Here is a 72,089-nt window from a genome sequence, read left to right as displayed (position 1 = left end):
TTAAAGTGTCCTTTATTTTTGACCAAAAAAATATATATTGGCAGAAAAGACTGCTTTATAGACCATGTCTTTGGAGGCTTGTTTCACTTGCTGGTTTCTCAGGGTGTATTGAGAATAGCTATCCCTTTTGTCAATGATGTCTTTTCTTTGGGGAGGGATTAGCATACATGAAAATGAACCTTCCATTAGAGATGGAGATGACAATAATGTGAGAAGAAGTAGAGAAGGCCTTTTTTCTCTGACTGGCAGATGGAATTCTCAGAATAGTCCTGATAATGTATGTATAGGACAAAATCACTAATGCCAATGTGAATAGCAAACTAACCAAAGCAAAGTAAAAACCCATTACTTCTAGAAGCCATGTATCTGAACAAGACAATTGTAAAAGGGGGAAATAGTCACACAAAAATTGATCAATGACATTGGAAGCACACTAATCCAGCTGGAGGAGAAGCATAAGGGGTGAGAAAATGGTCAGAAACCCGCCCAGCCATGCACAGAGCACAAGCTGGTGGCAGAGTTTCCTGCTCATGATGGTTGTATAATACAGGGGCTTGCAGATGGCAACATATGACAATGGCAGTTAGAATGTAAAATTCAGTCACACCCCCTTGAAAATAGAGAAAAATAATTGGGCTGCACATTTGTAAGAAATAGTCCTGTCCTTGTTATGAGATGTCTATAGTTTTGGGACTCTGTGGGAGAGGGAGAGGGTGGGAAGATTTGGGAGAATGGCAATGAAACATGTAAAATATCATGTAGGAAACGAGTTGCCAGTCCAGGTTCGATGCACGATGCTGGATGCTTGGGGCTGGTGCACTGGGACGGCCCAGAGGGATGGTATGGGGAGGGAGGAGGGAGGAGGGTTCGGGATGGGGAACACATGTATACCTGTGGTGGATTCATTTTGATATTTGGCAAAACTAATACAATTATGTAAAGTTTAAAAATAAAATAAAATTGGAAGAATAAAAAAAAAAAAAAGAAATAGTCCTGTCCTTGATGATATTTGCCCCCAGAAATCTAGGGATGCACACAACAGTAGAGGAGACTTCTGAGAAAGAGAAATTTTGGAGGAAGAGATACATGGGCATCTGGAGATGGGAGTCCACCCAGGTTAGGGTGGTTGTAGTCAGGTTTCCCAGTGACACTTAATACATATGTGATAAATAAAAAGAGGAAAATCACAATATGAATATCAGGATCATCAGAATGGCCTAGGAGGACAAACTCTGTGGTCACTGTATGGTTCATTTTTCTCTCTCTTTTTTTTTTTTTCTTTTAAATATACTTAGGTGGAAAGTACATTAGAGTGAATAGATGAAAGGTATAATTCATTGTGACCAATATCATCATCATTAATGCAGTTCTAAAACTTTCTCTATAATTCATGTCAATGGTATTTTATTTTGATTATCTTATTTGCATTATTACTTAAAACATATTTCTGGATCCTGCTTTACATACTAATTCTATGATTCTAAATCTGGGAGATAATAGGAAATCTTCATACAGTAAATTGAATTATAGAGAGATGATAAGTGAAATAAATAAATGCTTTTTTGCTTTGTCCAATTAAATCATTGTAGTTTTGTTAGAATAATCCTATAAAATATACGTTTTTCTTTTTTTCTGTTATCTATTTGTTAGAAGATACTACCACCTAAAACAGAAATGGATGATCTCACTTCCTTCACAAGATCAAAATGAAACATAAAAATCTAAAGTAACAACCCAATACTTTTATGATACAAGAAATTAATGATTTATGTAGCAAATAAAATAACTGTTTAATGATGAAATAATTTAGTTACTAATTTTATTTTATTCATATTTATGAATGTAATTATAAAGATAATATGAGAATACTGTATATATTTTACATATGTATTTACAATAAATAGAATAACCTAATTATTTTAATAAGGGACATATTCACTTATTCAATGATTTGTCTTATAATTCCATTGAAATCCTTAATATTTGGCATACAAGACCACCTGACCTGCCTCTTGAGAAATCTGTATGCAGATCAGGAAGCAACAGTTAGAAATGGACAGGGAACAACAGACTGGTTCCAAATAGGAAAAGGAGTACGTCAGAGCTGTATACTATCCCCCCGCTTATTTAACTTATATGCAGAGTACACCATGAGAAACACTAGACTGGAAGAAACACAAGCTGGAATCAAGATTGCCGGGAGAAATATCAATAACTTCAGATATGCTGATGATACCACCCTTATGGCAGAAAGTGAAGAGGAACTAAAAAGTCTCTTGATGAAAGTGAAAGTGGAGAGTGAAAAAGTTGGCTTAAAGCTCAACATTCAGAAAACGAAGATCATGGCATCCAGTCCCATCACTTCATGGGAAATAGATGGGGAAACAGTGTAAATAGTGTCAGACTTTATTTTGGGGGGCTCCAAAATCACTGCAGATGGTGATTGCAGCCATGAAATTAAAAGATGCTTACTCCTTGGAAGGAAAGTTATGACCAACCTAGATAGCATATTCAAAAGCAGAGACATTACTTTGCCAATAAAGGTCTGTCTAGTCAAAGCTATGGTTTTTTCCTGTGGTCATGTATGGATGTGAGAGCTGGACTGTGAAGAAGGCTGAGTGCTGAAGAATTGATGCTTTGCACTGTGGTGTTGGAGAAGACTCTTGAGAGTCCCTTGGCCTGCTAGGAGATCCAACCAGTCCATTCTGAAGGAGATCAGGCCTGGGATTTCTTTGGAGGAAATGATGCTGAAGCTGAAACTCCAGTACTTTGGCCACCTCATGCGAAGAGTTGACTCATTGGAAAAGACTCTGATGCTGGGAGGGATTGGGGGCAGGAGGAGAAGGGGACGACAGAGGATGAGATGGCTGGATGGCATCACTGACTCGATGGATGTGAGTCTGAGTGAACTCCAGGAGTTGGTGATGGACAGGGAGGCCTGGCGTGCTACAATTCATGGGGTCGTGAAGAGTCGGACACGACTGAGGGACTGAACTGAACTGAACTCAACTGATGATGTGCTAGGAATGTACATGTGGAAACAGTTTTATGCTTTAGCTTAAAATGATATGCAGTATTTATATACTTTTCATTTTGCACCGAAGCATAAATTGAAAACTCCTTGCCTCAGATCTTAGCAGCTCTGTTACCCATATTGTAGCCCAGTGCATTTTCTGCTTGAATATCATTGTCTCTTAGCTATTAAGCTTTATGAAAAAAGGTTTTATTCCCTTGTAGTTCTGCTCCACATTTTTCATGTGCATGAGAAGACTGATTCAAAGGGATATTCCAGATATGTATAGCAAAGCCTCTCCTATTTATTCACACGTCTTTAGTTACTTCCCAGCTCTGCTGCATATATCTTTCTGTGTATTTGGTTTGCTAAAAATTGTGAAAACTCCCTTTTCCTTATTTCATATATTCATACTTCTGCTATTAATAATAGAATTCAAAATCATTGCTTCTCTGCTAGACACTATCAAATGTCGCAGTAATCAAATTGGATTTTTTTTCTCTGTTTTATGATGATTCATGAGAATAGAAATGTTCATAAACCTTAAGAAGATGTAGAAATATACTATCCTCTTCAGTAACATCGGTCTAGAAGTTTAAGGGAGAAATATTTACAGAAAGAATTGTAAGGGATATGGAAACATTTAGTTTTACAAGTATAGATTCTAGGACTAGGATCTGGGGTCCCTCTGGTTGCACTGAAAGCCAAATACTCAAATCTAGTTGTTTTGACCTATGAATAAAGACATGTGTTGATCTCCTAGGAACAAAGTCCAGGCTACATCTGTGTTATGCTGTGGACCATGGGGGATTTCTGGAAGACACACTTGGTGTTCTCAGTAACCTTCTGACTCTCCTTTATAGCAATCTCCCTTGAGAATGGTTATGTTCATCCCACAGAAGACCTCAATGATGACATCTACAAAATGATCATTTTCATTAATCACAATTATTTATCTCATGAGTAATAAAATAGATGTAAAATCTTACAAAATAACACTCTTAACCTATTTTATTTTTAATTTTTATATATGAAAATTTTCTACATATACAATTTTTTTGCTTATCCTTTGACTTTATTACTTTTGGCATTTCACAAAACAAGGTTATTTCACATTTCTAAGTTATATGATAACTATTATAATGCACATAATGTCCTCACAGTTTTTAAAAATTGCTGTTACGTGGGTTAACTGAGTCCTCACTATCAATAGCAATATTTAATTGCAGTGTCAATTTTGTCCATCTTATTGTTCATCTTGGCCTTTGCATGTCTTTATCATGTCTTAGACATACTAGTGAGAAATATCACGAAATACAATCTTTTGTTTCTTTCAGGTTCTAGTCAGTGAATTATTGTTCTTTATTTCCTTTGTTGTTGTTTTTATTTTTCCCCAAGACTTTGATAGTGAAAATTATATGTAATCAGCTAATAATATGCCATACATTGTTATATAATTATTAATATATAAGTAACACATATCATATAATAGCTACTTTATATTAAATACAGTTAGATATTTCAATGAAATAACTTTATTTAATATAAAGAATGCAGTATTGAATTAATATAATAAAATAATAATAGAGTCACTAATGCAGAACTATATCACTGCTGGGGGGAACTCTGTATGAGAATTATTTACAGGATGAGAGGCATTAGGAAAGAGTACAAAGAAAAGTAAAAGAAAATAGCATAACTCGTATCTGTGACAGAACATGTATTGTTTTTATTTAACTCAGTAAAGGAGCATTTTGGCAGATGTGTCTCTATATCAAAATGATTGATACCTTTGTCCATTTCATCTTTTGTTCAACTCTATTGAGACACAATTGATATATAACATTGTGTAAGTTTAAAATGTACATGTTGATTTTATACATGTATATATTGTGAAATGATTATCACAGTGGGTTAGTAAACATATCCATCACTCACATAGTTCCTATTTACTATTTTTGTTGTGAGAGCATTTAATATTACTCTCAGCAATTTTTAGTTATATAACACAGTTATATATTACACATTCTGATATCAGCTTTGTTGTGATAGGGATATGATGAATGTGTTTACCCTGAGCTAAATTAACAAGCAACAAGAAACTCTATATTATTCATGAAGGACACATGCACAGTAGTGCTTCACTAGATTAAACCCTCATCTTCACGATAGAGGCTTAATCCAGGTTTAGATCTGGGGATTTTTTTTTTCTTTTGCAGTGATACTCCAGAAATATGCTGAATTGATTTTTTTCATCCTTAATATCCATTATTGATCAATGGCTGGAGCCGTTATGTTTTGTAGTACAAAATGGCTCTATTATTTTTAATCTGCTTTCCAATAAGAATTTTGCACCATAGTACAGAACTTAGTTGGCAAAGTGATGTCTCTGCTTTTTAATACACTGAGTTTGTCATAGCTTTTCTTCCAAGGATCAAGTGTCTTTTCTATTCATGGCTGCAGTCACCGTACACAGCCAAAAATAATTTGGAGCCCAAGAAAATAAAATCTGTCACTATTTCTACTTTTTTCCCCATCTATTTGCCATGAAGTGATGGTACTGGATGCCATGCTGTTAGCTTTTGGAATGTTGAGTTTTATGCCAACTTTTTCACTCTCCTTTTCCACCTTCAACAAAAGGATGAAACATTATACTCAAATTAAAAACTGAAAACTTTTTATTCTAAAATTAGAAACAAGCAATGAGGCCCTTATATTCAATATAGTACAGAAAGAACTAGTCACAATAATTGGGCAAAATTGATCAATCAGTAAACCAGTCATCTCTATTTGCAGGTGACATGATTTATAATAGAAAACTCTACACAGTTTGTAAAAAAGTTTAAAAGTTGCAGAACATAGAATCAACATTAAAAATGTAACTTGCATTTTACACTATCAATAAGCTTTCTGAAAAAGAAGTTAAGTAAAAAATGCAAGTTGCAATAGTACTAAAAGGAATAAGACATTTAGGAATAAACTTAACTAAAGAGGTAGAAGATACATACACTGAAAAATGCAAAACTTTGATGAAACTAAAGGCATAAACACATAAGAAAACATTCAGTACTCATGGATGAGGAAAATTATGTATATGTCCTGCTCCCCAACAAAATCAACAGATTCAGTGCAGTCTTGTCAAATACCAATGGCAATATATTTTTTACAGAAACAGAAAAAAACATTCTAAAATTTATAAGGAATCACAAAAGACCATGAATAGCCAAATAAATATTGAGAATAAAACCTAAAGCTGGCTTCCAGGTTTCAAAATATATTGAAAGCTATGATAATTAAATTGATAGAGTACTAGCATAACAATAGCCATCTTAACCAATTACACAGCATGGGGAGCCCAGAAAACACTCAGGTACATACAGTCAAATGATCTTTGAAGAGGGTGCCAAAAACCCACGGAAGGGAAAATACAGGCTTTTCAAAGAGGGTGACTGAAAACCAAAGACTAATAATTTAAAAGAAAAGGAACATTTAAAGAAACTGTAAGTAAACATCTCATAGTAGTATTTGCAGAAGAGAGGAAAGTTTTTCAAATATGAAAAGACTTGCAGAAAAGCATTGAAAATATGACTGCTTTATATAAAAGTGTGAACGTACATAAAGGAGCCCAATGTTAAGCTAATTATTGAAAACAAATAGTGGTTATAGGAAAACTGGGCATCTACATGCAAAAGAAGGAAATTCTACCCTTATTTTACACTGTACACAAAATCAACTCAAAACAGATTAAAGCTTAAATGTAAGACATAAAGTTTTAAAACCCTTTAGAAGAAATCATAGCAGAAAAGCTGCATGATATTGGACTAGGCAATGATTTAATGGATATGACCCAGGAGCATAGGCAACCAAAGTAGATAGAACGGTGGGATTACATGAAAATAAAAAGCACTTTCACCACCAAACAAGAGTTGACAAACAGCAGAGTGAGGCGACAATCTATAGAATAGAAGAGAATATTACAAACACTGTATCCGACAAGGGATTAATGTCTAAAATATGTGCACAAGTCTTACAACTCAGTAGAACAAATCCAGGACAAAACCCCAAAACCTAATAATAAAAGGACTGAAGACTCAAGTATACATTTTCCCAAAGAAGACATACAAGTATAAGGAGATAAATGGCCAACAGATATATGCTAGATGCTTCATGTCACTGATGTTCAGAGAAAGGAAGATCAAAAGAACAATGTTAACTCACCTCACACCTGTTAGGATGGCTGTTATCAAGATGATAAAAGACAAGTGTTGATGACCGTGTGAAGAATGTAGAATCCTGATACCTTGTCGGTGGGAATGCATGTTGTGCAGCCTCTATGAGAAACAGTACAGATTTCCTTCAAAATTTAAAAATAGAACTATGTTATCTAGCAACCCCATTTCCAGATATGTATCTAAAATAACTGAAATCAGGGTATCTAAGTAATAGCATTGTCATGTTCACTGCAGCGATATTCACAATTGTTAACATATGGAAACAAACCCAAATGTCTAGGGAAGGATGAATGGATACAGAAAATACAGTAAATGTATTTAATGGGATAGTATTGGACTAATATTCAGCCTTAAAAAAGGAACAATATCTCAATATATAGAACAGCACAGATGAAGCGTGAGGGCCTTATGCTAAGTATAATAAGCCAGTCATAAAATGTTAAAAACTGCACAAATTCACTTAGGTGATAAACCTAAAATTCTTAAACTCATAGATTCCGATAGTGGAATGGTAGTTACCAGTGGGTAGAGGCAGAGGCAAATAAGGATATTGCTAATCAATTCACATAAAGTTTGTTATAGTTAACAACACTGTATTGTGTCTTTAAATTTTAAGTGGATAAATATTATATTAAGAGTTCTTATCACCTCAAAAGTATAATTGGTATATATCTGTAGTGGTTATATATGCAGGATAATATTAATAAACATTATTATAATTTATTGATAGCTAATTATGTTATATGCTTTACAAATTCATTTTCATTTCTATCAGTTCAGTTCAGTTCAGTTGCTCAGTCATGTCCGACTCTTTGCGACACCATGAACCCCAGCACGCCAGGCCTCCCTGTCCATCACCAACTCCTGGAGTTCACTCAGACTCACATCCATCGAGTCAGTGATGCCATCCAGCCATCTCATCCTCTGTTGTTCCCTTCTCCTCCTGCTCCCAATCCCTCCCAGCATCAGAGTCTTTTCCAACGAGTCAACTCTTTGCATGAGGTAGCCAAAGTACTGGAGTTTCAGCTGTAGCATCATTCCTTCCAAAGAAATCCCAGGGCTGATCTCTTTCTGAATGGACTGGTTGGATCTCCTTGCAGGCCAAGGGATTCTCAAGAGTCTTCTCCAACACCACAGTTCAAAAGCATCAATTCTTCGGCGCTCAGCCTTCTTCACAGTCCAACTCTAACATGACCACAGGAAAAACCATAGCCTTGACTAGATGGACCTTTGTTGGCAAAGTAATGTCTCTGCTTTTCAATATGCTATCTAGTTTGGTCATAACTTACCTTCCAAGGAGTAAGCGTCTTTTAAATTCATGGCTGCATTTCTGTAGTAAGTTATATATACCTGGCTTACCTGAACTTACACCTGACTTACTGATGGGGAAATATATACTTAGAGGTTATAGTAACCTTAAGTTTCTCAGATATTCACCTTATTTAACATAAAAATTGTATTTGAGATAGGATTGAAAGAAATGGAGAACCCACTCTTAACTTCCCTTTAACATTTAAATCCCCTTCAATTCTCCATCACTGGCATCCTCACCCCTCCCTTTTTTAAAAAAAGAAAACCTGTGGTATATCTCTCAAGAGTGTGTATCTCTTAATGATTATTAAGAATGTTGCACCACTACTTAGGTTTGTATTTGCTATTACAAAAATGTGCCTTATATAAATGAGGGTATTTTTTGGTATCTGTAATCACTTCACCTACACACACACACCCACCTTTCCAAATACTTTAGGCACCTATTAAGGCCTTAATAAGTGGAAGAGTATTTTAGCACATGAAATCCTAATTTTCTATAAAAAGAGGAGATTTTGCTTTGTTATGAAGATTTTAGCTTCTACAAAACTTAAGTGATTTTTTTGAGTTTTTTTTTTTTGTTTTTTTTTTTTTTACTTTACAATATTGTATTGGTTGTGCCATATATCAACATGAATCCCTGACAGGTATACACGTGTTCCCCATCCTGAACCCCCCTCCCTCCTCCCTCCTCATACCATCCCTCTGGGTCGTCCCAGTGCACCAGACCCAAGCATCCAGAATCGTGCATCGAACCTGGACTGGTGAATCGTTACATATATGATATTATACATGTTTCAATGCCATTCTCCCAAATCATCCCACCCTCTCCCTCTCCCACAGAGTCCAAAAGACTGTTCTATACATCAGTGTCTCTTTTGCGGTTTCATATACAGGGTTATTGTTACCATCTTTCTAAATTCCATATATATGTGTTAGTATACTGTATTGGTGTTTTCCTTTCTGGCTTACTTCACTCTGTATAATAGGCTCCAGTTTCATCCACCTCATTAGAACTTATTCAAATGTATTCTTTTTAATGTTGAGTAATACTCCAATTTTCATATGTAGTTTAAGGTATAAATAAACAAATAAATATTTTAGGGATTAAATAATTTAGATATATGCCCTGTTTCAAACTAGTCCTGAACTTGGGAAGGAACTGTGTATATATTTCAGCTAGATCAGTAAATGTAGCTTACTTTTTGTGGAATTCGAGAAAGTGAACTTAATCCTACATATCTAAAATGGTTATTTCTTCACCATATTATACTACATATATGTATGTCTACTGACGTCTATTGAGTTACTATGGGATGTGGAAATAAATAGTGATCTATCTAGCACTATAGATACAAAAGTACATATGTTAAAAGTCTATGTTTTTAATTAATGAAGAAATTGTTCAGTTCAGTTCAGTTCAATTGCTCAGTTGTGTCCGACTCTTTGCGACCCCATGGAATGCAGCACTCCAGGCCTGATCCATCACCAACTCCCAGAGACTACTCAAAGTCATGTCCATTGAGTTGGTGATGCCATCCAACCATTTCATCCTGTCATCCCCTTCTCCTCTTGCCTTCAATCTTTCCCAGTATCAGGGTCTTTTCAAATGAGTCAGCTCTTCGCATCAGGTGGCCAAAGTATTGGAGTTTCAGTTTCAGCATCAGTCCTTCCAATGAACATTCAGGACTGATTTCCTTTAACATGGACTGGATGGATCTCCTTGCAGTCCAAGGGACTCTCAAGAGTATTCTCCAACACCACAGTTCAAAAGCACCAATTCTTTGGGGCTTCAGTTCAGTTCAGTTCAGTTGCTCAGCAGTGTCCAACTCTTTGTGACCCCATGAATCGCAGCACGCCAGGCCTCCCTGTCCATCACCAACTCCCAGAGTTCACTCAGACTCACGTCCATCGAGTCAGTGATGCCATCCAGCCATCTCATCCTCTGTTGTCCCCTTCTCCTCTTGACCCCAATCCCTCCCAGCATCAGAGTCTTTTCCAATGAGTCAACTTTTTGCACGAGGTAGCCAAAGTACTGGAGTTTCAGCTGTAGCATCAGTCCTTCCAAAGAAATCCCAGGGCTGATCTCCTTCAGAATGGACTGGTTGGACCTCCTTGCAGGCCAAGGGACTCTCAAGAGTCTTCTTCAACACCACAGTTCAAAAGCATCAATTCTTTGGCACTCAGCCTTCTTCACTGTCCAATTCTCACATACATACATGACTTCAGGAAAAACCATAGCCTTGACTAGACAGACCTTTGTTGGCAAAGTAATGTCTCTGCTTTTGAATATGTTATCTAAGTTGGTCATAACTTTCCTTCCAAGGAGTAAGTGTCTTTTAATTTCATGGCGCAGTCACCATCTGCAGTGATTTTGGAGCCCAAAAACATAAAGTCTGACACTGTTTCCACTCTTTCCCCATCTATTTCCCATGAAGTGATGGAACTGGATGCCATGATTTTCGTTTTCTGAATGTTGAGCTTTAAGCCAACTTTTTCACTGTCCATTTTCACTTTCATCAAGAGGCTTTTTAGTTCCTCTTCACTTTCTGCCATAAGGGTGGTGTCATCTGCATATCTGAGGTTATTGATATTTCTCCCAGAAAATTTGGTCCAACTCTCATATCCATACATGACTACAGGAAAAAACATAACTTTGACTAGACAGACCTTTGTTGGCAAAGTAATGTCTCTGCTTTTCAATATGCCATCTAGGTTGGTCATAACTTTTCTTCCAAGGAGCAAGTGTCTTTTAATTTCATGGCTGCAGTCACTATCTGCAGTGATTTTGGAGCCCCAAAAAATAAAGTCAGGCACTGTTTCCACTGTTTCTCCATCTATTTCCCATGAAGTGATGGGACCGGATGCCATGATCTTAGTTTTCTGAAATTTGAGCTTTAAGCCAACTTTTTCACTCTCCTCTTTCACTTTCATCAAGAGGCTCTTTAGTTCTTCTTCACTTTCTGCCATAAGGGTGGTGAAGAAAGTATTGGGACATACCTTATCAACGTGTGCCATAAATAATCTTTCAGTTTTTAAATGAAAATATTCACATTTTTCAATAAACTATACAGCATTTGGGAGAAGGCATTGGCAACCCACTCCAGTACTCTTGCCTGGAAAATCCCCTGGACGGAGGAGCCTGGTAGCTTGCAGTCCATGGGGTTGGTAGGAATTGGACGCAACTGAGCAACTTCACATTCACTTTCATGAATTGGAGAAGGAAATGGCAACCCACTCTAGTATTCTTCCTTGGAGAATCCCAGGGACAGGGGAGCCTGGTGGGCTGCCATCTATGGGGTTGCACGACTGAAGCAACTTAGCAGCATACAGCATTTAAAAACATTTCCCCAGATAAATAGTGAAGGGACTTCCCTGAGGCTCTAGTGGCTAAGAATCCATCTGCCAGTCAGGAGATACAAGTACAATCCCTGGGACAGGAAGATCCCATATACCATGGAGCAGCTAGTTCCCTCTGCCACAACTAATGAGCCAGTACTCTAGCGCCTACCAGCTACAACTACTGATGCCATGCACCACAATTATGGAAGTCTGCATGCCCAGAGCTGTTGCTCCACAACAAGAGAAGCCACTGTAAATAGAAACCCATGCACTGCAACAAAGAGTAGCTCCGTCTTGCCTCAATGAGAGAAAGCCCACAAGTAGCAATGAAGATTCAGTGCAGTCAAAAAATAAATAATAAACAGATAAATTTTTTAAAAACTATAAAATGGTCAAAAGACTTTCTGTCAAATATACTGTAAATGAAATTAATAAGATTATATTTCCCGTGTTGAGTAAACTAAATATCACATCCAATCTCAAAACAGGAATTTATATTAAACAATTTTTAATTTAAGAAGTTGCAACTAACAAAATGTTCATAAGAATGGGAGTCAGAAAGACATAAGAAAAGTTGTTTAAATTGAAAGAGAAATGTATAAACAAATATGATTTTAAACTCCTAGGAATAAAGAGAATAAACAAGATGGAATGGAAGCCATTTTGATTTGAATAACTTATTAAAATTCTTCACTATATATTTTTTAAAAAATTTCCTTGCAGAATGTCTCTAATTTATTATAACACATCATTTCATTTGCTTCTAAAAAATAGTCTTTTTTGCCATGTCCGTGAAGGCTTGTTTGACTTGCTGATTCTGTAGGCTGTAAATGTAGGGCTTCAGCATGGGGGCTACTGAGGTGTTTAGCACAGCCACTCCCTTACTCAAAGCAAGCCACTTACAGCCACTCCCTATCCTGTGCTGAGGTTTTAATGTACATAAAAATGCAGCTGCAATAAGAGATGGAGATGACAATCATGTGGGAAGAACATGTGGAAAAGGCCTTTGTCCTTTGATTGGTAGAAGAAATTCTTAAAATTGTTCTCATGGTGTATGTATAGGACAGAATTATTAATGCCAAAGTGAATATTAGAGTAAACTCAGCACAGGAAAACCCCATCATTGCGAGAAAGTTTGTGTCTGAACAAGACAGTTGAAGCAACAGAAAATAGTCACAGGCAAAATGGTCAATAATATTAGACCTACAGTAATCAAGGTTTAAGAGCAACATGAGTGCAGGGAATATGATTAAGAATGAAACTAGCCAGGAAGAGAAGACAAGCAGTGTGCAGACTCTGTGATTCATGATGGTCATGTAATGCAGGGGATTGAAGATAGCAATGTAACGATCATAGGACATGGCAGACAGAAGGTAAAACTCAGTGACTCCCAAGAGAATGAGAAAAAATAACTGAGCAATGCAATCATTAAAAGAAATGGTTTTATCTCCTGTAATAATGGTGGCCAAGAACTTGGATATACTGAGAGTTGTGAATGACACTTCTAAGTTGGAGAAATTTCTGAGGAAGAAATACATGGGGGTTTGGAGGTGGGCATCCAGCAGGATCAGGGTGATAATGGTCAGGTTCCCAGTGATGCTGAGCATGTAGGTCATGAGCAGAAAAACAAAGATCACAACCTGAAGCTGTGAGTCATCTGAGCCCCAGGAGGATAAACTCTATTGTTTCTGTGTGGTTTCTCATTCTTCAGTTGCTTGTTTGTTTTTCTCCTTCCAGGAGACCTACAAGAGAAATCACAAGGAATACACTAGAAGAGAGGATTACCAAATATCCTAGTGTCAGTTCAGTTCAGTTGCTCAGTTGTGTCTGAGTCTTTGCGACCCCTTGAATCACAGCATGCCAGGCCTCCCTGTCCATCACCAACTCCTGGAGTTCACTCAGACTCACATCCATCGAGTCAGTGATGCCATCCAGCCATCTCATCCTCTGTCGTCCCCTTCTCCTCCTGCCCCCAATCCCTCCCAGCATCAGAGTCTTTTCAAATGAATCAACTGTCCGCATGAGGTGGCCAAAGTACTGGAGTTTCAGCTTCAGCATCATTCCTTCCAAAGAAATCTGAGGGCTGATCTCCTTCAGAATGGACTGGTTGGATCTCCTTGCAGCCCAAGGGACTCTCAAGAGTCTTCTCCAACACCACAGTTCAAAACCATCAATTCTTCAGCGCTCAGCTTTCTTCACAGTCCAACTCTCACATCCATACACGACCACTGGAAAAAATCATAGCCTTGACTAGACGGACCTTTGTTGGCAAAGTAATGTCTCTGCTTTTAAATATGCTATCTAGCTTGGTCATAACTTTTCTTCCAAGGAGTAAGCGTCTTTTAATTTCATGGCTGTATTACTCAGCCATAAAAAAATAAGATAAAATTGGGTCATTGTAGTAACCTGAATGCACCTAGACTCTGTCATGCAGAGTAAAGTAAGTCAGAAAGAGAAAAACAAACATCATATTAACACGTATGTATGGAATCTGGAAAGATGTTACAGATGAGCCTGTTTGAAGGGCAGAAATAGAGATGCAGACATAGAGAATGGACATGTGAACACAGAGGAGGTAGGGCTGCTGCTGCTAAGTCACTTCAGTTGTGTCCGACTCTGTGCGACCCCATAGACGGCAGCCTACCAGGCTACCCCGTCCCCGGGATTCTCCAGGCAAGAACACTGGAATGGGTTGCCATTTCCTTCTCCAATGCATGAAAATGAAAATTGAAAGTGAAGTCTCTCAGTCATGTCCAACTCTTAGCAACCCCATGGACTGCAGCCTACCAGGCTCCTCCATCCATGGGATTTTCCAGGCAAGATTACTGGAGTGGGGTGTCATTACCTTCTCCAGAGGCAGGGCTGGGTGATATGGATTGGGAGAGGACTGACACATATACACTACCATATGTCAAACAGAGAGCTAGTGGGAAGCTACTCTATAGCACAACTTGGTACCCTGTGATGAGCTAGAGATGTGGGATGGGGACAGTGGGATGGTGGCTTAAGGAACAGAGGATATATGTATACATGTATATATATGTATATACAAGTTGGTTCACTTCTTTGTACAGCAGAAATTATCACAAAATTGTAAAGCAATTATACTTCAATAAAAATAAAATAAGCCAGCAATATAAGGCATTTTTCATCTGTAATTGAAATACTTGTAATGTTAAAAGTTCTTTTATAGGTACTGACAACTAGTTTCTATGGAAAATGCTTTAAGACAATGATTTTTAAACTAAACATACTCTAATTTGAGCAATAACAATAATGGTTAATCTCTGCTACAATTAGTTTTAATTTCATTAGATAATGTATTCACAAATAAACTGGTAGTATTAACAAAAAATACACTTACAAAAAAAAAAGCACCTACTTATGAAGATTCTCAAGAAATTTCTGCTGTCTATTCATTTCTGAAGCCAAAATTCAACATTTAAGCTTTGTCAAAGTGGAAAATTCTGGGTCAGAACTTAGGTGTTTAGCTCCGAGCACGGAAATCTTATTCCCTAAGAAGCACAATGAATCCATCATTTCTCAAAAAATATGTGAAACACAGGTTTGAATAATCTTATATGTTATTTTGGTTAAGATTTCCTGCCTTAACTGTGGACAATCATAGATTACATCTTATGTGTAGTGTTAATCATCATCCAGAGCCCTCAACATTTGCATACAGTTTTGAGTATGCAGTAAAAGAAAAGAAAGAAAATTCATAATCATACCAGAGGGAGATTCAGAGAACAGAAGCCATGAAAATAACAGAAATAAAAAGAGATTCAAGAATATCCACACATATTTACCTTACAGTTTGAAAATAATGAGAAATAATTTCAATGAAGAGCTAATTACCAATGTAAAATAATTGGTATGAAGAGTCCAAGGAATACTTAGCCAATAATTAGAAGTAGACAAATAAAGGTTCATAAAAGAAGACAAAAAGAAACATAGAAGGGAACAGCTACCCAATCCAGTATTCTGGCCTGGAGAATTCCATGGACTGTATTCCATGGGGTCACAGAGTTGGACACGACTGACTGACTTTCACTTCACTTCACAATGGTTATCAGGAATTTATAGACCAGTAGGGATGAGATTCTTTAGAAGGAGAAATTTCAGAGGAAAAAATATAGTAAAATGTTTAGGAAAAAATTCAGCAGGATCAAGAGGATAAGCTCTCAATCATAGTCTATATTATTACTCTTGCAAAATAGAAACAGGAAAATAACAATTTACAATACGGTCAATCTGTCAGTCTAAGCTGAATGAACTCTATCTCCAGTCATTGGTTCTCAATTTTCTTTTATGTATTTACTGAAACCACATGATAACTAGTGAAAAGTAATATTAAACTGACAAGCTAAGAAAGAAACATTTTCAGAATCCTATTTGTAAGCAACTATTTTTTTCTGCATAAGTATCATATGATACAGTCATGCAGCAAATTGCTTTTGAGATCATGATATTCTAAGAGTTCTTTCCTGTTAAATATTTTGTATAGTCCCTATTTGCCAAAACACATTTTTTAAAATATTTCCAGTGTGACTCCTACAATAGGAATGTTTTAAAGAGTCAAGGCATATGACTTTTGAATTATACTTTCTAATGATATTAAAAGAATAGCTGTAATATATGCTAAAGAGCTTCCCTAGTAGCTTAGTTGATAAAGAATCTGCCTGCAATGCAGAAGACCTGGGTTCAATTCTTGGGTCAGGAAGAATCCATGGAGAAGGAAATAGCAACCCACTCCATCATTCTTGCCCAGAGAATCCTATGGACAGAGGAATCTGGCAGGCTACAGTCCATGGGGTTGCGATAGTCAGACATGACTTAGTGACTAAACCACCACCAATATATTCTAAATGTTTGTTGCTCAGCTGGTAAAGTATCTGCCTGCAATGCAGGAGACCTGGGTTCGATCCCTGGGTTGGGAAGATCCCCTGGAGAAGGGAAAGGCTAGCCACTCCAGTATTCTGGCCTGGAAAATTCCCATGGACCATGGGGTCACAAAGAGTCCTACTTTCTCTTAAGAAGTTCTACCTAAATTTGACAAGCTGTGCTACATATTCAGGACAATTAAAAACAACAATAACACTATTAAACTACTGGGGAATCAGAATTCAGAGGTCAGTGCTAATGGGAGGTGATATATCATAGACTATTAGAAGTGGTAGAGAAGATTGAGAATATAATTTTAATCTGCCTGCAATTGGGAAGAGAAGACCTCAATAATGCTAGGTCCTTATTAGGAGTGTGAGTGTATCTTTTATGGTAAGTAACTATTGAAAATATTGAAATGAAGCATTTCAGAGAACTCTAATGAAAAATTAATGGCTCAACTGGAAGGCAATGTATTTTTAATCAAACTCTATCTTGGTTAACACATAACAGAATCATAACTTGAGAATATTGAGAGATTCTTAATCTTCTCCTATGTTAGACTGTCTCAATATGGAACATGCATACATATATATAACATATATATATATATATTATTTTCACTTATGTGCTCTTAAAACTTACAGAAGTTATATAATGCTCCATGAGCATTATATCTATTTTCTCAAAATGGAAAATGTAGATACACAAATAATCAAGAGAAAATGCCATTATTTTACTCTTTCAAAAATACTATTTATGAATTAAATGTCTTCTAATGTTCACCTCATTACCAAGCTGAACAGAAATCTTTAAAATAATCCAATCAATTACATAATATATGTATATTTCTTACTGACTACATTTTATTCTCTTCTTTTAGATACTATTCAAATCAAGACCCATAGTTAAAGTAAAAAAGAAGTAAAAAATATATTATGGTTTAATGCTTATATGTTTCTGGCAAAAAAATCATGTAACATACTGTGTACCTGTGAAAAATTTTTAATTAATTAATTTATTTTAATTGGCTAATTACTTTACAACATTGTGGTGGTTTTTGCCATACATTGACATGAATCAGCCTCTGTGAAAATGTTTTAATCATATTTCATATTTTAAAATTTTGGTCAAATATAGAAATTGCTTTGATGAATAAAATCCAGATTATTACCAATGAAGGTATAATAGGAATATTAAGCATAGGAATTTCAAAATTACCTAAGGAAGGAAAAATTCAGCTTATTCTACTAATTTTGTTTCATTGTTAGGAGATATAGGCATATATTTTTATGTCCATGTGTATGACACTCTTAAAGAAATGAATACATTTTGTTAGCATTGCTCTCCTTCATTTAACAGATATTTACAATCAGTCTCCAATTAGCTTCAGAAGTGTCCCAAGTTATTGAAGGGGGTGCTTATTGGGTATGTAAACATTGTATTTCATTTTTAATTTTAATTTTTAAGATAAACCGGCAAGATAATGCACTTTTCTTTCATAATTGAACTATTATAAAACTTAACAATTCTCAAATAGAAACTAAACAACTAGTCCCTATAGAAAGTGACATAGCAATCATTTTTTAAAATATTTCCTAATTTGAACAATAACATTAATGTTTAATCTCTGCTACACGTTTCTCTCAGCTCATTAAATAGATTATGCATGAATAAATTGGTAGTATTACAAAATGTAAATTAATGTTAATATTTAACCTCAGATATGCAGATGACACCACACTTAATGGTAGAAAGCAAAAAATAACTAAAGAGCCTCTTGAAAGTGAAAGAGAAGAGTGAAAAAGTTGGCTTAAAACTCAACACTCAAAAAACTAAGACTATGGCATCTGATACCACCACTACATGGCAAATAGATGGGGAAACAATGGAAACAGTGACAGACTTTATTTTGGGGGCTCCAAAATCACTGAAGATCATGACTGTAGCCATGAAATTAAGAGACACTTTCTCCTTGGAAGAAAAGTTATGACCAACCTAGCTGCTGCTGCTGCTAAGTCGATTCAGTCGTGTCCAACTGTGTGGGACCCCATAGATGGCAGCCCACCAGGCTCAGCCATCCCTGGGATTCTCCAGGCAAGAACACTGGAGTGGGTTGCCATTTCCTTCTCCGATGCATTAAAGTGAAAAGTGAAAGTGAAGTCGCTCAGTCGTGTCTGACTCTTAATGACCTCATGGACTGCAGCCTACCAGGCTTCTCCGTCCATGGGATTTTCCATGGGGAGGGAGGAGGGAGGAGGGTTCAGGATGGGGAACACATGTATACCTGTGGTGGATTCATTTTGATATTTGGAAAAACTAATACAATTATGTAAATTTTAAAAATAAAATTAAATTAAAAAAAAAAAAGAATACTGGAGTGGGGTGCCATTGCCTTCTCCAACCAACCTAGACAGCATATTAAAAAGCAGAGACATTACTTTGCCAACAAAGGTCCATCTAGTCAAAGCTATGGTTTTTTCAGTAGTCAGGTATGGATGTGAGAGTTTGACTACAAAGAAAGCTGAGAGCCAAAGAATTGATGCTTTTGAACTTTGGTGTTGGAGAAGACTCTAGAGAGTCTCTTGGACTGCAAGGAAATCAAGCCAGTCAATCCTAAAGAAAACCAGTCCTGAATATTCATTGGAAGGACTGACGCTGAAGTTGAAACGCCAATACTTTGGCCACCTGATGTGAAGAGCTGACTCAGTAGAAAAGACCCTGATGCTGGGAAAGATTGAAGGCAGGAGGAGAAAAGGACAACAGAGAATGAGATGGTTGGATAGCATCACCGACACTATGGACATGAGTTTGAGTAAACTCGGGTATTGGTGATGGAAAGGCAATGGCACCCCACTCCAGTACTTTTGCCTAGAAAATCCCATGGATGAAGGAGTCTGGTAGGCTGCAGTCCATGGGGTCGCTAAACTCCGGCAGGACTGGGCAACTTCACTTTCACTTTTCACTTTCATGCATTGGAGAAAGAAATGCAAGCCACTCCAGTGTTCTTGCCTGGAGAATCCCAGGAACGGGGCAGCCTGGTGGGCTGCCGTCTATGGGGTCGAACAGAGTCTGACACGACTAAAGCAACATAGCAGCAGCAGCAGCAGCAGGGAAGCCTGACATGCTGCAGTTCATGGGGTCGCCAAGAGTCAGACACGACTGAGTGACTGAACTGAATTGAACTGAACCTAAACACAAATGTAATATAATATTTACATTGCTTGCTACATTAAATATAACTTACATAAAACTAGTTTATATTCCTGATAACTAAAACTCAAAGAAAAAAGAAACACTTTGAGAACTGGGATAACTACTTTCATATAATCAGAGGAAAAGGAAGAGATGAGAAAAAAGTTTCTATTGAAGAACATGAAGAAAATTAGCTTCATTGAAACAAGGCTTTTGTAAAAATAACGGTGAAAAGAGAGAAGGATGATTGTCAAATGTAATAAAAGGGAGGAAACTACAATTATATACACTATTATTATTATTATTATCGACACCTTCATTTATTTCCTTAATACATCATGCAATAACATATTCAATTGTTTGAAAAAGAAACAACTGTGTGTATTATATTCATGAAGGCTTTTTTCACTTGTTGGTTCTGTAAGCTATAGATGAAAGGACTCAAAAGTGGGGCAATAGAGGTATTGAGTAGTGCTATTCACTTTTAAAAAGATTCTCTTTGACTGATGGTTTAACATACATGAGGATGCAGCTATGATTAGAAAAGAATATCACAATCATGTGAGAAGAATATGTTAAAAAAGCTTTTTTCCTCTCATTAGTTGAAGGGATTTTCAGAATTGTTAATGCAATATAGGTACATGATGTGAATACCATTGATAATGGGACCACAAGAGTCATCAAGGCAGAAAGGAATCCCATTGTCTCAGTGAGCTGTGTGTCTGAGCAGGAGATCTGCAGGAAGGTAGCTGGGTCACACATGAAATGATCAACAATGTTGGAAGCAAAAAAGGCAAGGTTTAGGGTTAAAAGGAGAGGTACAAAGATGATCAAAAAGCCAGCAATCCAACAACAGAAGATAAGAAGTGTGCAGATTTTACTGTTCATGATGGCTGTGTAATTCAGGGGCTTACAGATGGCAACATAGCAGTCATGGGACATAGCTGCCAGCAAGTAAAATTCAAATGCTCCAAGTAATAAGCTAAAAAACAACTGTGCAATACAACCATTATAGGAAATAGTTTTGTCCTCCATTTCCATAATAATTAGAAATTTAGGGATGCATGAAGTAGTAGTAGTTGTAGTCAGAGAAGGCAGTGGCACCCCACTCCAGTACTCTTGCCTGGAAAATCCCATGGACGGAGGAGCTTGGTAGGCTGCAGTCCATGAGGTCGCTAAGAGTCGGACACAAGTAAGTGACTTCACTTTCACTTTTCACTTTCATGAATTGGAGGAGGAAATGGCAACCCACTCCAGGGTTCTTGCTTGGAGAATCCCAGGGACAGGGAAGCCTGGTGGGCTGCCGTCTATGGGGTCACACAGAGCTGGGCACGACTGAAGTGACTTAGCAGCAGCAGCAGCAGTAGTAGTAAAGAATAATTCTAAAAAGGAACAATTCTGAAGAAAAAAATATACGGGGGTCTTGAGATGAGGATCCACCTTAGTGAGAGTGATGATGGTGAGGTTACCAATGATGCTTAACAAGTAGATGAGAAGTAGGAAGATAAATAATACTATTTTCATTTGTGGGTCATCGGTCAAACCTGCCAGGATAAACACTGTCACTCTTGTGTGATTTCCCATTAATGCCCTCTACTTTAGGAAGTCTACATAGAGAAAAAAAAAGTGGAAAGGAAGAAAACAATGTTCCCATTTGGAAAATGAAAAGGGGGATAACTAGTGTCTAAGGTAGAGTTAGCAAATTGAAATTTCAGACGGGAGAAGCGAAAAGCAAAGGAGAAAAGGAAAGATATAAACATCTGAATGCAGAGTTCCAAAGAATAGCAAGAAGAAATAGAGGAAAACAACAGAATGGGAAAGACTAGGGATCTCATCAAGAACATCAGAGATACCAAAGGAACATTTCATGCAAACATGAGCTCGATAAAGGACAGAAATGGTATGGACCTAACAGAAGCAGAAGATATTAAGAAGAGATGGCAAGAATACACAGAAGAACTGTACAAAAAACATCTTCACAGCCCAGATAATCACGATGGTGTGATCACTGGCCTAGAGCCAGACATCCTGGAATGTGAAGTCAAGTGGGCCTTAGAAAGCATCACTACGAACAAAGCTAGTGGAGGTGATGGAATTCCAGTTGAGCTATTCCAAATCCTGAAAGATGATGCTGTGAAAGTGCTGCACTCAATATGCCAGCAAATTTGGTAAACTCAGCAGTGGCCACAGGACTGGAAAAGGTCAGTTTTCATTCCAATCCCAAAGAAAGGCAATGCCAAAGAATGCTCAAACTACTGCACAATTGCACTCATCTCACACACTAGTAAAGTAATGCTCAAAATTCTCCAAGCCAGGCTTCAGCAATATGTGAACTGTGAACTTCCTGATGTTCAAGCTGGTTTTAGAAAAGCCAGAGGAACCAGAGATCAAATTGCCAACATCCACTGGATCATGGAAAAAGCAAGAGAGTTCCAGAAAAACATCTATTTCTGCTTTATTGACTATGCCAAAGCCTTTTACTGTGTGGATCACAATAAACTGTGGAAAATTCTGAAAGAGATGGGAATACCAGACCACCTGATCTGCCTCTTGAGAAATTTGTATGCAGGCCAGGAAGCAACAGATAGAACTGGACATGGAACAACAGACTGGTTCCAAATAGGAAAAGGAGTTCGTCAAGGCTGTATATTGTCACCCTGTTTATTTAACTTATATGCAGAGTACATCATGAGAAACGCTGGACTGGAAGAAACACAAGCTGGAATCAAGATTGCTGGGAGAAATATCAATCACCTCAGATATGCAGATGACACCACCCTTATGGCAGAAAGTGAAGAGGAACTCAAAAGCCTCTTGATGAAAGTGAAAGTGGAGAGTGAAAAAGTTGGCTTAAAGCTCAACATTCAGAAAACAAAGATCATGGCATCTGGACCCAACACTTCATGGGAAATACATGGGGAAACGGTGGAAACAGTGTCAGACTTTATTTTTCTGGGCTCCAAAATCACTGCAGATGGTGCCTGCAGCCATGAAATTAAAAGATGCTTACTCCTTGGAAGGAAAGTTATGACCAACCTAGATAGCATATTCAAAAGCAGAGACATTACCCTGGCAACAAAGGTTCGTCTAGTCAAGGCTATGGTTTTTCCTGTGGTCATGTATGGATGTGAGAGTTGGACTGTGAAGAAGGCTGAGTGCCGAAGAATTGGTGCTTTTGAACTGTGGTGTTGGAGAAGACTCTTGAGAGTCCCTTGGACTGCAAGGAGATCCAACCAGTCCATTCTGAAGGAGATCAACCCTGGGATTTCTTTGGAAGGAATGAGCTAAAGCTGAAACTCCAGTACTTTGGCCACCTCATGCAAAGAGTTGACTCATTGGAAAAGATTCTGATGCTGTGAGGGATTGGGGGCAGGAGGAGAAGGGGACGACAGAGGATGAGACGGTGAGATGACATCACTTACTCTATGGATGTGAGTCTGAGTGAACTCCAGGAGTTGGTGATGGACAGGGAGGCCTGGCGTGCTGCGATTCATGAGGTCGCAAAGAGTCGGACATACTGAGCGACTGATCTGATCTGATCTGAACGCACGGCTCCTTCATGTTATAAAAATGGTTAATGCCAGGAAGAACAATCCTTTGCATTTCCAGGGTATCTGGACAGTTGATTCAAAGTTTCCCTTCTAATTTCACCACTGAATAATATATGTGATCATATTAATTGTTGGTTGATTTTAAGTGAATAAATTCAAGGAAAATTAAGCAGACTATTAAAGCATAGAAACGTTTTTCCAGCCTTTATTTTGTACAAGAATTATGATAGAAGTCATTTTCTATTTTGCTTAAGAGGACCTGAATACATGTCATCACTTCATGTTTTGTATTTAACACAAACACACACACACACACACACACACACCCCTAGCTATCATCAATAAATAGGACTAGTACACTTTTGCCATTTTACTCAATCAAATTCAAATTTCTAATTAATGTTTCATTTACTTTCATGGCAAATGAGATCCACTTTTATGTATATGAATATGAGACATCAGGAATATACTTATTTGGTGTCCTTACTGGTATTTACATTCCCTTGATATCTGTCACCATCCTCATCCTCTCCAATTTGTGTTCTTAAAAAAATATAAGCAAGAATATTCTGATGACCTGAATATACAACAAGAAAACAGCAGTTTTCCTCTACATGGTTTGACTCTAAGAGTAGGTCAGCTAAAGTGAAAATGGAAAAAAAAAAAAAAAGCAGGATTTAGGAATGGATAGAAATGCATAACTATGTACTCAGAAAATTATATGAGGTGTCATAATGAAAAGCAAGAGAAATATAAAGATGAAGTTTATGGAAACCTAGTAAGGTAAGTTGGATTTTTAGTGATAAGGCAGTGAATTTGAGGAAAGCTGTTAAAATTGTGTAAATAAGTAAAATTTAATAAAATTAAAACTGTAAATATTATTAAAATGTGCAACTTAGTATATAAAATTAATAAATAAAATTTCCAAGAAGAAAGTAGGTACCAATGAAATTTCTCTCCATCTAATTGTTATTTGCACTTGCCATTTTATTCTTTGTCTACAGCACAGACTAAAAACGATGACCAGTTTTGAGATCAACACACCTAAGAGATGAGGAGTAAGTATTTGATAAATTTCAAACACATAATAAATCTCAGAATTGTTGACAAAAGTTTACAAGGCATACATTTCCATATGATCAGAATAATAAAATGTATGGCTAACATGTAAGTTATGAAATATTGCCAAGATATAACTATTTTCAATGACAGGCATATTTCAAGTGAGAGTGAATCATTCAGGGTTGTATAGCTAGCAACTGGGGAATGGGATGAAGAGCTGAAAGAGTATATTTTTAAAAATTGTCTTCTTAGATGTGGCAAAGTGTGTATAAATAGTTTTAGACCAAATATAGCATATTTCTTAAACAAAAAATGATTAATGATATCTCTAGGGAAATGTAACTTCCTTGGTATCTTCCTGATGAAACACATAAAATAATCAAGTTTTTGTGATGGGAGATAGAGAAGACAATGTTTTCTCTGTTTAGAAAATCCAGGTTTATTTCTTTTTTATTTTATTTTTTAACTTTACAATATTGTATTGATTTTGCCATATATCAACATGAGTCCGCCACAGGTATACACGTGTTCCCCATCCTGAACTCTCCTCCCTCCCTCTACCATCCCTCTGGGTCGTCTCAGTGCACCAGCCCCAAGCATCCAGTATCGTGCATCGAACTTGGACTGGCGACTCGTTTTATATTTGATATTATACATGTTTCAATGCCATTCTCCCAAATGATCCCACCCTCTCCCTCTCCGACAGAGGCCAAAAGACTGTTCTATACATCAGTGCCTCTTTTGCTGTCTCATATACATAGTATTTGTTACCATCTTTCTAAATTCAATATATATGCGTTAGTATACTGTATTGGTGTTTTTCTTTCTGGCTTACTTCACTCTGTATAATCGGCTCTAGTTTCATACACCTCATTAGAACTGATTCAATTGTATTCTTTTTAATGGCTGAGTAATACTCCATTGTGTATATGTACCACCACTTTCTTATCCATTCATCTGCTGATGGACATCTAGGTTGCTTCCATGTCCTGGCTATTATAAACAGTGCTGCGATGAACATTGGGGTTCACGTGTCTCTTTCAGTTCTGGTTTCCTCTGTGTGTATGCCCAGCAGTGGAATTGCTGGGTCATAAAGCAGTTCTGTTTCCAGTTTTTTAAGGAATCTCCACACTGTTCTCCATACTGTCTGTATTAGTTTGCATTCCCACCAAAAGTGTAAGGGGTTCCCTTTTGTCCACATCCTCTCCAGCATTTATTGCTTGTAGATTTTTGGATTGCAGCCATTCTGACTGGGGTGAAATGGTACCACATAGTGGTTTTGATTTGCATTTCTCTGATAATGAGTGATGTTGAACATCTTTTCATGTGTTTGTTAGCCATCTGTATGTCTTCTTTGGAGAAATGTCTAGTTATTTGGCCCATTTCTTGATTGGGTAGCTTATTTTTCTGGAATTGAGTTGTAGGAGTTGCTTGTATATTTTTGAGATTAGTTGTTTGTCAATTGCTTCATTTGCTATTATTTTCTCCCATTCTGAAGGCTGTCTTTTCACCTTGCTTTTAGTTTCCATTCTGGTGCAGCTTTTAAGTTTAATTAGGTCCCATTTGTTTATTTTTGCTTTTATTCCCAATATTCTGGGAGGTGGGTCATAGAGGATCCTGCTGTGATGTGTGTTGGAGAGTGTTTTGCCTATGTTCTCCTCTAAGAGTTTTATAGTTTCTGGTATTACGTTTAGATCTTTAATCCATTTTGAGTTTATTTCTGTGTATGGTGTTAGAAAGTGTTCTAGTTTCATTCATTTCCAAGTGGTTGGCCAGTTTTCCCAGTACCACTTGTTAAAGAGATTGTCTTTTCTCCATTGTATATTCTTGCCTCCTTTGTCAAAGATAAGGTGTCCATATGTGCTTGGATTTATCTCTGGGCTTTCTATTTTGTTCCAGTGATCTATATTTCTGTCTCTGTGCCAGTACCGTACTGTCTTGATGACTGTGGCTTTGTAGTAGAGACTGAAGTCAGGCAGGTTGATTCCTCCAGTTCCATTCTTCTTTCTCAAGATTGCTTTGGCTATTCGAGGTTTTTTGTATTTCCATACAAATTGTGAAATTATTTGTTCTAGTTCTGTGAAGAATACTGTTGGTAGCTTGATAGGGATTGCATTGAATCTATAAAATGCTTTGGGTAGTATAGTCATTTTTACTATATTAATTCTTCCAATCCATGCACATGATATATTTCTCCGTCTATTAGTGTCCTTTTTTTTTTTTTTTCCTTTCACCAGTGTTTTATAGTTTTCTGTATATAGGTCTTTAGTTTCTTTAGGTAGATATATTCCTAAGTACTCTTGCCTGGAAAATCCTATGGACAGAGGAGCCTGGTAGGCTACCGTTCATGGGGTCGCCAAGAGTCGGACATGACTGAGCGATCGTTTTCACTTTTTACTTTCATGCTTTGGAGAAGGAAATGGCAACCCACTCCAGTGTTCTTGCCTGGAGAATACCAGGGACGGGAGAGCCTTGTGGGCTGCCGTCTATGGGGATGCACAGTGTTGGACATGACTGAAACGACTTAGCAGCAGCAGCAGCAGCATTCCTAAGTATTTTATTCTTTTCGTTGCAATGGTGAATGGAATTGTTTCCTTAATTTATCTTTCTATTTTCTCATTACTAGTATATAGGAACCCAAGGGATTTCTGTGTGCTGACTTTATATCCTGCAAATTTACTATATTCATTTATTAGCTCCAGTAATTTTCTGGTAGAGTCTTTAGGGTTTTCTATATAGAGGATCATGTCATCTGCAAACAGTGAGAGTCTTACTTCTTCTTTTCCAATTTGGATTCCTTTTATTTCTTTTTCTGCTCTGATTGCTGTGGCCAAAACTTCCAAAACTATGTTGAATAGTAGTGGTGAAATTGGGCACCCTTGTCTTGTTCCTGACTTTAGAGGAAATGCTTTCAATTTTTCACCATTGAGGATAATGTTTGCTATGGGTTTGTCATATATAGCTTTTATTATGTTGAGGTATGTTCCTTCTATTCCTGCTTTCTGGAGAGTTTTTATCATAAATGGATGTTGAATTTTGTCAAAGGCTTTCTCTGCATCTATTGAGATAATCATATGTTTTTTATTTTTCAATTTGTTAATGTGGCATATTACATTGATTGATTTGCAGATACTGAAGAATCCTTGCATCCCTGGGATAAAGCCCACTTGGTCATGGTGTATGATCTTTTTAATGTGTTGTTGGATTCTGATTGCTAGAATTTTGTTAAGGATTTTTGCATCAATGTTCATCAGTGATATTGGCCTGTAGTTTTCTTTTTTCGTGGCATCTTTGTCAGGTTTTGGTATTAGGGTGATGGTGGCCTCAAAGAATGCGTTTGGAAGTTGACCTTCCTCTACAATTTTCTGGAAGAGTTTGAATAGGATAGGTGTTAGCTCTTCTCCAAATTTTTGGTAGAATTCAGCTGTGAAGACGTCTGGACCTGGGCTTTTGTTAGCTGGATGATTTCTGATTACAGTTTCAATTTCCGTGCTTGTGATGGGTCTGTTATGATTTTCTATTTCTTTCTGTTCCATTTTTGGAAAGTTGTACTTTTCTCAGAATTTGTCCATTTTTTCCACGTTGTCCATTTTATTGGCATATAATTGCTGATAGTAGTCTCTTAGGATCCTTTGTATTTCTGTGTTGTCTGTTGTGATCTCTCCATTTTCATTTCTAATTTTATTGATTTGATTTTTCTCCCTTTGTTTCTTGATGAGTCTGGCTAATGGTTTGTCAATTTTATTTATTCTTTCATAGAACCAACTTTTGGCTTTGTTGATTTTTGCTATGGTCTCTTTTGTTTCTTTTGCATTTATTTCTGCCCTAATTTTTAAGATTTCTTTCCTTCTACTAACCCTGGAGTTCTTCATTTCTTCCTTTTCTAGTTGCTTTAGGTGTAGAGTTAGGTTATTTATTTGACTTTTTTCTTGTTTCTTGAGGTATGCCTGTATTGCTATGAACTTTCCCCCTAGGACTGCTTTTACAGTGTCCCACAGGTTTTGGGTTGTTGTGTTTTCATTTTCATTCATTTCTATGCAAATTTTGATTTCTTTTTTGATTTCTTCTGTGATTTGTTGGTTATTCAGTAGCGTGTTGTTCAGCCTCCCTATGTTGGAATTTTTAATTGTTTTTCTCCTGTAATTGAGATCTAATCTTACTGCATTGTGGTCAGAAAAGATGCTTCAAATGATTTCAATTTTTTGAATTTACCAAGGCTAGATTTATGGCCCAGGATGTGTTCTATCCTGGAGAAGTTTCCATGTGCACTTGAGAAAAAGATGAAATTCATTGTTTGGGGTGAAATGTCCTATAGATATCAATTAGGTCTAACTGGTCTATTGCATCATTTAAAGTTTGTGTCTCCTTGTTAATTTTCTGTTTAGTTGATCTATCCATAGGTGTGAGTGGGGTATAAAAGTCTCCCCCTATTATTGTGTTATTGTTAATTTCCCCTTTCATACTTGTTAGCATTTGTCTTACATATTGTGGTGCTCCTATGTTGGGTGCATATATATTTATAATTGTTGTATCTTCTTCTTGGATTGATCCTTTGATCATTATGTACTGACCTTCTTTGTCTCTTTTCGCAGCCTTTGTTTTAAAGTCTATTTTATCTGATATGAGTATTGCTACTCCTGCTTTCTTTTGGTCTCTATTTGCATGGAAAATCTTTTTCCAGCCCTTCACTTTCAGTCTGTTGTGTCCCCTGTTTTGAGGTGGGTCTCTTTTAGACAACATATATTTGGGTCTTGTTTTTGTATCCTTTCAGCCAGTCTTTATCTTTTGGTTGGGGCATTCAACCCATTTACTTTTAAGGTAATTATTGATAAGTATGATCCGGTTACCATTTGCTTTGTTGTTTTGGGTTCGAGTTTATACACCCTCTTTGTGTTTCCTGTCTAGCGAATATCCTTTAGCATTTGTTGGAGAGCTGATTTGGTGGTGCAGAATTCTCTCAGCTTTTGCTTGTCTGTAAAGCTTTTGATTTCTCCTTCATGTTTGAATGAGATCCTTGCTGGGTACAGTAATCTGGGCTGTAGGTTATTTTCTTTCATCACTTTAAGTATGTCTTGCCATTCCCACCTGGCTTGAAGAGTTTCTATTGAAAGATCAGCTGTTATCCTTATGGGAATTCCCTTGTGTGATATTTGTTTTTTTTTCCCTTGCTGCTTTTAAAATTTGTTCTTTGTGTTTGCTCTTTGTTAATTTGTTTAATATGCATCTTGGGGTGTTTTGCTTTGGGTTTATCCTCTTTGGGACTCTCTGGGTTTCTTGGACTTGGGTGATTATTTTCTTCCCCATTTTAGGGAAGTTTTCAACTCTTATCTCCTCAAGTATTTTCTCACGGTCTTTCTTTTTGTCTTCTTCTGGGACTCCTATGATTCGAATGTTGTAGTGTTTAATATTGTCCTGGAGGTCTCTGAGATTGTTCTCATTTCTTTTAATTTGTTTTTCTTTTTTCCTCCAGGTTTATTTCTAATCTCTGAAATATATGCTATTATTGAAAATACAACTATGCAAATAAAAATAATCATATATGGACAAATGAAAGTTGTTTTCAGTTATATCCAGAGGAATTTATAGGAGAATTCTAAGATAAGGTAGTAAGATCTGCTGTCAAAATCACACAGTTAATAATGTAGATAAATATGGGTAAAGGAAGAGACTATTATTTTTCCTGGACATTCACTTTATATGCAAATAATTATGGAGCAATCAATAATAAATATTTATTTACACACGTGACTCAAAGACAAAAATTGTAGGAATGCATATACTAAACACCTAAATCAAACTTTTACCATGTCAAATTATCTGTCTTCAACTTCAACAATTTAACACAGAAACTCTCCCCAACACACACTGTAAAAAAATAATAATAATAATAAAGTTCAATTACAAAACCATTAGAAATCAGCCTATGAATGCAATAATGTTTAGTTGTATTAGCTATTATGAAAATGAAATATATTTGAAAAGGAAAAGTTTCTCAATAATAAATCACCTGTGTATTCCATATGACTTTCCTAAAACAATGTGAGGGAAAGTGAGGTTAATGTTTAATGATAAAAATAGAACAAAAGTGAATTAAAACATATCTAAAAGAAAATCCAGTTTTTAAATTTAAAAATTTTCACATACCAATTCTTTTCATGTTTTTCAGTGCTAAATCAGTCTCCCCAAAATACTTAAAATTTCAAACAATTTTTAAGAAGATATATACACAGATTTATTCACACAAAATCATCTCTGCTCAGTAGTTAATACTTTTGTCATCATACTGAACACAGCACACTGATATTCCATTCTTCTCTGAACGGATCTCACTCAACTCCTCAACATACGGTTCTTCTCTCAGATCATTTTAAGGTAACTTTGTGCATATTTTGATTAGCACTTTGTTTTTCTTCAGGTTTTTTGATTATCATATTAAATTTTTCCATTACTAAATGAACAATCTAATTAAGTCCCATTTGTTTATTTTTGTTTTTATTTCCAATATTAAACTTAAAAACTTCTGCACAACAAAGAAAACTATAAGTAAGATGAAAAGACAGCCTTCAGAATGGGATAAAATAATAGCAAATGAAGCAACTGACAAACAACTAATCTCAAAAATATACAAGCAACTCCTGCAGCTCAATTCCAGAAAAATAAGCTACCCAATCAAAAAATAGGCCCAAAAAGTAAATAGACATTTCTCCAAAGAAGAAAAAAAAAAAAAAAAAAAGACATACAGATGGCTAACAAGCACATGAAAAGATGTTCAACATCACTCATTATCAGAGAAATGCAAATCAAAACCACTATGAAGTACCATTTCATGCCAGTCAGAGTGGCTGTGATCCAAAAGTCTATAAGCAATAAATGCTGGAGAGGTTGTGGAGAAAAGGGAACCCTCTTACACTGTTGGTGGGAATGCAAACTAGTACAGCCACTATGGAGAACAGTGTGGAGATTCCTTTAAAAATTGGAAATAGAATTGCCTTATGACCCAGCAATCCCACTGCTGGGCACACACACAGAGGAAACCAGAATTGAAAGAGACACGTGTACCCCAATGTTCATCACAGCACTGTTTATATTAGCCAGGACATGGAAGTAACCTAGATGTCCATCAGCAGGTGAATGGATAAGAAAGTGGTAGTACATATACACAATGGAGTATTACTCAGCCATTAAAAAGAATACAATTGAATCAGTTCTAATTAGGTGGATGAAACTGGAGCCTATTATACAGTTGATCTTAGCCAAAAGGCCAAGAAGCGATGGAGCCCATTATACAGAGTGAAGTAAGCCAGAAAGAAAAACACCAATACAGTATACTAACACATGTATCTGGAATTTAGAAAGATAGTAACAATAACCCTGTATGTGAGACAGCAAAAGAGACACAGATGTATAGTCTTTTGGACTCTGTGGGAGAGGGAAAGGGTGGGATGATTTGGGAAAATGGCATTGAAACACGTATAATACCATATATGAAACGAATTCCTAGTCCAAGTTCGCTGCAGGATACTGGATGCTTGGGGTTGGTGCACTGAGACGACCCAGAGGGATGGTACGGGGAGGAAGGAGGGAGGAGCATTCTGGATGAGGAACACGTGTATACCTGTGGTGGATTGATGTCGATATATGACAAAACCAATACAATACTGTAAAGTAATTAACCTCCAATTAAAATAAATAAGGCAATGGCACCCCACTCCAGTATTCTTGCCTGGAAAATCCTATGGACAGAGAAGCCTGGTAGGTTGCAGTCCATGGGGTCGCTAACAGTGGGGCACGACTGAGTGACTTCACTTTCACTTTTCTCTTTCCTGCATTGGAGAAGGAAATGGCAACCCACTCCAGCATTCTTGCCTGGAGAATCCCAGGGATGGGGGAGCCTGGTGGGCTGCCCTCTATGTGGTCGCACAGAGTCGGACACGACTGAAGTGACTTAGCAGCAGCAGCAGCAAAATAAATAAATTTATATTAAAAAATAAAATAAAATAAATGAACAATCTAGAAGAAATGGACAAATTCTTAGAAAGATACATAAATAAATACATATTATGTATTGAATATTTTTTTAAGTATCACCCAAAATGCCATAAAATAAAGCAACACTTGACCCATGGAGTATTTATGCTTTCTGTGCTTTGTAGGAAGATATCTAAAATTTGTGAATTATTCTCAGGAAGATAGGAAATCTAAGGACAACAATTGCAAAGATCAAACATTTATTATTCAAGTGTTCTCCCCAGGCACTAAATATTTTTAGCAGTAAAATTATATATTAAAAAAATGTATATCTTTAACTATGTCCCCAGAGATCTCAGTATAGGTATCTCCAACAAGAATTTTTCTTCCACACACTCATGTTTTGAAATCCCAAACACATAGGTAGGTTCTGGAAGCAGAAAAAGAAAAGATTGCTTATGTTGATAACAAGAAGTAACAATATAAGATGTTTAGCCTGTCCAGGAAACATTATACCTCAGTATAAATGCAGTATCATTAATTGTCCAGATACACCTACCATTTCATGTCCTATATGACCTCAGTTTCTTTTTCAAAAACTGTTTTTTCTCCCAATAGTCTTTGTGATATTTTTTATTTGATATTCAACTAAAGGTTCATAATAACTAAGCATTCTCCACTTCTATAGTTTTAAACTCTTTATGTATGTCTAGGAGAAGGCAATGGCACCCCACTCCAGTACTTTTGCCTAGAAAATCCCATGGACCGATAAGCCTGGCAGGCTGCAGTCTATGGGATCGCTAGAATCGGACACGACTGAGCGACTTCACTTTCACTTTTCACTTTCATGCATTGGAGAAGGAAATGGCAACCCACTCCAGTGTTCTTGCCTGGAAAATCCCAGGGACGGGAAGCCTGGTGGGCTGCCGTCTATGGGCCACACAGAGTTGGACACGACTGAAGTGACTTAGCAGTAGCAGCAGTATGTATGTCTATACCTGGCCAATCATGCAACATATTACAGCCATGTGCCAAAATTCTGTCCAAAGAATGTAAATGGAGATATCTGTGCAACTTCCAAGGATCATACTCTGAAAAATGGAATTTTCACTCCTCTTCCTCTTGATTCCCCTTACTGCTGAAAATGCAGATGTGATGGCAAGCCCTTTGTAGCCATGGCTATGATCAATTACAGTAGAAATGATGAATGAACAAGATAGAACACACATAGGTTCTTGACAGGACTGTAGACCATACCAACATAAAGACAGAATCACATTATGGAGGAGTTTTAGCATACCAAATGAGAGGGTAACAGACAGGAAGGCTAGGGGCCCACAAAAGGAGAAAATAGGCTGCAACTGTCAGATAGTTTTTTTTATCTTTCTTAAGCAAAAGGAGGAAACAAGCTACAAGTGCCAGATTTTTTTCCCCTTCTCACTCCTGTACTTTGGCCACCTCATGCAAAGAGTTGACACATTGGAAAAGACTCTGATGCTGGGAGGGATTGGGGGCAGGAGGAGAAAGGGACGACAGAGGATGAGATGGCTAGATGGCATCACCAACTCAATGGCCATGTGTTTGAGTGAACTCTGAGAGTTGGTGATGGACAGGGAGGCCTGGCGTGCTGCAATTCATGAGGTCTTAAAGAGTCAGACACGACTGAGTGACTAACTGAACTGAACTGATACAAAATTAAAAAGAGGTTTTTAAAAAATTCTGTGTTGCAATGACGACACCTGGTTCCACCTAAACTTAACTTTTCTCAAACCTGGAGCTAACCAATGAGTTTTCCTTGTGGAAATGTTTTCCTTAAGCTATGTTAATGAGCTAGGTATTTACCCTAGACACCAGACCACCTGACTCGCCTCTTGAGTAATCTGTATGCAGGTCAGGAAGCAACAATTAGAACTGAACACGGAACAACAGACTGGTTTCAAATAGGGAAAGGAGTACATCAAGGCTGTATATTGTCACCTTGCTTATTTAACTTATATGCAGAGTACTCATGAGAAATGCTGGGCTGGAGGAAGCACAAGCTGGAATCAGGATTTCCAGGAGATATATCAATAACCTCAGATAAGCAGATGACACCACCCTTATGGCAGAAAGTGAAAAGGAAATAAAGAGCCTCTTGATGAAAGTGAAAGAGGAGAGTGAAAAAGTTGGCTTAAAGGTCAACATTCAGAAAATAGAGATCATGGCATCTGGTCCCATCACTTCATGACAAATAGATGGAGAAACAGTGGAAACAGTGGCAGACTTTATTTTTGGGGGGACTCCAAAATCACTGCAGATGATGACTGCAGCCATGAAATCAAAAGACTCTTACTCCTTGGAAGAAAAGTTATGACCAACCTAGATGGCATATTAAAAAGCAGAGACATTACTTTGCCAACAAAAGTCCATCTAGTCAAGGCTATGGTTTTTCCAGTAGTCATGTATAGATGTGAGAATTGGACTCTAAAGAAAACTGAGTGCTGAAGAATTGATGCTTTTGAACTGTGGTGTTGGAGAAGACTCTTGAGAGTCCCTTGGACTGCAAGGAGATCCAACCAGTCCATCCTAAAGGATCTGTCCTAAATATTCAGTGGAAAGACTGATGTTGAAACTGAAACTCCAGTACTTTGGCCACCTGATGCGAAGAGCTGACTCATTTGAAAAGACCCTGTTTCTGGGAAAGATTGAAGGCGACAGGAGAAGGGGATGACAGGATGAAATGGTTGGGTGGCATCACTGACTCAATGGACATGAGTTTGAGTAATCTCCAGGAGTTGGTGATGGACAGGGAGGCCTGGTGTTCTGCAGTCCATGGGGTCGCAAAGAGTCGGACACAATTGAGCGACTGAACTGAACTTAACTAAACTATCTTTTTTCAAGTCTGTTCCAACTAAGACTAGAACTGATAATGGCTCAACAAACCAGTATGCTTTACTCATACAATTATTCTCCTAATCTATGTTAATAAGACTATGTATTTGCTTGGAAACCTGCCTTTCTTCAAGATTCATGTCAATCGTTTTATGGCCCGGGATGACTCACCTTGTGCCAATGTTGTCTCAAAATGCATGTTGTGGGTGAGAGGCCTGTTGCCTTTCTCTGAGTTTTGAGATATTTCCTTTCTCTAATTAGCAGCCTGCTAGTAGGTATATAGTTCAGTTCAGTTCAGTCGCTCAGTCGTGTCTGACTCTTTGTGACCCCATGAATTGCAGCACGCCAGGCCTCCCTGTCTATCACCATAACTTTCTGCTAAAGACAAGCAGGGGGGCACTCTTTCTGCCCACTTCTGATGTCTATGTCAGAAGATTTCTCTATCTCTTTTATACTTTTAATAAAACTTGATTACACAAAAGCTCTCAGAAATCAAGCTTTATCACTGGCCTGGATTGAATTCCTCTCCTCCTGCAGCCAAGAATCCTGGCATCTTTAATGGCTCAGCAATAACCTTTCACAGCATGACTATTAAAGATAGAAACAAATTATTTTTTGCTTTACATGCTATGCTATTTTTCTCATACTATATAATATATATATATTTCAAAACCTGTTTACTTGGACTGATATTTCATATTTGTTTAACTTGTTTATTCTGTCCATGTGTCTTCTCTCATGATCCTTTATTTTATGATTATAATTAACGGATATGTATGTCTTTAGTCCTTACAGGCAAGTTTGGCCTTGGAGTACAAAATGAAGCAGGGCAAAGGCTAACAGAGCTTTGCCAAGGGAACACACTGGTTATATCAAACACCCTCTTCCAACAACACAAAAGACGACTCTACACATGAACATCACCAAATGTTTAATGCCGAAATCAGACTGATTATATTCTTTGCAGCCAAAGATGGAGAGGCTCTATACAGTCAGCAAAAACAAGACCTGGAGCTGACTGTGGCTCAGATCATCAATTATTGCAATATTCAGATTTAAATTGAATATGGTAGGGAAAACCACTAGGTCATTCAGGGATGACCTAAATCAAATCTCTTATGATTACACAAGGGAAGTTATGAATAGATTCAAGGGATTAGACCTGTTAGGGTGCCTGACGATCTATGGATAGAGGTTCATGACCTTGTAAAGGAGGCGGTGAACAAAACCATCCCCAAGAAACAGAAAATGAAGAAGGCAGAATAGTTGTCTGAGGATGCCTTACAAATAGCTGAGCAAAGAAGAGAAGTGAAAGGCAAAGGGAAAGATATACCCAACTGAATGCAGAGTTCCAAAGAATAGCAAGGGGATATAAGAAAGCCTTCTTAAGTGAACAATGAAAAGAAATAGAGGAAAACTATAGAATGTAAAAGACTAGAGATTTCTTTAAGAAAATTGGAGATATCAAGGGAACATTTCATGCAAAGATAGGCACAATAAAGGACAAAAAATGCTCAAAGACCTAACAGAAGCAGAAGATATTAACAAGAGGTAGCAACAATATACAGAAGAACTGTAAAAAAAAAGTGCTTAATGACTCAGATAACCATGATCATGTGGTCATTCACTTAAAGCCAGACATCCTGTATGTGGCTCAAGTCGGCTTTAGGAAGCATTACTACAAACCAAACTAGTAGAGGTGATGGAATTCCAGTTGAGCTATTTCAAGTCCTAAAGGTTAATGCTGTCAAAGTACTGCATTCATTATACCAGCAAATTTGGGAAATTCAGCAGTGGTCACAGCACTGGAAAAAGTCATTTTTCATTCCAATCCCAAAGAAAAGCAATACCAATGTTTAAACTCCCTTAAAATTTCTTTTATTTCACATGCTAGCAAGATTATGTACAAAATCCTTTAAAAAAGGCTTCAACAGTACTTGAACTGAGAATTCCAGATGTGCAAGCTGGATTTAGAAAAGGCAAAGAAACCAGGGATTAAATTGCCAGCATACACTGGATCATAGAAAAAATAAGACAATTCCAGAAAAACATCGATTTTTGCTTCATTGACTATGCTAAAGCCTTTGACTGTGTGGATCACAACAAACTGTGGAAAATACTTAGAGATGGAATACCAGACCCCCTGGAATGGAATACCTGCCTCCTGTATGCAGTTTAAGAAAAAACATTTAGAACTGGACATGGAACAATGGACTGGTTCAAAATTCAAAAAGGAGTATGCCAAAGCTGTATATTGTCACTCTGCTTTTTAAACATATATGCAGAGTACATCATATGAAATGCCACACAATCTGGAATCAAGATTTCCAGGAGAAATATCAGCAACTTCAGATATGCAGATGATACCACTTTAACAGCAGAAAGCAAAGAGGAACTAAAGACCCTCTTGATGAAAGTGAAAGAAGAGACTGGATAAAACTCAACATTCAAAAAACTAAGATTATGGCATTGGGTCCCATCACTTCATGGCAAATAGATAGGGAAAAAGTGGAAGCAGTAACAGACTTTATTGTCTTGAGCTCCAAAATCACTGCAGAAGGTGAGTGCAGCCATTGAATTAAAAGACACTCGCTCCTTGGAATAAAAGCTATGAGAAACCTAGACAGAGACATCACTTTGCTAACAAAAATCCATATAGTCAAGCTATAATTTTTCCAGTAGTCGTGTATGCATGTGAGTGCTGAATCATAAAGAAGGCAGAATGCCAAAGAACTGATGCTTTCAAACTATGTTTCTGGAGAAGATTCTCGAGAACCCTTAGTCAGCAAGGAGATCAAACCTGTCAACCCTAAAGGAAATCAGTCCTGAATATTCATTGGAAGGATTGATGCTGAAGTTGAAGCTCCAATACTTTGGGTACCTGATGTGAAGAGCTGATTGATTGGCAAAAAGCCTGATGCTGGGAAAGATTGAAGGCAGGAGGAGACGGGGATGACAGAGGATGAGATGATTAGATGTTATCACACACTCAATGGGCATGAGTTTGAGCAAACTCCAGGAGATAATGAAGAACAGGGAAGCTTGGCATGCTGCAGTCCAAAGAGTCAGACACAACTGAGCAACTGAACAAGAGCCAGTTCTGATAGTTTTCTTTTTTCATATTTTCTAGTTCCTTGTTAAAATTATCACTCTGTTCATCTATTGTTTCCCCTAGTTCAGTTAACATTTTCATTACTAATATTTTGAACTGTTTATCTGTTAAATTATTTTTTTCATTTCACTAGTTGTTTGTTCAAATTTCTTTTGTTTGATTTGAAACAAATTACTCCATCTTCTTGTGGCTTAAATTTCTGTCTTTATGAAATCCGGTGAAACAGTCATATCTATCGCTGTCTTGAAGGCTGTCTTGTGTGGGTGCATCACTAGACAGTCTGTGTGTGCCTAGTGACTTTGGTCAGAGATCTGGATCAGAAGTGAGCGCAAATCTTATTTCCCCTGGACTGTGCTGGCAGCTATCAACTTGGTGGGATGGCAGTTGGAGATGAAGGGGCTAGAGTCAGAGCCAGATGTAAGCTGGGGCTTTTTCTATGGTCAGAGGCCAACACAGCCCCATTAGGGATATGGAGTGTCCCTTGGTGCTGAAGAAGAAGCACTGAGGGTCAGGTTAAATCTGATTTCCTGTTCCCTTTAAGTGTGTGCTCTCCCTGCCTCTCATCATCAACACCTTTATCCAGAAGGGGCTAGAGCTGGAGTAAGAGGGGCCAGAATGGGCACCTGTTGCAAGCCAGGGTGTGATCTTGGGTGGCTCTGGCACAGTAGTATTCAAGACTGGACCTGATATGTTACCTCTATGAGTACCACCAGCAAAGGCCACCCCTACCTTTTTCAGATGTAGTGCCAGGTCTGAATTGACTTTATCCCCTTGCCCTAGTTGGGAGCTGCACCATGGAGCAAGAGGAGCTGAAGTGAACACTTGACATTGGCCAGGGCACACATGTGGCCAGTATGGGAAAATGACCAAAGTCCTAGGCAATCTCAATCTGCCTCTTCTACCTTGTTTCAGGAGCAAGCAAGTATATCTGCTCTTCACAGAGTCTAAGATTCTCGAAGACCTGCAGCCAGCTCCATGGGTTTTCAAGTCAGCCAAGGAAACTTGTTTTCCTAGTGTTAGATTCTAGGACTGTGGTGGATATGTGGTTCAAACTACTCACTCTCCAGAGAGGACTTCTGAGTCCATGTAACCTCTGCCCTTTTCAGTGTCCCCTACTAAGGGTGCAGTTCCCTACCTGACTGCTTCTTTTTCCTTTCTACCTGACTCTGAGGGGATCTTTCTTTACACCTTTAGTTGTATAGCAATCTTTCTGGCAGTCTCCAATTTGTTTTCAGTGAGAATTGTTCCATAGGTAGATGTGTTTTCGATGTATTCATTGGGGGAGGTGAGCTCAGCATCTTTCTACTCTTGAAATTTTCATCTCCCTAAGTAATTTGTTTTAAAAATAGCACTTCATATCTTTTAATCCCCTTCACCTATTTTAACCCTCCACCAACTTCTCTTCCCTTTGGTAACCCTAGTTTCTTCTATCTGTCAGTCTCTTTCTGTTCTGTTAAATTTGTTTGTTTTATTTTTGATTCCACGTATAAGTGAAACATTTGGCATTTGTCTTTCTCTGTCTGACTTACTTCCTTAAGCATAATACCCTTCAGCTTCATCATGTTTCCACAAATGACAAAATTTCATTTCATTTCATGGTTGAGTAATAATTGCCTATATACAGGCATCCCTTCTTCCTTATCCATTCATCTCTTGATGGACTTTAGGTTATTTCCATATCTTGGCTACTATAAATAATGCTACTATGAACATTGGGGTGCATCTTTTTTTTTCAAATTAGTGTTTTTGCTTTCTTTAGATAAATATTCAGGAGTGGAATGGCTGGATTGTATGGTAGTTCTATTTTTAATTTTTGAGTAATTGCCATGATGTTCTCCACAATGGCTACATCAGTTTAAATTCACATCAACAGTGCACCAGGGCTGCCTTTCCCCCACATTCTCACCAACATGTATTATTTACTGTCTTTTTGATGATAGCCATGCTGATTGGTTTGACATGGTATCTCATTGTGGTTTTGATTGGCTTTTTCCTGATGATCAGGGATGTAGAGCACCTTTTCATGTGCCTGTGGGCCATCTGTACGTCTTCTTTGGGGAAAAAATAAATGTCTATTAAGGCCCTCTGTCCAATTTTTAATTGAATTGTTTGCTAAGGAATGGCAACTCAGTCCAGTATTCTTACCTGGGGAATCTCATGGACAGAGGAGCCTGGTGGGCTACAGTCCATAGGGTCACAAAGAGTTGGACATGACTGAAGTGACTTAGGCATCATGCACTGTTTCTGGGATTTCTATTCTGTTTCATTGATCTCTGTGTCTTTTTCTTTTCTTTTCTTTTTTTTTGCAAGACCATACTGATTTGATGACTGTAACTTTATAGTGTGGTCTGAAGTAAGGGAGCGTGAGATCTCCAGCACTGTTCTTTTTTCTGAAAATTTCATTGACTATTTGGGATCTATTGTCATTCCATAAAATTTTAGGATTATTTGTTCTAGTTTTGTGAAAAATGTCATAGGGATCTTAACAGGGATTTTATTAAATCTATAGATAACTTTTGGTAGTGTGGATATATTAACAACATAATTAATTCTTTTAATCCATAAATACAGAATATATTTCCATATATCTGCATCATACTCAATGCCTTTCATCAATGTTTTACACTTTCAGATTAGAAATATTTCACAACCCTGGTTAAATTACTTCTTGAGCAATTTATTCTTTTTGATGCAATTATTAATAGGATTGTCTTCTTGATTTTTCTTTCTAGTAGCTTCACTGAGTTTTTCCTTGCTCTTATGCATAATGATAATAATTTTTATATCACACAGTTGTTTCCAAAATTATATGATTTACATAAAACACCTACCAGTTTCTGTCATTTACTGAGTAGTCAATAAACTGAGTTTTTATCTCTAATTCTATATTTGTTGTTCAGCTACTTCAGTAGAGCTGAAAAGATGAAAGCATTTAAGGATAAAGTATTTTAGCATTTCACATGTAAGCCTTCTTAAGAAGTAAGTTGTACTTCTATTTAAAAGCTGTGTTAGAGATATAATTTAATCAAAAACAAACAAAAAGTAGTAGAAAATTCTCTGAGGATTCAGGATCCCGAATCCTCAGGTACCAGCATGATTAGAAATAATCAAATTGATATTTCATAGACAAACTGAAATAATGAAGATGACAGATGATGTAACTTTAATCTACCTTGGTACAGAAAGAAATAGGAATTGGGACATTTTAGTTTAAAACTGCTGGATCCTTATCAAGAGTTTCAGTACATGCTCTATGTTAAATACAGTGTAGATGATAGAACTTTAAAATATATATAATATTTCAGAATAGCTCAATGATAAAGTAGTGGTATAACTTGAACTTATGTTTTCAAAGGACATTCCTCCCAATTAGCACATAACAGAATAAAATTAGTCAGGAATTTAGAGAGCCTTAAGTCTTATTTAAATTTGATTGTCTCAAAATGTATATATGTATGTTCTTCAACTTTTGTGTTCTTAAAATTTCTAAAAGTTTAATAATGCTTCAGAGTCATTAGCTCGACTTTCACAAAATGGATAAAAATGATACTTGAATTATCACCAAAAATGTAACAATTGGTTTAAATACACATTTTCCCTAAAATTATGTTTAAGACCCAAATAGCTTTTAAAGTATAGTTCATTTTATGGTTTTTAAATAAACATATGAAATTGTCTGGTCAATTACATATTATATGTAGTTTTCTTCCTGCCTATCATTTATTTTGCTCAAAAGATAATGTTCAAATACACTTTCTTATAAAGAACCAATTTCTAAAGAATGTATTAAAACAATAATATTTTAATAAACATTTAAAATATGAATATGAACATTATATTAATTTATGTTTTAATTTTCTATTATTTAAATAGAATATGCATTAATAAATGAGTAGTATGAAAAATATAAATGGATATTAGATTTAAGTAGGTATTAAGTGATAACAACTAAAAGATAGTAATAACATGGCATCACAAGCTGATTTAAATATACTTCAAATGTAAGGATACTTTTAGGCTTGACTAACTAGAACTAAGAGATAAAGAAAAATTAAAAATGTGTCTAAATTTCTTTCACATGTACAAAGAAGGTGAGATTCAAAATAAATCTCTATAGAAGACTATAAATAAAATTAAAATTCTAGCACAAAATTTGTATAAAAATAAAGCTTTAGATAAAGATTAATGTTGTAGAAATGAGAGGAAAAGCAGAGGAAATGTGTATTAGAACTACATTGGATATGCTGTTGTTGACTGATGCCCTTTTGTTTATCTTCTTTATGTATAGTGCAAATCATATTCATTCCTTTGAGAAAGAAACAACTCTATGTATCATATTCATGAAGGCTTTCTTCACTTGTTGGTTCCTTAAGGTATAAATGAAAGGATTCAAAAATGGAACAACAGAGGTGTTGAGCACTGAAATTCCTTTGGAAAATGATATTCTTTGTTTGACTGAAGGTTTAACATACATAAAGATGCCACTGCCGAAAGTAAGGGATATCACAATCATGCGAGAAGAACATGTTGAAAAAGCCTATGACTAGCTGAGGGAATTCTTAGAATGGTCAAGGCAATACAGGTATATGATATAATCACCATTACCAGTGTGATCACCAGTGTCACCACAGCTGAGATGAATCCCGTCATCTCGATTAACTTTGTATCTGAGCAGGAGATTTGTAGGAGGGGAGTGGAGTCGCAATAGAAATGATCAACAACGTTGGAGGCGCAGAAGTCAAGGTTTAGGCCATAGAGGAGTGGTGGAAAGATGACAAAGAATCCAGCAAACCAACAACTGAGGACAAGCTGCATGCAGATTTTACTGTTCATGATGGTTGTGTAATGCAAGGGCTTACAGATGGCAATATAGTGGTCATAGGACATTGCTTCCAGTAAGTAACATTCAGATGCTCCAAGAAGAATGGCAAAAAACACTTGACTCACACAACTGTTATAGGAAATGGTTTTGTCTCCTGTTGCCATCATAACCAGCAATTTAGGAATGCATGTAGTAGTATATGAAATTTCTAAAAAGGAAAAATTTCGAAGGAAAAAGTACATGGGGGTCTTCAGGTGAGTATCTACCAGGGTAAGCGTGATGATAATCAGATTGCAAGTGATGCTAAGCAAGTAGGTGAGTAGGAGGAAGATAAATAAAACAATTTTCATTTGTGGGTCACTTGTTAAACCTGCTAGAATAAACACTACCACCCTTGTATGATTTCCCATTCCAGTTTTCTGACAATTGCTCTGTCTGAATAGAAGAAAAAGAAAAAAAATATGAACCCAATGGAGACATAACAGGAATAATCACTATTTAAGGTAAAGTTAGGTAATGGCAACCCACTCTGGTACTCTTGCTGGAGAATCCCATGGACGGAGGAGCCTGGTAGGCTGCAGTCCATGGGGTCACTAAGAGCGGGACACGACCGAGCGACTTCACTTTCACTTTTCACTTTCATGCATTGGAGAAGGGAATGGCAACCTACTCCAGTGTTCTTGCCTGGAGAATCCCAGGGATGGAGAAGCCTGGTGTGCTGCTGTCTATAGGGTCGCACAGAGTCTGACACGACTGAATCGACTTAGCAGCAGCAGCAAAGCAATTTTTCATCATAGCAAAACAATGCCCATTCATGTTTTAAAAGTGTTTTTTTTTTTTCAGATATAGTTATAGATGCATGTGCAAAATATCTGGATAGATTAATTAAAAGTTCAGCTTGCAGTTCTTTTAGAGAATCATCTATATAACTAGTAATTGTTTATAGTTTTTACATAAGTCAATCAGGGATATAAAGAACTTTTAAAGTATAATAAATGCTTTGTTTTTCTTTATATCATCCATGAGTTTGGATATATGCCATTTCCGGTTCTGTTAAGTTCTCAGACTAGAACCAAAATTATATCTATCATTGAAGCCCAGGTTTCATACACACACACACTATTCATCCTCAATAAACAGAGCTAGGAGAAGACAATGGCACCCCACTGCAGTACTCTTGCCTGGTAAATCCCATGGATGGAGGAGCCTGGTGGGCTACAGTCCATGAGATCTCGAAGAGTCGGACACGACTGAGCGACTTCACTTTCACTTTGAACTTTCATGCATTAGAGAAGGAAATGGCAACCCACTCCAGTGTTGTTGCCTGGAGAATCCCAGGGACAGAGAAGCCTGGTAGGTTGCCGTCTGTGGGGTCGCCCAGATTCAGACACGACTGAAGTGACTTAGCGGCAGCAGCAGCAGTACATCTTTTCCATTTTACTCAATTAACCAAACTCAAATGCCTGATTTTAGACTCATTTATCTTCATAGCTATCCTGATCGGATTTCATATAAATTAATATGGGGCATTGGAAATAGTCTTATTTTCTGTTCTTGGGTTTTCCTGGTGGCCCAGTGGTTGAGAGTTCACCATGCAATGAAGGGGACACCAGATCAACTTCAGGTTCAAGAGAATCTCATATGCTGCACAGTGAGTAGGCTCTTGGATCACAACTGCTGAGCCTGAACTCTAGAGCCTGTGCTCTGCAACAAGAGAAGCCACCCCAATGAAAAGCCCATACACTACAACTATACAGAGTAGACCACACTCCCAGGAATTAGAGAAAGCCCGCACAGCAACAAAGACCCAGAATAGCCAAAAATGTGTACGTGTTAGTCGCTCAGTTGTGTCCGACTCTTTGGGACCCCATGGACTGGCTGCCAGGTTCCTCTGACCATGGGATTCTCCAGGCAAGAATACTGGAGTGGATTGCCATTCCTTTCTCCAGGGGATCTTCCCAACCCAGTGATCCAACCCAGGTCTACTGCATTACCATATAAGCCACCGGGAAAGCCCAGCCAAAAATAACTAGCTAAATAAATAGAATTTTTTTTTTTCTAATTTTATTTTATTTTTAAACTTTACATAATTGTATTAGTTTTGTCAAATATCATAATGACTCCGCCACAGGTATACATGTGTTCCCCATCCCGAACCCTCCTCCCTCCTCCCTCCCCATACCATCCCTCTGGGCCGTCCAGTGCACCAGCCCCAAGCATCCAGCATCGTGCATCGAACCTGGATTGGCAACTCGTTTCCTACATGATATTTTATTTTTTGTTCTTTATAGTATTTCCATCTCCTTAGTCTCTGATGTAACCTATCCTTTCCATTTTATATGCTAAAACAACATCTGCAAGTACAGTCTGTAAAGTCAATGCGTGTATTGAGAAATTGCAGTTTTCCTCTGCAGGTTATGATTCTGAGAATGGATGTGGTATAATAAAGTGAAAAATAAGGATAAGTGATATAGAGGCAAAGAGAGAAATATAAATATGGCATCATGAGATTGTATGAAGTGGAGGAAGTTAAGAGAAGAGAAATATAAACATAATGGTAAAGCTCTATGTAAATCAAGAGAGGTAAGAAAAGGTTTTCAAGGATAGGGTAGTGAGTTTGAAGGAAAAATTAAAGTAAGGTTAAAATATGTAAATATTAAAGGAGGAAATTTTTATGAATGAAATTTCTCTCCATCTGCTTATATTCCTTATACTTACCTTTTTGTTCTCTATCTAAAATACAGACATGAACAATTTTGAGAGCAGCATAGTCTAAAAAAGATGATTGGTAAATTTAAATACATAATGAATCACATAATAGGGTGATACAAATATTAAGAGACACATATGTCCCTATTGTAAGGATATTAAGTGTCTGGGTAATGTGCAATTAAAGAAATATTGTCTATTTACAACTATTCCCCTCACTGGCATATATTGAGTGAGACATTATTTAGGTTTGCACAGCCAGTAAAAGTGGACATGAAGATTAATTGAAAATGTGTTCTCTCTAAAGCTGTCCTCTTAGTAGTAAAACATTTTTATGAATAATTAGAAGCCAGAATATAGTGTATTTGCTCAAATTCATGTATCAAACCCATACATATTAATATATAGAAATTTACAAATGAAAAGAGATGACATTTTTCTTGGACATTATTTGAACATTCAGAAAACTGTGCATCAATCTGTTATAATTTTTTTTCTCATTTACACAACTTATCATAATGGCAATGATTGTAGAATGCATATATCTAAATAATCTTATAAGAATTTTATCATGTTACATCATTCCTTTGTCCAGGTTCACCAATCATATCACAGCAATGATTCCCCAACAGACACTATAAAATTTTACATTACAAACCATTAAAAAGAAGGTCTATGAACACAGTTAGGGTTAGTTGTGTTAGATATTGTGAATACCAGCTAAATTACACACACACACAAAAGAAAGAATTTCAAGAGTAAATTTTTGTTATGTTGCATTACACTTCTTTCACTGTTTTCCCCTAAATCAAAATTTAAAAGGTTAACAAAAATAAGGTAAAATAGAACTAATGTGTATATACATACATACACATATATGTATATAAAAGAAAATATTATCTTTACATTTTAAAACATACCAATTTTTTTCATATGTTGAGTCCTAAATCAGTCTGCCAAAAACATTTAAAAATCCAACACCTTCTTTACAGAAGACATATACATATTGATTCATCTGACATATCTTTGCCTCAATATTTAGTTTTCATCATCATGCTGAACAGTGTACTGATATTTCATTCCTCTCCAAATGCATTTCACTCCACTTCATAATCTGTGATTATAGTTTGTTACATATATTGCAAAGTTTGAAACAATTTGATTAGATCTTTTAACACAGTTTTTAGGCTACTACTTTAAAGTCCCCATTATAAACTGAATACTTTTCTATGTACTACCCAGAGTGCCAAACAAATTAGTAAACTCTTGTAGTGTTTATGCCTTCTGTGCCCCGAAGGAAAATATCTAAAGATGATGGAGAATTCTCAGGAGGATGAGATTCATGAACACTATTTCCCAATGGACAACAAATTTGTATATTATAAAGTGTTCTCTCTAGGCACTAAATAATTTAATGTCTATATAGATATAACTGCTTTTAATGTATTTCCAAAGAATTAAGTATAATTTGTCTAATATATTATTGCCCTTCCACACATTCATGTTTTGAAATCCCAGATACAAAGATAAAGATTTGAAAGGAAAAAGAAAAGAGATTATTTTATTTTAATTAGTAATAAATAGTAAGAACATTAGATGGGGAACATAGCTTGTTATAGAAAACAAGATAAATTTGTAACTTAGGCTAAATGCATAATTATTAACAATTCAGGCATGCCCAAAGAAAAGTTGTTCTTTTTTGTTTTCCAAATAGTGTCTGTGGTATTGTCTAGTAGAATGCAAATTAATAGTTCACAATAACTGAGCATTCTCCATTTCTTCACTATAAATAGAATATTCATCTACGTGTACATGTAGCTAGCCTTTCTTGCAACTTGTTGTGGTTATTTGACTAAATTCTATTCAGAAGATGTAAATGGAGATACTTTGTGCAACTTTTTGGCATATTCTTTGATAGAAGGGGTTTGTTCTCCTCTTTCTCTCCCCCCAACCCCACTGTTCTAATGCAGTTGGGATGGAAGTATTCTGAGCAATGAGTATTCAAAATCTCAGTGGGAATGGTGAATCAACAAGACAGAACACACCCAGGTCCCTGAACCAATCATAGCCTACATCAGCATAGAAACACAATGACTTAATGAAGAGTTTTTAGCATACCAGCCTGAATATTTAAATGAGATAAAAATAAACAATTTTTAAACAACTGTGACATTTATCTTTCTCATACTCTACCAAATACAGGATATTATGCAAATCTAAGAACAATATGAAGTTTTATTCCACTTAAGAGGCAAACAGGTTAGCCCATCACCACTTCACAAATATTGACAAAAGAACACAGCCTACTGCCACAGAGACGGAAATCTTATTATTCACTACACAGGTGAAAGCATGAGCTTCATGTTCTCACATTTCCCCTTTTCCTATAAATTCCATGAGAACCCCTAGGGATGTTGTTTACAATATGCTCCTCTATCAACAATAACCTCAGAGGAACCCCAAGGTTAGTTAATTCTCAACTTTTTAAAGGGAAAATCTGCATAAACTTGTCCAATTAGAAGACAATGTTTTTAATTTTCTGAAGGAAATGAAAAATCTGCCAAAGCTGTAAAACATTCTTGAGAAGGCAGTCCAGGACAAGACTGACCACAAGAGGTACAGACATATATACAAATAAAGCCACCCCTCATTTCTAAAGCATTTTGACTTCTGTTGAAATTTCTCCTAAGTACATCATTCTGGTGAGCTCTCTAATTAAACTGGAGGACTTTTCTCTCACTCCTAAGGTGCAAGTCACAAATATTTCAGAAGAGTCAGCCAAATGCTCAGTCTTCACACAAGAAATACAAACCTAAGTGTGCATGAGGTTTCTTAAAAAGAAAGTGTTTACAATTTTGCTGCAAGAGGCACCCAGATTAAAATCTTATTTTACCAGCATAGCCTTCCACTTGGCTGGTAGGCCTCAAGGGTTCCCATCATGTAACTTGGTTGTGGATGGAATGTTTTAATTCAGTCTGTCCTATTTAATTTAATCCAATTTAATCCTAAATCAATCCAATCTGTCCTATTTGTTCATGCCATCAGACATGTGGTATTCTTCACCCTTACTCACTGGCTGAGAGTAGGGGTGGGAAAAGCATCAAGAAATATTTTGCCTTAGGATGGTGGCAGGGTGCTGCTAGTGACCTCCTTTATTGTGTCTTTTATCTTGATAACCTTTCTGAGTGAGGATTGCAGAATCAACTGTAATGTAAACCTAAGTTGTTTGCAACTGTTCAAGAGATCTTCAATGGAGTGTTTTTCTTCTGGAGAGAGGCTCCAGGGATAGTTCTTACTGACAAAGATCATAAATGTTTGTCCCAACTCATGTTTGCTAAGGTCTAAGGTATTCAAAAGCAGAGACATTACTTTGCCAACAAAGGTCTGTCTAGTCAAGGCTATGGTTTTTCCAGTAGTCATGTATGGATGTGAGAGCTGGGCTGTGAAGAAAGCTGAGCGCTGAAGAATTGATGCTTTTGAACTATGTGTGTTGGAGAAGACTCTTGTGAATCCCTTGGACTGCAAGGAGATCCAACCAGTCCATTCTGAAGGAGATCAGCCCTGGGATTTCTGTGGAAGAAATCATACTAAAGCTGAAACTCTAGTACTTGGGCCACCTCATGCGAAGAGTTGACTCATTGGAAAAGACTCTGATGTTGGGAGGGATTGGGGGCAGGAGGAGAAGGGGACAGCAGAGGATGAGATGTCTGGATGGCATCACCAACTCGTTGGACGTGAGTTTGAGTGAACTCCGGTAGTTGATGATGGACAGGGAGGCCTGGCGTGCTGCAATTCATGGGGTCGCAGATTCGCACATGACTGAGCGACTGAACTGAACTGAAGGTATTTTCTCACTAAATGCTAGGTTATTCTGTCCCTGCACTTCCAGAAAAATTGGTGCTCCTTTTCAGTTAGTATAATTTCATCAGTGTTTCCAACATCACCTACTCACACTCAGACTTTTTTTCAGAAGAGTCAAGTGACTGAATGACAAGCTCCTGTTAATGAAACTTAACCAGAATTGGAAAAGGTCACTTTGCATTCCAATCCCAAAGAAAGGCAATGCCAAAGAATGCTCCAACTACCACAAAATTGCACTGATCTCATACATTAGTAAATTAATGCTCAAAATTCTCCAAACCAGGCTTCAGCAATATGCAAACTGAACTTCCAGATGTTCAAGCTGGATTTAGAAAAGGCAGAGGAACTAGAGATCAAATTACAAACATCCACTGGATCATGGAAAAAGAGAGTTCCAGAAAAGCATCTACTTCTGCTTTATTGACTATGCCAAAGCTTTTGATTGTTTGGATCGCAACAAACTGTGGAAAATTCTGAAAGAGATGGGAATACCAGACCACGTGACCTGCCTCTTGAGAAATCTGATGCAGGTCAGGAAGCAACAGGCAGAATTGAACATGCAACAACAGACTGGTTCCAAATAGGGATAGGAGCATGTCAAGGCTGTATATTGTCACCCTGTTATTCAACTTAAATGCAGAGTACATCATGAAACACACTGGGCTGGATGAATCACAAGCTGGAATCAAGATTGCAGGAGAAATATCAATAACCTCAGATATGCAGATGACACCACCCTAATGGCAGAAAGTGAAGAACTAAAGAGCCTCTTGATGAAAGTGAAATAGAAGAGTGAAAAAACTGGCTTAAAACTCAACATTCAGAAAACTAAGATCATGGCATCTGGTCCCATCACTTCATGGAAAATAGATGGGGAAACAGTGGAAACAGTGACAGACTTTATTTTTGGGGACTCCAAAATCACTGCAGATGGTGACTGCAGTCGTGAAATTAAGATGCTTGATCCTTGGAAAAGTTATGACCAACCTAGACAGTATATCAAAAAGCAGAGACATTACTTTGCCAACAAAGTCTGTCCAGTCAAAGATATGGTTTTTCAAGTAGTCATGTATGGATGTGAGAGTTGGACTATAAAGAAAGCTGAGCACTGAAGAATTGATGTTTTTGAACTGTAGTGTTGGAGAAGACTCTTGAGAGTCCCTTTGACTACAAGGAGATCCAACTAGTTCATCGTAAAGGAAATCAGTCCTGAATATTCATTGGAAGGACTGATGCTGAAACTGAAACTCCAATACTTTGGCCATCTGATCTGAAGAACTGACTCATTTGAAAAGACCCTGGTGCTGGGAAAGACTGAAGGCAGGAGAAGAAGGGGACGACAAAGGAAGAGATGGTTGGATGGCATTACTGACTCAATGCACATGAGTTTGAGTAAACTCTGGGAGTTGGTGATGGACAGGGAGGTCTGGCGTGCTGTAGTCCATGGGGTTGCAAACAGTCAGACATGACTGAGTGACTGAACTGAACTGAACTGGACCAGAATTAAGTGCAAATCCATAAGGTCCTCCCCTGTGAAGATGTTGCCACCTGGAAGTTGTGCCAACCAGACTGACTAGGGGATGTAGTTAGGGGAAAGTAAAATATCATTCCCAAGAATAATCTAGATGGAATCTTGGGTTTTCCAAGTAGATATGTGTATCTCTTTATCCCCAAACTCCTTATTCTGATGACTACCAAGAAGAAATGAAAGGAGATAACTCCTTTCTGGGAACAGTTGGATTCAGTGACTACATCCTTTAACTAGGTCCCAGGGATCAGGAAGAGATGAGAGAGATGAAATCTCACTTTTACTCATCAGTTTGCCCAATAAATATGGTCAAATTGCAGTCTGAAGAGCTGAATACTTGACAGAGATTAGTATCTAGAACCAAAATAGTGTAGATGCAACCAGCTGATCCCTAACTTGAAATATTGGCAAAATATGTGGAAATGCTGAATAGACATTTTTTAACAAAGGAATACAGATGGACAACTAACACATGAAAAGATAACTCAAAATTGTAATAATTGGAGAAATGCAAACTAATACTGCAATGAGATATCAATTCACACATTTTAGAGTGACTATTACAAAAAGACATCAAATAACAAGTGATGTAGAGAAAGAACAATTGTGAATTATTGGTGGGAATGTAAATGATGTAGCCACTATAGGAAATACTATAAAGTTCACAAAGAAATTAAAAATGGAACTACTATATGATCTAGAAATTCCACTTCTTGGCATTTATCTGAAGAAAATTAACTCTTATTCAAAAAGATATAAGGGCCCCCATGTTAACTATAGCATAATTTGCCACCACCAAGGTATGACCGTCATGGATGAATGGATATTAAAAACTTAACTAAGAGATGGTCATTTCTCCATTGTACCTTCTTCCTTCCTTTGTGCATGCATGCCTGCAGTCTAAGTCACTTCAGTCACATCCAACTCTTTGTGACTCCACGGACTGTAGTCCACCAGGCTCCTCTGTCCATGGAATTCTCCAGGCAAGAATACTGGAGTGGGTTGTCATGCCCTCCTCCAGGGGCATGCCAGGGTTCTGTGTCCTTCACTATCTCCCGGAGTTTGCTGAAATTCATGTCCATTGAGTTGATGATGCCATCCAACCAACTCATCCTCTGCCACCCCTTTCTCCCTGTGCCCTCAGTCTTTCCCAGAATCAGGGAAAGAATCTGGGTACTATGGTCACTTTCACAATATTAATTATTCTAATCCAGCGAGTTACTTAAGCTTTAAATAGGCTACAGATTGTTATTCTTAAGTGAGCATGATAATACATGTCTTATGCTGTTTTCAAGATGCAGGCTAGTACATTTCACAAACCTGGCCATTGTAAATAATTAGTTAATGTTAGCAATAATTTATCTGGTTATTGCAAGGCAGTATTGCCTTAACATCTCTAGATTTTCTTCAATCTGTTTCTAAACATATACCAGTAGTCCAAGCCTGGTTGAAAATTTGAAACTATCAATGTGTGTAGTTTAAGAAATGCATTAAATTGGTTTGTTCCAAATTTCTATTCAGAATTCAAACTTGGAATCCACTGCAGAAAAGCTGATTAGGTGATCAAATCTAGGTGGGGTACTAAACTCTGCATAGAATATGCACCAAACTGAAATCTAAATTTCTGAACGGTGGAAAGGAACATGGATAATTGAAGTCTCACTTTATCTTCCTCTGAGGGAATTTTTAAAGGAAATCAACAGAGTCACCAAATCAAAAGGCAAATGAATATGATCATATTAAGAAATGTATATGTGATCTGAGCATGAGGAGAAAATAGAAGTGAAAGTTAGACTGGGATTTTTAGGCAAGTCACAATGAACATTGTAAGTCATGGAAGATAGTAATATTATGTAAAACACAAACATAGAAGAGATGCACAACACACTTCACACTTCTTGATTTATTTTACTTATAAACTCAAGAATGTCACTAATGTTGTTCACTTTATTAAGAAAGCCTCAATATTTTTGATCATGAGCTTAAAAGCATATTTCACTTGTCTGTTTCTCAGTGTATAAATAAAGGGATTCAACATGGGGGCAACAGAAGTACTGAGCAGAGCTATCCCTTTATTTAAAGACACTCTTTGCTTGGCAGAGGGTTTCACATACATGAAGATGCAACTTCCATAAGAAATGGACACAACCACCGTGTGAGAAGAACATGTAGAAAAGGCTTTCCTCCTTTTTTGAAAAGAAGGTATCTTCAGAATAGTCCTAATGATGTTTGTGTAGGAGAAAATCACTAACACCAGAGTAACCAGGAGAGTTAAAATGGCTGAGAGAAGCATCATTATTTCTACTTTATCTATGTCTGTGCAGGAGAGTTGTAATATAGGAGATACATCACAGAAGAAATGATCTACAGTGTTGGCTGCACAGAAATCAAGCTGGAGACCCACGAGGAGTGGTGGAAAAATTATTATGAAACCAGCCAACCATGACGCAAAGACCAGTAAGTTGCACACTCTGTCACTCATGATGGTCGTGTAATGCAGGGGTTTGCAGATGGCCACGTAGCGGTCACAGGACATGGCAGCCAGAAGAAAAAATTTGGTTGCACCCAAGAGAATAGTGAAAAACAGCTGTGCTGCACAATTGTTGTAAGAAATGGTCTTATCACCTGTTGCCATACTGACAAGAAATTTGGGGATGCAGACAGTTGTGAATGAGATTTCTAAAAATGAGAAATTTTGAAGAAAGAAATACATGGGTGTCTTGAGGTGTGAATCTAGCAGGGTAAGGGTGATGATGATTAGATTTCCAGTGACGCTCAATAAGTAAGTGAAAAAAAGGAGAAGAAAAATAACCACCTGTAATTGTGGATCATTGCTTAGTCCAAGAAGAATAAAGGTTGTTACTGTTGTGTGGTTTTTCATTGCTGACTTCTATTTAAAAAAAGAAAGAAAGAAGAATCAGAAAGGCATAACAGCCTATAAAAATGTACTCATATAATCTTTATTCAAAATTTCACTGAGTGCAATTCATGAGGTTTTTTTGTTTGTTTTCTCAAGTGTCATAAATTCATGTGTTCCCAAAGGAAAACATAGTACATTGATAATCTTATAAAAATAGAAACAAAGAGAAAAAAATAGTATCTTAACTTGTATTTTCAAAGTTTCCAATCTATTTAGTATACATTAAATTATTTACATAACTTTCTTCTTCTTTATTTATTAAAAGAATCATTTATTTTTATACAGATGAAAATACAAAGTGATGGAACTATTTTCTTGGGTCACAGATTCTAAAGCTACACAGAGCCTCCAAAGATCTTCAGAAAGCCATTTACTTAAGAAAGGTTAAATGTCATTATCTTCATTTTACAGAAAGATGATTAATTCTACTCTGCCAAACATCTCTTTTTGTGTTTATTACAGTTTAAGGTAAACTTTATAATTCTGAAAGTCAGATTTCACCTGAGGTGAAATTTTCACCTTTAAAAATTAATGTAACTTGACCTAAATATCCCTAGCCTATATAAAGTGGGAATTACTTTTACCAAACTTCTATAAACGTCAATATTTAAATCCTCATGACTACTTTTAGTTCTGCTTTTCCCACTCTACCTGAAGATTTGAATTTACTTTCATCTTACTCACTCCGGTTGTGCTCTTTTTTCCGATATTCACTCAAGCAGATACAAAGTATATCATCCTGCATGGAGTGTGTTATATAGCACACTTTACTAAATATCTGCAGTAATGAGCAAGGTTCTCGAATAAGGTATTTAAAACAATAAAAGATTATCTAGACATGCCTGGTGCATCACTGCCTCATGTGTCTCCCCCTGTCGCCATGGGCGCCACTTCTTATTTATTCACCTCTAACCTCATTTCTTTCTGGTTCAATACATGACAATTCGAAATTCTGTTCTCCATCTTGTTTTCTTATTTTTTTGTCTTCTTCAAAATCATCCTTACATCTTACATTCATCACCACAAAAGTGTATCATCAATTGTTTCTAGAGAATGAAAATATTTTCCTCAAGAATAATATCATGTCATATCTGAAACTATTTTATCCCTATTATATTTCTATATTACAATTCTGGACTTAATATGCAAACATCTCAAATGATTATAAATGAATACAATGCAACTAAAATTTTTGTCTTCCTTCTTTTACCTCCTTTGTTTTCTATCCTCTTCAATGGATCCTTTCTTCTAAATGTGTTTATATTCTAAGTAAAATTTATACTCAGTGAGATTTTAGAAATATAAAGTTAGTTGATTTTAAAGGTGAAATGTATAGGCAAATATCAATAAATTGTGATGAGCTATATAAACTGCCAGAGTATTTTGTCAGAGGTAGATTCATAAATGGTTACTCTATTTTGTAGGGGCTTCCCTGGTGGCTCAAATGGTATAGAATCTTCCTGCAATGCAGGAGACCCAGCTTCTGTGTCTGGGTCAGGAAGATCTTCTAGAGAAGGAAATGGCAACCCACTCCAGTATCCTTCCCGGGGAATCCCATGTATAGAGGAGCCTGGCAGGCTGCAGTCCATGGAGTCACAAAGAGTTGACACAGCTAAGCAACTAGGCACACACACTAGCCTAACCCTAAATTAAACATTCTAAACAAGTATTCTAAACTGCTTGACAACATTATTTTCTTCCTAATACCTCAAATAAATTCTTGCTGGGTAAAAGTAAAATAGTCATTGTTTAACTACTGTTACAGTCCCAGGGAGACTTCCCTGGTAGCTCAGCTGGTAAAGAATCGGCCTGCAATGCAGGAGACCTGGGTTCAGTCCCTGGGTTGGGAAGATGCCCTGGAGGAGGGCATGGCAACCCACTCTGGTATTCTTGCCTGGAGAATCCCCACGGTCAGAGAAGCCTGGTGGGCTACCAACCAAGGGTTTGCAAAGAGTCGGACACTATTGAGCGACTAAGCACAAGCACACAGTCCCAAGGGCTTTCATAACCGCTTTGACAATTTACAGGTACAAGATAAGAGATTCTCTTATAATATTAAAATTAGACAGCTCTTGAAAGGCTTAAATTCTATTAAATTCAATATGACTGCTTGATAAATACAAAAATAATTTCCCAAGTTCAGTCCAGTGTCATAATCCACATTATTTACACTGACTCTGTGCACTAAAGGAACACTCATTTACAATTATCTGAGGTAAACAGCATTCATTTAATAAAGAGAATTTCTGAGATTCTGTTTAATGCTGAGAAGAATATATATTGAAAGCCAGATTCTAGGAAATGAAAGTTTCAAAGATTTATTACAGTAGAACAATTGATTCCTTCAATGTAACTTTTAAAAGTTAATTTAATGCTTATTTGTGAAAGAAGAATATTTCTTATTGCATGCCATCCTATTTCAACTGATAAACAGGGATTGAATATTTCTCCCAGTTTCATGCAATAAAGTTATTATAATTAAAACAAAAACAGACTTTTCCCCCAAACCTTAATGTCTTTAGTAGCAATTTCATTGTTGACTTTCTTCTTTTGACCTGAGTTCCAGGATAGAGGCAATTTCTAATGTTGCTTATCCACCATGTTTTTATATTTTGCTTTAACCCATCCTTTTATTTTGCATTCTTATCCAAACAACCTTAGCTTCAGTAATACACACTCAAATGTGTAAATTCAAGGATTCTGTCACAGTAAGAAACACAGTTTCATTTCTTCTCATTTTTTTAAGATAGAAAATATTCTCCAATTTATGTTTTATTTAATTTAGAGCATATTTTTCAAGATTAGAGCAAAACAAATAGTTTTTTTCTTTTTTTAAGCAGTTAAGAAAAAATAAATAAAAGGTGAAGATTTCAGGCTCCTTTTTATTTTGAAACGGTTCTGTCTTACTTGGAAAGCCCAGTTGTTTATTTTGTAGCTTTAAGATTATAGGTATCATCCTTTTTTAAGCAGTATGTCATGTGTCTCAAGAGGATTAACTGATTTAAAACATTTTTTTTAAAGGAAAGTTTTCCCTGGAGAACACTGCACAAGATGTTAAGACTATCTGAAAAATGACTGAGTGGAGAAATTATAATCCATAAGCTCCATATCAGATCAGATCAGATCAATATAGAACAAGACAAAAACACTTTTTTTTTTTTTTTAAGGCAGCTCTAAGTTGTATGAGGGCTTCCCCGGTGGCTCAGATGGTAAAGAATCTACTTGCAATGTGGAAGACAAGGGTTCAGTCCCTGGGTTGGGAAGATCTCCTGGAGAAGGGAATGGCAACCCACTCCAGTATTCTTGCCTGGAGAAACCCATGGACAGAGGAGCCTGGTGGGCTACAGCCCATGGGGTCACAAAGAGTTGGACACAACTGAGGGACTACACTTTCACTTCTCATTTTCATAAGTTGCAAACCATAGGAATTAAAAAAAAAATACTAAGTTACCCTACATGTCCATGACAAATATACATTAAAAACAAAAGAAGAAGAAAAGAAAAGTGAAATGCACCTATCTATTTTTCAGTCCAGCAGGAAACATTTTGTAATTAGAAGATGGTGTCTGCTACAACTGCCACCATTCTAATCCAATAAACCATTACCTTCCACCTAGTCTTAATAATAGCCTGTAGGAGATGTCTAAATAATCTTTGCTTCCTTCCCTCATCCAATCCATTTTCTACAGAGAAAATAAAAATATGTTCTCTAAAATTTAATTCATATTATTCCACATCTGTGCTAAAATTATATCCTGAAACCTAATTGAATGGCAAGGTACCAGGGACCAGCAAAGAATCCTTGGTATAACTCCTCACTTCCTTCCTGTCCTATCTTCACGTTCTTCCACTCTTTTCTTTTTATATTTCATTCTCGAGCTCTTTGTCACCTCTCTCCCCATCTCTGCTCTCACTCCATCACCAAACTCGAGACCTCAGATTATCTTGGGTTGGCCAAAAAGTTCATTCAGATTTTTCCTTAACATTTTCATGGAAAAGCCTGAATTAACTTTTTGGGCAACCCAATATATCTCCATAAAAAAGTCAATTTGCTAAGTGACCATTTGTGAGGAGACATTTCTCTTCTCATGGATTTTATGTATAGACTTTTATTGCTTATAATTCTATCAATATTTATTTCTACATGTCATTTCTTCACTTTTTAAATCTGGTTCTCCTACAAAATTCCAGTTGCATCATAGTAGAACCTTGTCTATTATATTTTTCATCCATATAATTTTAGGATCTGGAAGAACCCTGGTACTAAGTACTAACTGAATAAATATATGTGATGAATTAAAAATGGAATTATCTTGATAGGAGAGCTGATGAACTTTATTCTAAAATTTTGATGAAGATAGAACAGAACAAGAAATAAGGCAAATTCACTAAATATGACCAAGCATAGCAACAGCAAGTCTGGGCAGTAAGAATGGACAGAATTTAGAGGAGATGGTACACGGAATTCTACTCAATACTCTGTAATGACCTCTGCTTCCAAAAAAAAAAAAAAAAAATTAAGTTCACATGGTACAACCAAGTGTTTGCATGCCGCAACAAAAATCAAAGATCCCACATGCCATAACTAAGACTTGGTACAGCCAAATAAATAAATAAAAATTTAAAAATATTTAAAAAGTGGTTTAATTATTGTGTTATTTTTCAACCTGAAGTACCACTTTAATAAAATTGCTTTTTTTAAAAAAAAAATTAAAGATATATATGCAAAGTTCAAAAAGTGAAAAATTCTGGAACTCTGCCAATGAAAATTAGTAGCCTCCTGCTTCATCCCTCACCTATCATTAACTCTTATTCTCTGGAGATTTCCAGTGTCAGTTTTTGTCCCTTTTGATATTTATTACTATTTCTTAAATGACATTTTCCGTTTATGCTATTGGATTTCTAGTATGAAAAATAAGTTATTCATTTTCTTATATACTTAATTCTCCCCTGGGTTGGGAACATGCCCTGGAGAAGGAAATGGAAACTCACTCCAGTATTCTTGTTGGCTTCCCCAGTGGCTCAGTGGGTAAATAATCTACTTGCAATGCAGGAGACAGAGGAGACTTCCCAGTATTCTTGCCTGGGTAATCCCATAGACAGAGGAGTCTGGCAGGCTACAGCCCATGGGGTTGCAAAGAGTCTGAGACAATGTAGAGACTAAATCACCACCACAAAAATAATTTCTATTAATATTTTTCATTTTTATTATATTTTCATACTTTTATAATGATCATCAGTTTTATCTTAATTTACACAATTTTGACAATGAAATTTTTTTCAAGCTGAGCAACATCTTTGTCTACATGCTTTTTCTCTATTTAACAATATTTTGTATCCACAGGGATCAATTTACATTAAAATAATTGCATAAGTATTTACATATTTTTCAGTATCCCCAACTCAGGCCAGAATCCAGAAGTGCAGCTATATCCTCAAAAATAACAAATACATTAGGTAAGCTTCCATCTTCATTTTCTCTTTCCTCAGCATCATCTGTTCTGGAACACTTTTTGCTTCCAGCCATGTCAGTATGGATTGTTTCTAGGTTCGATGTACAACTCTTGTTGAAATGCCTGTTTCCCATATACATGAAGAGTACTTTTACCTTTCTCCTCCTTCCAAGCGTAGTTACATGTATGGGGGATATTTGAACTTCCTAATATTAGAGTGCCATTCTTTAAGTTAGCAATAACAAAATTCTGAGAGCAAAATTTATAAATATGGAATTAGAAACATACATGAATGTTATTTAGAATAAGGAAAATCACAGCAAGCCACACATTAATTAAGCTATTAAAATCATAAAGTGCAGAAGTGAGAATAAGGTCTGTTCTACTTTACTTCAACTTAGTAAACAAGTTCCCATACAGTGAACATGGGGTTGCCACCATCAGGACCAATGCAAACCCAGTGAGGGGGCTGGACAAGGGAAAATAAAAATGCTGCAAACCTCTCCTATGGTTTTCAGTCGATTTTTCTTTATTCAGCACTCACTTGGTTGTTGTAAACATTTGCTTGTGTCCAGAGTTCCAGAATAATTGATTCTGAAATTTTGGCTCGATATGTCTGTATTTCTGTGATGTTATATCCAGTAGAAAAATCTGAATGAAATGTTTGGCCAACCCAATACTACAGGAAAAACTGGATACCCAAATACCATCAAAATAATTATGATCTGTGCTCAAATTATCAAAAGATTAATTTAGTAATCCAGTTCCCAGGAGCCAAGTACAAGCTGAGAGCACATTTGCTGTACATATTGATCAGGCAATGAAAGAGTCTGAATCACAACAATGTAGTCATAGAACATAGGAATATAAAATGTGGAAGATTCCCAAAAGTGGAGAAATTAATTAGCTACACTCTGTTTCCACTGTTTCCCTATATATTTCCCATGAAGTGATGGGACCGGATGCCATGATCTTCATTTTCTGAAAGCTGAGCTTTAAGCCAGACCTTTCACTCTCCATTTTTGCTTTCATCAAGAGGCTTTTTAGTTCCTCTTCACTTTCTGCCATAAGGGTGGTGTCATCTCCATATCTGAGGTTATTGATATTTCTCCCAGCAGTCTTGATTCCAGCTTGTGTTTCTTGCAGTCCAGCGTTTCTCATGATGTACTCTGCATATAAGTTAAATAAGCAGGGGACAATATACAGCCTTGACGTACCCCTTTTCCTATTTGGAACCAGTCTATTGTTCCATGTCCAGTTCTAACTGTTGCTTCCTGACCTGCATACAGATTTCTCAAGAGGCAGGTCAGGTGGTCTGGTATTCCCATCTCTTGAAGAATTTGCCACAGTTTATTGTGATGCACACAGTCAAAGGCTTTGGCATAGTCAATAAAGCAGAAATAGATGTTTTTCTGAAACTCTCTTGCTTTCTCCATGATCCAACAGATGTTGGCAATTTGATCTCTGGTTCCTCTGGCTTTTCTAAAACCAGCTTGAACATCAGGAAGTTCACGGTTCACATATTGCTGAAGCCTGGCTTGGAGAATTTTGAGCATTACTTTACTAGCGTGTGAGATGAGTGCAATTGTACGGTAGTTTGAGCATTCTTTGCCATTGCCTTTCTTTGGGATTGGAATGAAAACTGACCTTTTCCAGTCCTGTGGCCACTGCTGAGTTTACCAAATTTGCTGGCATATTGAGTGCAGCACTTTCACAGCATCATCTTTCAGGATTTGAAATAGCTCAACTGGAATTCCATCACCTCCACTACCTTTGTTCATCAGACATTTTATTTTGGGGGGTTCCAAAATCACTGCAGATGGTGACTGCAGCCATGAAATTAAAAGACGCTTTCTCTTTGGTAGAAAAGTTTTGACCAACCTAGATAGCATATTCAAAAACAGAGACATTACTTTGCCAACAAAGGTCCATCTAGTCAAGGCTATATTTTTTCCTGTGGTCATGTATGGATGTGAGAGTTGGACTGTGAAGAAGGCTGAGCACCAAAGAATTGATGCTTTTGAACTGTGGTGTTGGAGAAGAGTCTTGAGAGTCCCTTGGACTTCAAGGAGATCCAACCAGTCCATTCTGAAAGAGATCAGCCCTGGGATTTCTTTGGAAGGAATGATGCGAAAGCTGAAACTCCAGTACTTTGTCTACCTCATGCGAAGAGTTGACTCATTGGAAAAGACTCTGATGCTGGGAGGGATTGAGGGCACGAGGAGAAGGGGATGACAGAGGATGAGACGGCTGGATGGCATCACTGACTCGATGGACATGAGTTTGAGTGAACTCTAGGAGTTGGTGATGGACAGGGAGGCCTGGCATGCTGTGATTCATGGGGTTGCAAAGAGTCAGACACGACTGAGCGACTGAACTAAACTGAACTGAGGAAATTTTTTAGTCTTTCATCACAGTTTTAGTCTTTCATCACAGTAGTTAACTGTAGTAGTAGTTAACTGTGATGTAAGACTAAACAATTTCCTGCTGCTGCTGCTGAGTTGCTTCAGTCATGTCCGACTCTGTGCGACCCCAAAGACGACAGGCCATCAGGCTCCACCTTCCCTGGGATTCTCCTGGCAAGAACACTGGAGTGGGTTGCCATTTCCTTCTCCAATCTATGAAAGTGAAAAGTGAAAGTGAAGTCGCTTAGTCTTCAGCTTAGCAACCCCATGGACTGCGGCCTACCAGGCTCCTCTGTCCATGGGATTTTCCAGGCAAGAGTACTGGAGTGGGGTGCCATTGTGTAGCTAATTATTTTTTCCCACTTTTGGGAATCTTCCAAATTGTATGGCAAAAACAATACAATATTGTAAAGTAAAAAAATAATAATAATAAAAAAGGGAAAAAATAAATAAATACTAAAAAAAAACTTTAGGAATATATATTTCAAAAAGAGAAATTTTGGACTAAAAATTACATTAAACATTTTAGGTAGGGATTCAACATTGTAAAGAGTATAAATTTTTGATTTATCTCAAGAATTTATACTCAACCACCTATTTGTGAAACATAAACAGGAAAATAACAATTTTCAGTAAAGTTTAAGCTATCAGTCCAAGTCAAATGAACTCTATTTCCATGATTGATTCTTATTTCCCTTTTGTGAATCTTAACAAAACTACACAATAAAGATAATTAAAATGGCAATAGAAGTGTTTTTTTTTTTTTTTTTTTTGCGGTTGACAACAAAGAAAGGCATTTGCAGAATCTTAACCATGAGGAAGTATTTTTCCCTGCATAAAATGTCATATAAGAGCTGAAGTCTTATAACAGACAGACCTAGAGATCGCTATATTCTAACAGATATTCCCCTCTTTAAGAGCTTGTATAGCTCTAGTTGCCAATACATAAATTACCTTATTGTTTACAATTTGATTCCTTACTCTATGAATATTTTAAAGAGTTATTTTAAAGAACATGTTAGTCACTTATAGTGATATCTAAGAAAAAATTACTGAAGCACATTTGAAATATTAAAGTCAACTATAATCTATGGTCCTAAGGGCTCCTCTCAATAATAGACTTTTAAGTCCATGTTATTTCTACCCATGGAATACATGTTATTTCTACACATATTTCTACACAAAGTTATTTATACTTTTCATGGGCTTCCCTGGTGGCTCAGTTGGTAAAGAATTCGCCTGCAATGTGGGAAACCTGGGTTTGATCCCTGGGTTGGGAATATCCCCTGGAGAAGGGAATGGCTACTAACTCCAGTATTCTGGCCTGGAGAATTCCATGGACTGCATAGTTCATGGGGTCCCAAAGAGTAGGAAACGGCCAAGTGACTTTCACTTCACTTCATACTTTTCACATTTTATTTTTCCATCAGTATCTGAATTTAACTTACAGCCCTTATAACTACCAGTGTTCATTTAACACAGAAAATCTCATTTATTATTTTTTAATAAGTATCTTATTTTTTGCTAAATGTATTAACCTGCAGATATATTTATTATATTGTTTTATCTTTAATCCAAGTAATGAGTTTATGCTTTCAAAATCTGTATCATATAAAAGGACAGAACTTTAAGAAAGCTGAGTGAAACAGAAACCAAAAATGCTTTCCTTTATCATCTTCCTTATGATACATGGGAAAATATGTGTACTATTTATAATTTGTAATTCCTTCAACTCATTTATTGTTGTACAAACCATAGGAAGTAGGCTTGTATATCCACGTGATTTTCAAAACCTGGGTTAGGTATTTTTTGTCATTAATATGTTGGTCATTTCACCAAGAGGCAGCAGTCTTCTATAACTTCTTATGGCCCTTATTGTATTATTTTGGGAAATATCTACATTTCCTTTAACTCTTTAGTTCTACTGTTTTTGTACACTTGAGTATTTTGCCATTTATAAACTGGTTAGATTTATTCACACAGACATTTCTCAAATATTTTAACTGAGAAATCCTGGAAGTTAAAATGGTTGAAAACTGTTGAGTTATCTATTTTACTTAGACCTAATACTTTCCAGTCCATTCTACAGGAGATCAGCCCTGGGTATTCTTTGGAAGGAATGAGTCTAAAGCTGAAACTCCAGTACTCTGGCCACCTCATGCGAAGAATTGATTCACTGGAAAAGACTCTGATGCTGGGAGGGATTGGGGTCAGGAGGAGAAGGGGACAACAGAGGATGAGATGGCTGGATAGCATCACCGACTTGATGGACGTGTGTGAGTGAACTCAGGGAGTTGGTGATGGACAGGGAGGCCTGGCGTGCTGCGATTCATGGGGTCGCAAAGAATCGGATTCGACTGATCAACTGAACTGAACTGAATACTTGCACATTATTTTTAACAGTTTGATTTTCTATTACAGATACTCTATATCCAGTATTTCTATGATGCACTTGTATAGTCTCTAAGTCGTGTCCAACTCTTTGTGATCCCATGTAGTGGTAGCCCACCCAGCTCCTCAGTCCATGGGATTTACCAGGCAATAATACTGGAGTGGATTGCCATTTCTTTCTCCTGGGGATCTTCCCAACCCAGGGTTCAAACCCACATCTCCTTTTTAGCAAGTGGATTCTTTTACCACTGGGCCATCTGGGAAGCCATTACTTTTTTAACTGTTTTCTCTAAGGTCTGAATTTAAGCATCTGTGGAAAATAATTTTAGTAATATTTTCCCACTTTTCTTGGTCCACCTCCATGTATTATATTTCTCCTCTTACTAATCACTGAACCTGCCTGGTGGCTCAATCAGTCCAGTATTCTGGCCTGGAGAATTCCATGGAGTATGGTCCATGGGATCCCAAAGAGTCAGATATTACTGAGTAACTTTCCCTAATCACTACTTCTAATCATTATTACTAGTAATCACTTACTAATCATTACATAATTTAGTACTCCTCTAAAGGAGTACTGAAAACTAAAATCTTTCTAAATTTGTTTTCATGATTCTATTTTTTTCCATCATCAGCACATTTTATTTTATTTTTTAAACTAATTTGTTTATTGGAATTGGAGGCTAATTACTTTACAATATTGTGGTAGGTTTTCCCATACATTGACATGTGTGATTCTCTTTTTTAGCTCTGTCCCCTTCAAAATGATCTTATCTTATACGTACTGAACTATCATTTTGCTCATATATAAAACCCCTACCAGTGACTTTATTGAGTTCTCAAAAAAAAAAAAAAAAAAACAAAAAACAGAGATCTTATTTTAATATCATGTTTGCTGTCCAGCAGAAAAGCTGAACGCATTTTCAAGGTAAAGCATTTCAGTACTTCAGGTAGAAGCTCAGCTGACCTTGTATTGAAGAAACTGTGTTACTTGTTCAAGAACAGATTTTTTTTTTTAAAAAAAAGCACTATTAAACTATCTGGAGATTCAAATTCAGATGCTAACAGTTGTGGGTCTATTAGATATAAAGAAATGTGATATGATACAGACTAAGCAAAATGGCAGAGAAGACAGATAACATAACTTTAATCTTCCTGGGAGTGGGCAGAATAGGAATGGGTAAGTTGTATTCTAGAAGTGCTAGACCCTGAATTGTAGAGCATCTATGCAATATGAGTAGTAAATGACAGACATTTAAAAATATATGAGTTAAACATTTCAGAATAGCTCCATGATAAGTTATTGGTTTAACTTGGATAGTGTTTTTTAAGCAAATTCTTCCTGACTCACACATAACAGAATCAAAACTAAAAAGAACAGTGAGAGAGCCTTAGGTTTTACTTGTATAAGATTGTCCCAATATGTTACATGTTTTTTCATATTCTGTGCTCTTAAAATTTCTAAAAGTTAAATAGTGTTCCAAGATCATTAGATATATTTTCTCAAAATGAAATAATGATGAAATAAAATGATAACCAATGTTTAAAATGTTATTCCTGAAATCATATACCTGACACATATCTTCTAAGATATAATTCATTAACTGGTTGTACCAAAACATGTAAAATTGTCCTATCACTTATATACTATATGTATTTTTCTCCCTGGCTATATATTTTTCTGGTCTGTAATAAGACAGCATTTTTCAAACATATTTTATTCAAATCAAAAACTTTTATTCAAATTCAAAATCAAAATACTAAAAGGAAATGAAAAAGATATTATAGTCAAATGCACAAACATTTCTAGAAAAAAATCATGAAAATGATGTGTACCTGGGAAAACCTTTTTTACTCTATTTAATATTCTCAAACTTTGGTCATGACACACAAATTGATTTGAGTTCCCCAAATTCCACTCACTTTATGACTAAGAATTCAAAAATCCTTAAAAAAACATTAGTTTATTCTGTCATCTTGGTTTCCCTGGGAGGAGACATAGCTATGTAACTATACATTGACACTTACAATAATCTGAAAATAATATATTGACTAGCATTGTTTTCTTTATTTAACAGTTATTTACATGCACCTCTCAATAAGTTTCAGAAGTATCCCAAGTTACTGAAAGGTGTGTTTTTATATATGGAAACACCAAATATGTTTTATTATGTTTTATTAATATTTTATTATTTAATATTATTATTTATATTTATTTTATATATTATTATAATATTAATATGTTATATTCATTATGTTTTATTATTAACTTTTAAAATAGGCTAGTAAAATAATACATTTTCATCTGCAATTTAAGTACTTGTAAATGCTGCTGCTACTGCTAAGTTGCGTCAGTCGCGTCCGACTCTGCGTGACCCCATAGACGGCGGCCCACAGGCTCCCCTGTCCCTGGGATTCTCCAGGCAAGAACACTGGAGTAGGTTGCCATTTCCTTCTCCAATGCATGAAAGTGAAAAGTGAAAGTGAAGTCACTCAGTCGTGTCCGACTCCTAGCGACCCCATGGACTGCAGCGCACCAGGCTCCTCCATCCATGGGATTTTCCAGGCAAGAGTACTGAAGTGGGGTGCCATTGCCTGCTACCAATTCTCAAATACAAACTAAGCAACTAGTTTCTATGAAAATTATTTTAAAATAACAATCATTAAAAAAAAATAAACACCTCTAGTTTGACCATCAACACTAAGGGTTAATCTCTGCAACAATTTTCTTTCATTAAATCAAAAGGACTATGTACAAATATATTGGTAGTATTACAAAGGAACATAAAGAAATATTAGCTTAAGTAGGTTATAACTAAGTACAAATAAAGGATAGCAATAACATTTACATTGCATGCTACATTAAATATAATTTAAATAAAAAGTATTGTATTCTTGACTAAATAGAATTCATAGACAAGTAGATGGTTTGAAAACTTAGGTATACTTCTTCCAGCTTATAAAAGAAAAGAAAGTGATTTTTAAAAAAAAATATCTATTGAAGAACATAGGAAAAAGCTGTGTTGTAACAAAGATTTTTGAAAAAATAAAGCTTGAAAGGTACAAAGATGAATGGAAATAAAAGAGAAAACATGTATCAGAAGCTATAATTGGATACAATGTTATTACTATAGACCCCACTCTTTATTTCATTTATATAAAGTGAAATATAATATTCGTTTGTATAAGAAAGAAACAACCCTTTGTATCGTATTCATGAAGGCCATTTTCACTTGGTTCTGTAAGCTGTAGATGAAAGGATTCAAAAGTGGGGCAACAAAGGTATTGAGCACTGCAATTCCCTTGGAAAAAGATAGTCTTTCTTGGACTGAAGGTTTTACATATATGAAAATGTAGCTGCCATAGGAAAGAGATATCACAATCATGTGAGCAGAACATGTTGTAAAAGCTTTTTCCCTCTGGTTCAATGAAGGAATTTTTAGACTTGCTCTTGCAATATAGGTATATGATATTATCACCATTACTAATGTGACCACAAGAGTCATTGCATCAGAAATGAATCCCACTGTCTCAATTATATGTGTGTCTGAGCAGGAGATCTGCATGAGGGCAGTTGTGTCACAGTAGAAATACTCAACAACATTGGAGACACAAAAATAGTTTTAGATCTAAGAGGAAAGGCACAAAGGTGATAAAGCAGCCAGCAGTCCAACAACAGAAGACAAGCTGAATGCAGATTTTACTGTTTATGATGGTTGTGTAATGCAGGGGCTTACAGATGGCTACATAGTGGTCATAGAACATAGCTGCTAGCAAGTAAAACTCAGAAGCTCCAGGAAGGAAGACAAAGAATACTTGAGAAACACATCTACTATAGGAAATGTTTTTGTCCCCAGTTGCCATCATAACTCGAAAATTAGGGATGCATGCAGTAGTATAGGAAATTTCTAAGAAGGAAAAATTCCGAAGCAAAAAATACATGGGTATCTTGAGGTGAGGATCCACTAGGATGAATATGATGATGATCATGTTGCCAGTGATGCTCAGCAAGTAGGTGATAAGTAGAAAGATAAATAATATGACTTTCAATCATGGGTCATCAGTCAAACCTGCTAAAATAAACAGTCACTCTTGTATAATTTTCCATTAATATCCTCTACTTTTCCAGTTCTATGTAGGAAAAAAAGAAAATGGTTTTAGTGAAAAAAATAATATTGGTAACTAATGTTCAAAGAAAATTTAGCAAAATTATGTTTCAGATAGAGTAACACAATTCACACTTGTGTTTTAAAAATGGTTATGCCAGGAGGAATGGTAGTTTGCATTTCCAGCATATATAACAGATGATTCAGTCTTAATTCACAATTGTAAAATTGTGATGATGATGGAAAATCCTAGATGATGGAAATAAATGTTGATTGATAATACGTGAATAAGTTGAAGGGAACTTAAATAAACATTTTAAGCATACAAAAATGCTTTTTCCTCTGTTGATTTTATTGCAAGGGTTGGGATGAATGCCAGTACCTGTTTAATTGAACGCTTTGCATTATTAAAGCAAAATGATACCTGTCATTACATGTATATCAGCCCTTATGCATTTAACATACATACACACATGCACACATTCACACACACAGTCCTAGCCACCATCAATGAACAGGACTAACATATCTATACCATTTTACTAATTAATCAAGTCAAATGCCTGATACTCATTTGCTTTACTTGCATGGCTAATGGGATCCAGTTCTGATAAGTCAGTATGGTAAATTGGGAATGTACTTATTTGCTGCACTTATTGTCATGTACTTTCTCTATTTCTGTTACCATTCTCAAAATTCTCCTTTTGGAATCCTGAAACAAAATTAGCAGAAATAGTATGAAATTTTCAGTATATGTTATAAGAAACTAATGTTTTCTTCTGTGTTACAAATCTGAGAGTCCATGTAAGAAAAAGTAAAAATAAGAATGCAGGATATAGGATCAGATAGAAATATGCAAATATGTGTTCAGGAAACTGTAGAAGGCTTAAGAAGTAGAAAAAAGAGTAAGGAAAAGCAAAGCATTATGCAAAAGTAGAACATTAAGAAGGGTTTTTAGAGATAGAGTTAAACTAAGGAAAAATTTGAAAAAAGACTGAAAATATGCAAGTTATTTTCAAATTAAAATACATAAATTAGTAAGTGAAAATTATTAGCTTAGTAAAAATTAGGAAATAAAAATTATAAGGAGAAAATTTTGACCATTTGAAATTTTTCTCCATCTGCTCTTATTATTTACACTTACCACTTTATTCTTTTGTCATAGAGATAAAAATAAGAACAAATTTGAGTTCAGCATAGCCTGAGAGATGAGTCACCAGTTGGTACATTTCAAACGCATACTGAATCTTAGACTTACTGACAAAGTTTAGGAGGCATATGTTTCCTTATTATAAGGGTATTCAAATATATGAGTAACATGTAATTCCAGAAATATTAACTATAGATATCTATTCTCATCAATGAACATACATGAAGTGGGACAGTCCTATTGTTCAGGTTTGCACAGATAAAAATTTGAAGGTCGGGATCAAGTTGAAAGAGTTATATTTTTCAAAACTCTCCTCTTAAGAGTACATTTTGTACAAATAATTTTATAGCAGATATACTTCATTTTTTTTAATAAAAAAGATTAATGACATCTCTAAGGAACTATTACTTCCTTGGTATCTTCAACAGGAAGCATATAAAGTGATTAAGGTTTTGTGAGAAGTACTAGATAAAACAATGCTTACTGCATTGAAAATATCGAGATTGTTATTTCCAACTTCTAAAATACACATTATTATTATTAAAGAAGTATACATACATTTATATATATTATACACATATATGTGTGTGTGAAGTCGCTCATTCGTGTCTGACTCTTTGCAATCCCGTGAACTATAACCTGCCAGGCTCCTCTGTCCATGGGATTCTCCAGGCAAGAATACTGGAGTGGGTTGCCATTTCCTTCTCCAGGCAATCTTCCCAACCCAGGGATCAAACCCAGGTCTCCTGCATTGCAGGCAGACGCTTAATCCTCTGAGCCACCAGGGAAGCCATCAGTCAGTTCGGTTCAGTCGCTCAGTCATATTCGACTCTTTCCCTTCATATAAGGAAGCCGTATATACATGTATATACACATATATACATATATGCACAAAAGGACAAATAAAAGTTATTCCAAAACATCTGGAGAAGTTTCAGTAGAATTCTAAGAAAAAAAAAAAATGAAATCTGCTGTCATAATCATCTTAACATTGTAGACAAATTCAAAAAGAAGTGACTATTCATATTCCTGGACAATCTTTCAGTTAAGTTCAGTTAAGTTCAGTTGTTCACTCATGTCCAACTCTTTGCGACCCCATGAATTGAAGCACACCAGGCATCCCTGTCTATCACCAACTCCCGGAGTTCACCCAAACCCGTGTCCATCGAGTTGGTGATGCCATCCAGCCATCTCATCCTCTGTCATCCCCTTCTCCTCCTGCACCCAGTCCCTCCCAGGATCAGAGTCTTTTCCAATGAGTCAAATCTTCACATGAGGTGGCCAAAGTATTGGAGTTTTAGCCTCAGCATCAGTCCTTCCAAAGAACACCCAGGACTGATGTCCTTAGAATGGACTTGTTGGATCTCCTTGCAGTCCAAGGGACTCTCAAGAGTCTTCTCCAACACCACAGTTCAAAATCATCAATTCTTCAGCGCTCAGCTTTCTTCACAGTCCAACTCTTCCATCCATACATGACCACTGGAAAAACCATAGCCTTGACTAGATGGACCTTTGTTGGCAAAGTAATGTCTCTGCTTTTCAATATGCTGTCTAGGTTAGTCATAACTTTCCTTCCAAGGAATAAATGTCTTTTAATTTCATGGCTGCCATCACCATCTGCAGTGATTTTGGAGCCCCAAAAAATAAACTCTGACACTGTTTCCACTGTTTCCCCATCTATTTCCCATGAAGTGTTGGGACCAGTTGCCATGATCTTCGTTTTCTGAATGTTGAGCTTTAAGCCAACTTTTTCACTCTCCTCTTTCACTTTCATCAAGAGGCTCTTTAGTTTTTTGCTTTCTGCCATAAGGGTGGTGTTATATGCATATCTGAGGTTATTGATATTTCTCCCAGCAATCTTGATTCCAGCTTGTGCTTCTTCCAGCCCAGCATTTCTCATGATGTACTCTGAATATAAGTTAAATAAGCAGGGTGACAATATACAGCCTTGACGTACTCCTTTCCCTATTTGGAACCAGCCTGTTGTTCCATGTCCAGTTCTAACTGTTGCTTCCTGACCTGCATATAGGTTTCTCTAGAGGCAGGTCAGGTGGTCTGGTATTCCCATCTCTGTAGGAACTGTCCACAGTTTGTGGAAAATAAAGTACCAGTGTTAATTTTCCAGACATAGCTTCCACTTCATGTCATATATGACCTCAGTTTCTTTTCTCCAAATATTTTTGTGATGTTTTTTATTGGATTTGAG

The 72,089-nt window shown here is 36.6% G+C and overlaps 1 protein-coding gene and 5 pseudogenes across 1 annotated transcript; all 6 read right to left on the bottom strand.

Annotated features, from left to right (window-relative positions):
* Positions 1–98: 98 nt before the first annotated feature.
* On the bottom strand, positions 99–1,088 carry LOC113893479 (annotated as a pseudogene).
* An 11,573-nt stretch (positions 1,089–12,661) lies between these two features.
* LOC113893686 lies at positions 12,662–13,602 on the bottom strand (annotated as a pseudogene).
* A 6,727-nt stretch (positions 13,603–20,329) lies between these two features.
* Positions 20,330–21,561, bottom strand: LOC113893477 (annotated as a pseudogene).
* A 21,280-nt stretch (positions 21,562–42,841) lies between these two features.
* On the bottom strand, positions 42,842–43,773 carry LOC113893685 (annotated as a pseudogene).
* A 9,630-nt stretch (positions 43,774–53,403) lies between these two features.
* On the bottom strand, positions 53,404–54,342 carry LOC113893684 (olfactory receptor 6C74-like). The gene has a single exon (XM_027543565.1). The coding sequence runs from the start codon at positions 54,340–54,342 to the stop codon at positions 53,404–53,406; it is 939 nt and encodes a 312-aa protein (XP_027399366.1).
* A 13,434-nt stretch (positions 54,343–67,776) lies between these two features.
* On the bottom strand, positions 67,777–68,735 carry LOC113893476 (annotated as a pseudogene).
* Between the last annotated feature and the right edge of the window lie 3,354 nt (positions 68,736–72,089).

Source organism: Bos indicus x Bos taurus, chromosome 5 (assembly GCF_003369695.1).
Source record: "Bos indicus x Bos taurus breed Angus x Brahman F1 hybrid chromosome 5, Bos_hybrid_MaternalHap_v2.0, whole genome shotgun sequence".
Lineage (NCBI taxonomy): Eukaryota > Metazoa > Chordata > Mammalia > Artiodactyla > Bovidae > Bos > Bos indicus x Bos taurus.
The sequence above is the reverse complement of the archived record's forward strand: the minus strand, read 5'-3'. Positions and strand labels throughout refer to the sequence as shown.

Bases quoted from the DNA above. Each gene is read 5' to 3' on its own strand.
- LOC113893684 (XM_027543565.1), bottom strand. From the start codon at position 54,342: ATGAAAAACCACACAACAGTAACAACCTTTATTCTTCTTGGACTAAGC.